This window comes from Brachycentrus maculatus, unplaced genomic scaffold (assembly GCF_059751285.1).
Source record: "Brachycentrus maculatus isolate JH-2025_06_01 unplaced genomic scaffold, ASM5975128v1 h1tg000041l, whole genome shotgun sequence".
In the NCBI taxonomy this organism is placed as follows: domain Eukaryota; kingdom Metazoa; phylum Arthropoda; class Insecta; order Trichoptera; family Brachycentridae; genus Brachycentrus; species Brachycentrus maculatus.
This window is the reverse complement of record NW_028280795.1, coordinates 2,789-74,516: the sequence shown is the minus strand read 5'-3', so window position 1 is coordinate 74,516 and position 71,728 is coordinate 2,789. Positions and strand designations below refer to the sequence as shown.

Sequence of the window (71,728 nt, the reverse complement as noted above, 5' to 3'; positions counted from 1 at the left end):
TGTTAAAATTTTAACAATATTAATATTATTTATTATATCAGACACAGGATACTGGATTTTCACCCTACGGATGAGATGTCAATACTATAGCTTTTTTTACTTGCACTCTACTTCTATCTTTTTTCATATAAAAAAGATTGACAGATGTTTCATATAAAATTAAAACACCTAAGTATATGATAAAATTTACTTTAAATAAGTATACACATATAAAAATAAAAAAAAGAGAAATATTTGTGTTTTTATCATTGACACAAATATTTCAATTTCATACTATTTCTGTGAGCCTAAGCGGCTCTTTATTAGAGATAGGTATCAAATTGTGGTATAGTGGGTTCGAACCGAGAACCTCTGACTTAAAGAGTCCGCGACACTAACTACGGTACCACAACCCGACATTTTTACAATAATGAAACATAAGCTAATTTTCAAAAATTGTCATGGACTGGAAAATAAAACAGATAACCTATTACCTATTTTACTTTTTCTTTTATATACTTTACTAATTTTCACGGCCGTTTATACTGTTGTTTGGTTTTAGGATATCATACAATTGTGTTGATCTTAATGCCGACGTTTCAGCCTCCGTTGCAGAGGGTATCATCAGGGGGATATTATGTCAAAGAATATTATGATTTAGTAAATATAAGTTATCTTGTAAAAATAGGAAGAATAGCGATATAAATAAATTCACCTAGAGTTAGCCTTGCATATTCAATTCAATTCAATTCAATTAAATTTATTCAATAATTAATATATACATTATAAACTAACATTTAAGGCGTATACATTAAAAAAAAAAACAAATTAAAAAGTAAGCAAGAAGACTCTTGTTAAATGTGTAGAAGAATCCCGCTTCAAAAAACTCCTACGGACACATGGAACAGATACATATCCAATGTGATATTGTTCAACATAGCGGTAGATCTTCCTACAGGCATAACCATCGGCAGGTTGGTCCTGTATATAGGAATGTGAAACAATCTATGTCGACGCTGTCTTAGGTAACTATCGGGAACATACAGACCAATGCTCCGGATAATTTCAGGATTATCGATCATACCGCGCAACAATCGAAAAAAATACGTAATCAAATACACATTCCTTCTAGTCTCTAAACTATTGGAAAATTAAATTTATATAAAGATATCATCTAATGTTAATTAGGTACCGCAGAATAGGGCTAATTGAACTTTGATGTGTTACTTGAGCCCAGCACAAAAAATAATATTTAGATCGTGGTATCGATCGAAGTATCGTGACAATAAGTGTCACCTGTCAGGGAAACAATAAATCATGTCGATACGTTCATTATGGTAGACTAAATACAGATTTGATTTTTTTTTGTGCTGGGCTCAAGTAACACATCAAAGTTCAAGTAGCCCCGTTCTACGGTACATATAGGGAACTTCGATACGTAAAGTCATAATAACTGTAATCTAAAAAATACAGAATAGATCACTTTTGTGAAAATTAACTCCTAAAATATTATTTCATACTTTCACTTGTAACATTAAAAACACTAAAACTTATTATGATAAAATAAAAAATGTAGCCATATCTTTTGACATTATTTTTAGAGCATCGATGTTGAAAAGTTAGAAAGCTCTGTATTCATGTAGTTATTAATACAGTGTTAATTAGATTCATACATTTTTTTTAATTAACTGATTCGGCAGTCACTTTGCGGTAGTATCTATTCATTCACAAAGATTTTTATTTTTATTTTTACGCAAAGATTTCTAGCAAATTTATCTTCACAGACCCTTACTGTCGAAATAGTAAACCAAAAGTTTTTCGAAACAGGAAACCAATTTTTTTTTCTCTCATATTATTTTTGACATCTCATCAAAGATGAAGAAGAATATGGAAGTCTAGGCATTTACGGAGATGACGACCGTCACAGGCTTTAAGTGATCACATTACACACGTGTAACATTCACCAATTCTACCCATTATTGACAACCAAACTTTTCAAATTCTTGGAAGTTTTATATATAAAATAACTAACCATCACGCCGCTTCCCCGCAGGGGTAGGCAGAGAGAATAGAACGCCACACCACTCTGTCTTTGCAAACATTATTCGCCTCTTCCACGTTCATGCATCTCCTCATACACACCCGCCATTTGTTTCGACTCCTAACCTGACCGCTCTCAAGTATTTGGCATACCTGATCGTGCCAAGTTTTTCTCGGTCTTCCTCTGCTCCTTTTTCCTATTACCTTCTCCTCACAAATTTGTTTTACCGTTCTTTCCTCACTCATTCGTTCTACATGTCCCAATCATATCAACACACTTTTCTTAATTATATCGAAAATGCTTGTCTCAGCTTTGCATTCTCTCCTTATTTCACTATTCGAACATCTATCATACATCGTTTCAAATTATTCTGAGAGATCGCATTTCGACTGCAATCAGTCTACTTTCATCCGTCTTTTGCCAACTCCATGTTTCACTTCCATACATTAAGGTTTCAAGTTTTATATATATGAACCAATTTTGAAACATTGTTATTATTTTCTCTCCGTGACAGTCTCCCGAGAAGAGAGTGAAAATATTCGCAATATGATGTGTAGGTACTTGAGACGTAGTTCTGACATAAAACCGAAATAGATTCTGGCATTAATATAAGTATTAAAAATCATGTTCCAATATTGGGCCGGTAATGCGTCGGGCGGGCTGAATTGCGCCCAAACTCACCCAGAGTGGCCTCCGCGAAACGCAAACTTGCAAATGAACTAAACACACATGGTAATTATGCCATATTTACTGGTGCAACCTCCGAGTACCTACACAATAACTTAACAAACAATCCTCACCGCTGGACAAAACTACTGGCGCTGAATATCGCGAAGGCGATTTTCTTTATATGACGATATCAAACATCATCATCAAATGAAAACAATAAATGCTGACGACCGTCATAGGCTGGTTTACACACGTGTAACATTCACCAATTCTACCCATTATTGACAACCACACTACTTAAGTAGTGTGGTTGTCAATAATATATATAAGTGTTTCACTCTCTCTTGCTGCTCGCTGATAGTGTTTGAAGGAGACGTGTATTTACCAGTGCTTACTATTTGTTATTTTATTATGATTTTTTGTTTTAAGACTATTTGTTATAAGACTTTTTGTTTCTCTATTAGTGTATTCATTAGTGTATTTTTATATAAGATACTGTATATATGTATTATCTTAAAGGCTTCAGCCGTTCAATAAATAAATAAATAAATGAACCATAAATAAACCAATTTCGAAACATTGTTCTTAAATCACTAGAACTTCACCAGAGACATCAATGAATGAGATGAAAAGAAGCTTTTTATTTAGCAGAAACTCTTATATTAGTATGTGAGGTCCGAATCCTGGATTATAATCACATAAGTACATAAGAAACGCCAGAAAATATCATTTTCGTTTTTATTATTTAATATTATAATTTGACCAGTTAATTTATTTACAACATTTTGAGTGTGTCCAAATAGTCCCAGACTTCCATATTCTCTTCACCTTTGAAGAGATGTCAAAAAAATTATATGAAAAATAACTCCTATAATTGGAAATAATCCAGATTTGTGAACAAGTATTTGGACACACTCAAAATGTTTTTAGGTTTTTTGTTTGTTTTATTCGTTAAGGCATTACAGTTTTTACAAAAATATAAAATTTTTTTTTTTTCAATACCCCTAATTTACATTTTCCTTAATTTAGGTTTTTGTGAGCAAAAAGTCAAAAAATCTTGATTGATATAAGATATTGAACCCATTGTGTCTATTGTATTATTGTATCTTTTGTTTCGTATTTAGGGATCAACCTTGTTCATTTGTTATTAACTATACATAACCACTAGAATTTTTAAGTCAAATAAACTAAAAATGCTACAAATCCTTGTAAATAATAGACATAGAGAATTTTCTATGGCAACTAATAAATATATATTTCTTTAAGTCTTGTTCTCAATTTTTTTTGTATCGTTGTCCTCCACACCTTTGCACGGCCATCCGCGTCGTTCCAACCACTATGAACTTGCGGTAGGCTCATCACAAAATTATAGAGTAGGCGGTCACGTACTCCAGGCAATTATGTTATAGATCCAACGTGAAAGTCGGTCGCAGAACGGGCGCGCCCTTTAAATCATTGTACAGGTTGAGGATTCACGGTTATCTATAGGGCGGGGGCAGGTCAGCCCTAAAAAGGCTTTTACTGGATAACGCTGTCTCATAAATCCGCCCCCGCGGTGACGAACGACGGCTAATCGCCAAGAGACGTAACTTTGCAACTTGAATAAGGAAATTCAGTGAAAAAATGTATTTTGATATCAATAGGTTATTTTCAGTCGGGAGGAATTTCGGATTTAACATACATAGTTTAAGGCCAAGCTTATCGCTCACTTCTTTCAAGAACGTTATAAATCAAAAATCGTCAATTTTCAGTTGTGCGTGTTTTCGGAATGCCCAGAAAATGAACTATATCCCAGCAAAAGCGGCATATTTTCAACTTAATATTTACCCGCTACAGGGCAGAAAGTGTTGTTTTTGCATTTTGAAGAAGAGGTATTGTTTAATTATTTTTTTAAAATAAAATAATTATTTTTCAAATGGAGAAAAAACCTTCAGGTTTAACCTAAAAAGATCTGTAGCACACTAAAAAGTTCAATAAGTGGCTTGATATTTATTTTTAATAAATTGTATTATATTTTTAAACTTTAAAAACGTTCTCCTGAAAAATCACGTTTTTTGATTTATGACGTTCTTGAAAGGAGTGAGCGATATGTTAAGACGCAACTTAATTTTATCTAATTCCAGTTAAAATTTTACGTAATTAATTTTTTTCTTAAAACACCGTTTTTGCAATGAAAATACAAGTTTTTCTTCGAAATCATAAATTAAACCCTGAAGAGGGCAACAGATTGTTGCCGAAACTAGTTGGTTGTTAGTAAAAATGTGAGTGGATAAAAAAACAACGACTCTTTATTTCTTAAAATAATATTTCTTCTTAATAATTATACGGTTTTGATAAGAAAAGAGTTATTGAAAGGTAGGAAGTTAGAAAAATTGTAAAAATATTTTTTCTAATATATATATATTCTAAAAAACAAAAAAAATCCGATATACATTCTTTAAAAAATCGGGTGCGAGTAGACATGTGACCTCAATGCGAGTTAATGAATGCTGGGCCTTAAATATGATATTAAAGTTTTTTAAAGATTCATTGTATGTACGAGTATAAAATTGAAAAAAAAAATTTTGACCTCTGAACATAGATAAAGAAGAATATGGAAGTCTGAGTATTTACGGGGCTTCTGTTATACTGTCATAGGCTGGTGAAATTATCACTTTACACGCGTGTAATATTCACCATTCTACCCATGATTGACAACCACACTACTAAAATTTCGGAAGTCATACATATACATATACATATGTACAGTGGCGTGCAGATTTTAATCGCGGTAGGCAGAAGGATTGGTAGCCAATATTAAATAAGGCATAGTAGGCACTGGTCGTGTTTCTATATGGAAAGCGAGTAATCCAGGGCTGTCAATCATGGGTAGAATGGTGTATGTTACACGAATCACCGAATCAACGAATAAGCGAATCGTCGAATTAGCAAGCTAGTGAACGAGATTCAATCAAAGTTGGGACTCGGTCACACAATCAATGTAAATAAATGAACGGGTAATTTAGATCGGGTCGTTCACGAACAGCCCTCGTCTATGGGAGGTACGATTTACAAAAATGGCAATTCATACATCATAAATACACAAATAGTACGGCAATTTTTATTATCATAACACCTGGAAAACATCAATACTGTATTGGTATAGAAAATCCACCAAGGGAAGAAGGGGTGAGTGAGGGGGAAACTCCCGGAAATGTCTAAATTGACTGACATGCCATTTTCGGCGCTTCATTCTTTGCAATCACAAAAGATTGGCGTTCTCATTGGAAATAATCGATATTCAAACTGCTTATAAAGCCCTTAAACTGAACTTAAATAAACGGATTCGGCGAATTTGGGTATTTACGGAATAAAAACACGTAGATTTGGGAAGTATGTTTTCTAGGGATGGAGAGATTGATAATAATATAGAAAAGAGAGTGAATGCCGGGAACAGAGTGAATGGTGCTCTGAATTCACTTAAGTATAGCAAATAAAAATCTATCAGCGAAAGTCAAACTGGCAGTATACAATGGAGTCCTGGTTCCAACCCTAACATATGGAAGTGAAGCATGGAATTGGCAAAAGAAGGATGAAAGTGGACTGAATGCAGTCGAAATGCCTTCAATCAGACGAATTCGCCCCCCGTTTTTGTCTACCTAAATCGAATCTTCGAAAAATGCTAAATATCCTCCTTATCTTATTCTTACCCTCATCCGCACACAATAGTGCATAGGGCACTGCTTGATGCGATGTTTAGTTGATCGTTAATTTTATAAAGGTGGGGTGATCAGTCTTACGCCTCAGGTCCAGTGCAAGCCCAGGGTAATGTCGAATAAATACTTAGTTAAAACAAAAAACACCATTTTATTCATCTTGACCCCCTGGAAATCGAACCCGGGACCTCCAGCGTGATAGCCAAACGCAGTAAACACTACGCTATGGAGGGGGGCAAAATGGTCAATCACAATTGCACAAAAGAAAAATCTCAATACAAACGTTCACATTTGTAACACTTTCAGTTTTCAAGATAATAAAATGGTTTTTAAAAAAATTACCCCTTCCTTTTCACCACCCTAACGGATTGAATTTAAAAAAAAACAGCGAGTGCTTAGGTTATAAAATCATTTCATATTTCTAGGCTAAGCAGTTTATTTAGGCTGTACGTTGGTGAGTCTGTGAACCAGCCAGGCAGTCAGTCAACACTGCCTTCAATATACACAAATTCTTATACATATCTGAATTCATGGAGTTTTAAAACGATACATGATATTTGAAGTGAAAAAAAAACAATTCCACCTGTTGCAAAGTACTCTTCGATGCAAAATACCCACACTTTACTAATACTGCATTATATAACACCCACAATATTACATATATTGCATTATTGTAAATACATAAGCGGGTATGTATGAGGAGATGCATGAATGTAGAAGAGGCAAAGAATGTTTGCAAAGACAGAGTGGTGTGGCGTTCGATTCTCTCTGCCTACCCCTGCGGGGAAGCGGCGTGATGGTTAGTTAGTTAGTTAGTTCATATACTTATGTACATATTTTTTATTTTTTTTAAAAAAGAGATATATTTGTGTTTTTATTATTTACACAAATATTTCAATTTCATACTATTTTTGTGAGCCTAAGCGGCTCATTATTAGAATTAGGTATCAAATTGTGATAGAGTGGGAACCTACAAACTCTGACTTAAGAGTCCGCGACACTAACCACGGGACCAAAACCCGACACAATCAAAAGAATATTGTGTTTTCTTGTGTTAATACTAATTACATTTAAAAAATAAACTTTAAAAATAAATTCATTATGGGTATTATCTACCCACTAATGTCACTAAGATGATTTTCAAGAAATTGAAAAAATCATACGAGAAACACGTATACACTTTTAAGGTTAAATAGATAAATGATTTTCCTTTGTTATTAATATAACAATTGTTATTTGATTAAGCGAAATACTGAGAAATTCATAGTTTTGAAGTTTATATTTCTTATGTTGACGTCAGGGGCAAAAATGTGTGGTAAGAAAAATAAAGTTTTCGAAAGTATGTCACATATTGTTTTTAAAAACTTTCGTCAATGTAATACCGAATGAGAGAAAAATGTATAACCTTTAATCAACAATTTAAATTGTTTGTTTATCTCAAAACTAATAGAGATACCGATAGAAATATAAAATAAACTCACCTGTCGCACGTGAAATGTCAAAATTATAGACAGACAGGTAGCCGACAGACAAAATGAAAACATATATATCTGGTAGCTTTAAAACCCAATGATAAGTAAATTAATATTAATTACATACCTTGCAAACTCTAGGACACTGATTTAAACACATATATGCACTCAAATTCACAACACACAGCATAATTCCCGCTACTGCCAGGAACGAAAACACCCGCCATGTTGCTTTTGTCAACATAAATTTACGGATGTGATCATTGCACTGCTTTCTAGATTAAAAAAAAAACACTATGCCGTGATCGAAGCTGCAAGACGCTTACCCATATCTCAAAAGTCAGTAGGTTCGTCATTAGGTGTGGAAATAATTATGTATTACCCATCTATTACTTAATAATTATTAAATTTTATTTTGGCGACCAAGAAAAAATAAGGATTTGTGGATTCAAATAAAAAGCAGCTAAATGTACATTATTAATATGGTATCTATGTATTTTGTATTATCATGATGTGAAAAAAAAACATTTTCAATGTATTTTTAAATTGTTTTACAGTGGAACCTCTCATCACGAGCAAAAAAAAACTGAAAAAGTTGCTCCCTTAGCGAGCGATGTTTCGCATAATGAGTAACAGAAGAAAGGTAAGTCCCTTTTTCACGACATTCACCTGTGAACCGGGACTTTCACGGCTTGGGAAAGAGTTACCAAGGGGACCCTAACTTCTGCTTGGAAAAAACTTTGGCCAGAGAGTGTTGTCAAATGTGATTTTGAAACAGTAACTGTGTAGTCTACAGTCAGCGAGATTGTGTCATTAGCTAATATCACGGTGCTCGAGGTGAATAACAACGATATTGAAGAGCTTGTGAAAGAGTACAGCCAAGAGCTGACAACCGAAGAATTTATGGAGTTGCATCGTGTTTCACAGCAATACATTATGGAGGAGGACGAAGTAGCAGAGCAACAATCTTCTAGCACAATAAGAGAAATGCTGAAAGCATGGGAAACTGTTGCACATTAAGAAGCATCATCCTAATAAGGAGGTGTCTATTCCTGTTACAAATTTATTCAATGATAATGCTGTGACACATTTTCGCAAAATTTTGAAGCGTCGGCTAAAACAAATGTCTTAAAACAGTTTTCTAATTAAAAGGGATAAATTATTTGCCATAAATTCATATTTTTATTTAGGTTTTTTTCAAATCTAAATTATATTCCAAGTTTTAACACTTATTAACAATTTACAAGTAATTTTATTTGAATAAACGTTAAAAAATAGATATTTAATAAAATACAGTTTTCTTTCGGCCTGGAATGCATTGATATATTTTCCATTGATTTCTATGGAAAAAATGTTTCGCTTAACGAGTAAGATGCTGGAACGAATTAAAGTTGTTATGAGAGGTTCCACTGTACTATTTTTTATTGTTGTACTTTACCATATCCACTCTCTATGTGAAGCATACGGAATTTACAAACTGCCTCCAGGCTCTTCTGTCGGCTGCCAGATCCCTTGAATCTTCTCAAGTCAAATCCGCGTCCCGAAATTCATTGTCCTGGGTGGTGGGAATCTGATGCCTTGTAAAAGAGTCAACTTGATAAAGTCTTTCGGGAGGCATGTCGGTTAGGTACATTGACTAGCCAACCGAATAGCCTTTTCTTGGCGACAGTTGTAACGTCCTACGCCGTATTTCTTCGTTTTCTCAGAAAGTCAAACCACCTCACGCCTAAAATTCCTCGTAGGCATCTATTTTCAAAGCTGAGTATATGGTTACTCTGAACGCTTGAACCATGTCTCGCAGGCATTATAATTTTTTTACATGAAATAAAATTGCTGGTATTGAATTGTTTTGGAAAATTTTATATATTTATAAAGTATTAATTTTATTTACTGGGTTGTGGTCCCATGGCCATTCTTGATTACCGTCGCGGATTCTTGAGTCAGAGTTTCTGGGATCGAACTCACTCTAAAAAAATTCATACATATTTCTAGTAATGAGCCGCTTAGGCTCACAGAAGTAGTATGAAATTTAAATATTTTTGTAAATAATAAAAATAAAAATAATTCTATAATTAAAAAAAAACCTGATTTACAAAAAAGGCTTTGTGTTTTTTCCTGAATACATTTTATGAATAATTTTTGTAACTACATATAAATTAATCATATAACAAAGGTTTCAATTGATATGGGTGTTGTGCTTTATTTTCACATTCTTACATTTCCGGCCCTTTATTTCCTACTACCCACTCACTGATAGTTAAATGGTTTGTGGTATCGTTCCTCTTAAATACTAATTTAGAAGGCACTGGATCTATGAATGAAATCTTTAGTGAATTAGCATATTGATAATTACATAAACTAGCATATTCAAAACCTTCATAAGGTCTCTGGTTGTCATGATTACAAACAATTATAAAAACCGTGTTGCAGAGCGTCCAGCATGGCAAAATATAATGATTTAGTGCTGGATAATATGCAAATGATCCATGTAACTAAAAAGAAAAAGGAAAATAAACTATGTGATCATTACAGAAACTTCTTATCTAAGTAATAACTATTGTAAAGAAAGTATGTTTCTAACAAAAAAAATGCTCAAATAAACGGATCATTTTATTGAAGACAAATATTTTAAATACATTTAAGTCTTCACAAAAATAATAAAATACATTTTGGCATATTCATTACACAAAACCTGGTGCCATTAGTTTGTAGTTTTTGTCTTTAGTAAACAAGATTGTTCAATGTTGAAAGTTAAATAGTGTATTAAGTGATTACTTAAACATGCCTGATGAGTCCATAAGCCCTGTAAATTCCTATACTTCCACATTCTTTTTTATTCCTTCTCTCTGTTGAGATATTGACATTTTGTATACATTAACAACAAAATATTTATATAAGTCATGTCGTACCAAGCGGGCCTCGATTTCCCTCCATTGATGGTACTCTTATTTTTTCAAGCATCTCTTTCTGGATAACACATCTCTAATACCTCCAAAAATTACCTATTTCCTCCAAACACATGGAACCATTCCCGGCAAAATATCCCAAAAAATCTTACAATTAGGAGTGATCCTTGGATCATTCCAAAGTATACAATTTATTTTTCAGATGATGCGTATATTTATGTGACCTAGACAAATTATATTTATCTATAATAGTTGTTTAAAATATTTAACTGGGAAAAGATGAATATGACTTGATGAGTTAGGTTAGGGTAGGTTATAAATAAAATACACATTTTGAAGGAATTGTCAGTTGTATTTAGCAAATAATATTCCTTACACAAATTTTATATTTTTACCATATAGTATGATAATAAATTACCTTTCAATTTCAATACCTAAATACCATTAACTTTCTATATAGAATACCATATGCAATGGACACTGAGCCTACAGGTCATATGTTATCCGATTCCTTGGATCCGAGTAGTCTAGGCACACAAGTAAACAAATAAAATACAAGCATGCTTAAACTTTCGCACATTTATTCAATATCACTATGGGAATGGTACATCGTACTTGACATTTCTGTACTGCGGTATTTAATATTGAGTTGTGACAGACATTAAAAAACTAGACACATTGAACACAGATAATCTTGCATAGACATTATTCATTCTAATTCTAGATACACGGTTGAATCAATAAGTTACATACATACAGGAGTTTAGTGAGGCTGATATATCCCTGGATTAGTTTGGGATGATAGATATAAATACTGTGTCAAAAAATTTACTTTAAAATGTGTAAAAGACAAACAAGTGCGTATTCACTGAATTCGAATGCGTCTCAAATTATTTCAAATATATATGTTAGTTACCACAAATTCTACCAACTAGCCACCATATTGTAGCACTAAAGAAAATAAAGATATAAAATAATATCCGATTACTTTTTATACATCTTACTGAAATGGTACACAAAAAATTCTAAATTATAAAGGAATGATAACGGAGGTTAACATTATTTTAAACATAATAATTGATTGAAAACAAATAGGTATATAAAAAATTTCAATCATAAAGTATTACAGTCACAAAACACTTAGCCAATTTTAAAAAAGCAAACAAGGTGTATGTATGTAATATGTACGCAAAATAAAACACCATAACCTTTGACAACAAGATGTTGACAAATTTATTAACTGTTTTAAAACACGCAAAATATGAATAAATCATTCAAATTTAGTGATAAATAATTTAAAAGCCCATTATTTCAATCTAATAACAAATTTGAAAATGTTAAAAAAGCATTTGGAGCAATTCAAAAACGGAAAATTTGATGCGATAAGAAATATTAATGTGACAAAATTGCAATTATCTTGCGTGGGGTTCGAAAGTGAAACCGGAGTCGTTAAATATATCGTTTTATAACTTCATAAATTGGATTAAGAGTGTTAGCTTAGGGAGAGTTGTCCGAGAGCCAGTAACCTTTCCACAGCGGCGTTGATGTCGCCAAATGTTGCAGTCAAGGCTGAAAATATATACGCACACATTCATCACACTGGTTTCAGACAAATTAGTTAGTCTGCCAAAAGAGCAGAAATCAGGAATGGTTGAAACTCTAACATTATTTTACAATGGCAACCTAAAATTATTTTAATATGTGTCATTCATCGGAATTGTAGTTATTCAAACATAATATTAATTTATGCGAGTAGTTTTTTTTTTGTGACTTAACTTTTACTGTTTTATTATATTATTAATTTGAAAAATTTAATTTGAGAACTATACCAGAATCCTCCATTATTTTCTCTTTTTTGACAGACATAACTGACAATGTTATTCCACAATATTAAATGACATATCATAAAATGTATACATTTTTTTCATAAATGAATACATATATTAAAAATTGCAAAAATTGAAACGCAATGACAGCTTTCTCTTCATCAACGTACAAAATTTAAACATTCAATTAATTAAATTAAATTAAGTTTAAATATAAACATCAATTTTAGTGTCGCGGACTCTTAAGTCAGAGTTCCTCGGTTCAAACCCACTCTACCACAATTTGATACCTATTTCTAATTATGAGCCGCTTAGACTCACAGAAATAGTATGAAATTTAAATATTTGTGTAAATAATAAAAACACAAATATTTCTTTTTTTTAAATAATAATCTTAAAAAATTATTGAGCAATTTTATAAAATTCTTATATATTACATCACTAAAAGCTCATTAATGTAATTGTGTTATATTATGTACTATGTTTCAGTTCATATTAGATATGCTATATATGTACTTCCGTTCAAGGGATGGCAAAATGGATGGATGATGCGGGTGAATGATTTTACCTTGTATGTTGGCATCTCTATTCATGAATCCCATGGCGGCGAGTTGTTCCAGTTGCTGACTGTAGCGCTGTTCAGGAGTTGCGTTGGGATCTGCGTTGTTCCCCATACTGGCTACCATGCGTTGCATAAACTGTCCATATACAATACACGTAAATCAAAATGTACATGTTTTATTAAACTAAAGCAGCGTTTCCCAACCTGTTTTGGCTCGCGTACCACTTGGTAGTACATCACGCTTAATTGTACTATGTACTTTGTAAAAAAATTACATTACCAGAAATTTGTTATTCTTTTTGCATTATAAATTTTAAAGAGTGATTATGTTTCCCAAAATTCTATTTACTTGAGTTAAAAATTTTTATTAAGATAACACTGCATTATATAGAAGCAGTGTTATCTTAATCAATAAATACACTAAGGAAAGGTGATCAGCCTTGCGCTTCAGGTACCAGTCTAGGTTGATAAGAGTGAAAAATCAGTGGTATTTACTAGGTAAAATTAAAATTAAAAATGACATGTAAGAAATCTAGCATTGTGTATTGGCCGTACCTGCGAGAAGAGCTCGAGGTTGTTGGGCGAAGGTGCCGTGGTGGTAGTGGTAGTGTTGACGGGGGCGGTGGGCGGGTTTACCGTGGCCCCCAGACCGAGGGCCCCGCCGAGCCCCGGCACCGCGGTCCTCAGCTGCTCCACTCCTTGCTGGATCTGAAGTAGCGCATTCAGAGCCTGGAAACAAAATAGACTTTCATGTGACAAAATATAACTATCACTGACCCTTAGATCGTTGTTCCGCAAAGTGTGTGCCGCCGCACACTGGTGAACCGTAGTGATTAGTTGGTGTGCCGCAGAAAAAAGTATAGTTTTGTCAAAATAACACAATTGCTCCAAATTTTGGTTGCCTGTGCTCAGTTTAGTAAGCTCACATTTCGCATTAAACATAATATGTTAAATATGTTACCATAATATGGTAAATATGCACCTCTGAAATTTCTTAATTGGTAGGTGTACCTTGAATAGAAAAAGTTTGTGGAACACTGCCTTAGACAATCCCCTTTCACTGCCTACACCAGGGTACTTCTAGAAAATTTAGTGGTGGATTTTACAAGCTTGTATTTACTTTGATTGGCAGTACTGAAAGCTTTCAAATGGGATACAATTTTGTTTCACATTTTCAATAAATTTAGCAACTTAGTTAAAAAAAAAAAAAGAGGTCTGTCAGGAAGCCTAGATGCTTCCGTATCAGATCTGGGAATGCGGTGGGACAGCTTTCAATATATTGACCCTTAGACACACTCAATGGTGCATAGGGCACTGCATCAAATTTGTGATATATTTCCTAAACACAATTGAGAAAAAACGTTTTTAAATGTGTCCCGATAACAACGTGTAAAGTCATTCCCCGATGACTTTTACACAACGTTGGATTCGAATGTGAGTGTTTTTATTAATATTTTTTTTGTTTTTTCAAAATCTTAAACCTCCAAAAGTTATTCAATGATTGCTTTGAAATATTGACACAATGTTGCATTAGAATATGTGTGTTTTTATCTATGTATATAAAAAAAAAAAAAAAAAATTGGTTTCAAAAGTTATTCACCAATTACTTTGAAATTTTGACATAACATTGCATTCAAATGTGTGTTATTACATACTTCTGATAAGTAAAAACATGTTTTAAAAAAAACTCCTTTTTTACTACGGTGGAAGTGCCATTTATTGAAAGCAGTACCAATACACTCAATACTAAACATTGTTCATGGCATACAGCATGCTTCATGACAGTTGCTAAAATATTTTATTCTGGCAAGCATTTTAAAAATAAACATACTGTAGATATGAGTGGTTCCACTTTTTATTCATTTCCTATTCACCAGAATGAGCACAGCAACACATGGTTGGGTACAGCTAATTATAAATAACCATATATATCACATTTAGTCAATGGAACTTGGAATATTTCGCAAACTATATCCATGTTTTTATATATTTTGAGTGTTTTGATAATGAGGGTGGGCAGATATGAATTCGAATATGTCATTTGGCCATATCATTCATGCTTGCGGCTCCTGACAAACTAATAACTAACAAGTAAAATGTTAAATACTAGTTTTTTGCTGGAAAAACCCAAACATCAAATAATCAAAAATTAAATTAAATTTCCTATAGCTCACCTGAGGGTTTGTCATCATTTGCGTGATATCCGGATTCTGTAGCTGGGATAGAAATTGGGGCAGCATTGAGCGGATATTATCCTGTAGTTGTGGATTTCCAGCAAACATGGGATTCTGAAAACAACAAAAACGATCCCTTATTTTTCATTTAAAAAACTATACATTTTTATTTTATTTATTTAACCCTTATCCACACCCAATGGTGCATAGGGTACTGCATCATATTGGTGCAGTGCCCTATGCACCATCGGGTACAGATAAGGGTGTGAAGAAGATATTTCCAGGCCTGAAGTAAAGCCCTGGGAATTGAACCCGGGACCTCCAGCACGTTAGCTAAACACGCAAACCATTACACTACGGAGGCGAACTAATAGATTTTAACCAGTTTGAAACTATTTTTACAAAAGCTAAGACGCTTTAAAATTCTTCTTCGTCAAAAAGCTAAAAGCTTTTTGACGAAGAAGAATTTATATTATTTTTTGACCTCTCAACAAAGATGAAGAAGAATATGGAAATCTAGGTATTTACGGGACTTACGACCGTCATAGGCAGGTTTAAGTATTTCTTCTTCATCTATGTTGAGATGTCAAAAAATAATATAAAAAATAACTCAAATAATTGGAGATAATCCAGATGTGTGAACAATTATTTGGACACACTCAAAATGTTGTAAAGAAGGATTTGGTAAGCAACCTGGTTGATGATCTGCGTGGCCATGTTGGGGTCGGCCTGGAAGGCCTGCATCATGGACTGGGTGTAGGGTGCGCTCAGCATGGACTGCATGAGGCGCGGGTTCTCTGACATCTGCTGCAGCAGCGACTGCATGCCCGGCGTGTTCAGAAGCCCGGCCGGAGCACCTCCCGGAGAGGCTGCCCCGGTCGCCCCCCGCGGGCCCCACGGGTTGGGAAGCGGCTCCCGATTCTCGCTGCCCTGCTGCGGGTTGGTGCCGTCTGCAAAACAAATGTTTAACCATTTTAGAATACAAAATAAATAATCTCAAGTTATCAGTATTTTTTTTGCTTTCCGGATTTTTATTTCTTTGTTTATGTTAATTCTAAATGTAAAAACAGGCTGTACTTACCAGAATTATCTACTAAACCAGAAAATGGATTTCCGGCAAAACTGCTGGCAGCCGCCAACATTGGTTCTTGTATATCTCTGTACATCCTCTGAAGGGCATTGTAACCACCTAAAATAAAAATATAGTACACATTGAATAAACCATTCCACTGATACTGATTTTTTCAAACTTTATTCTTGGAAACTGTTTAGCCCTTCTTATTCAAACCCTCATCTGCACCCCAACGGTGCATAGGGCACTGCATCATATAAACGCAGTGTTATCTTGATCGTTAACACATTACGGAAATGTGATTAGCCCTCCGCTTCAGGTACCAGTCCAGAGTAATATTGCATAAATATTAGAGTTCAAAAATCAATTATATTTATTTGACCCTTCCTGGGAATCGAACCCGGGACCTCCAGAACGGTAGCCGAGCGTGCTGACCATTACACTACGGAGGCGGACCCTAGAATACTAAACTATTTTTAAAATTACGACGGCAAAATGACGACTCCTGGGAAAAACAATGTTCACGTCATTCTCTGCTTCACAGTGTCTTCCTAATGTACCTTAAATTTATTGTCATTATTATGTGATCTCTTGAACCAAAAGAATATTACTATTACTTCTAATATAATAAAAGTCTTTGATTATCGTATTTATTCCTATTTTATTTGTATGAAGTATTTTTTTTTACAAATGTTTAATAACAACATCACTCATATAGTTTAGTAATCTGGGACTAAGTATTGAGCATTTAATGTTAATGATTGTATGATTATCAGTAGAGAAGAGACTCTTCTTACAAGCATTTTTACCATGAACTATCACAAATGGTGGTCCAATGTTGATCATTCGCTTTGTGACCAGGTTTTCAGGATGGAGGCTGGCATTAAATAAGGAGGGGATATAAAGATGATTAAATGACCTGGTATGCTTTCCAAATTAGACATAGCACGATCGTGAGAGCGCATCAATTCTTGCAACATAGCTGGATTCCGGGCCAATTCCATAGTTTGTCGTAAGAGTTCTGGATTATTCAGCATACGGTTGATTTCAGGATTACGCTGAAAATAATCAAAAAACTTAATAAAACATAATAAAAAGTGAAAACATAATAAGTTGGAGTATGGACAGTGATGCAAGGTCAAATATACTCAAAAAACAAAAAAAGATCCCTAATGATGTACACAAACATTTCAATTTGACACAATTTCCAGAAGAGCCTGAGTGGTTAGTTTTTTTTAAATAGTTTTAGTAGCCTGAGACCAAATGTAGAAACTCTGGCTAGAGTCTGCTATACTGACCATAGACCATACTCTATAATACGATAGAAATATCAAATTACTGGAATACCACTTAAAAAAATAAACTGCCAGTTCCAAACTTAAAACTAGGTCCTTCGAATTTCCAGTCAAATGAGTAATGAGTTAAAGAATATGTTATTTCAATTGTGAAATGAATTAATGCTGGTAGCAAATACTTCTGACGCTGTGTTAAATTTATCATAATTTTACATTATGTCCTCATTAATCAAGCATTCATAAATATGTTAAACAATATCACGTGAAATAATTCTAATCATTGCTTTAGCGCTGCACCAAAACCAAGTTTGTAGCACTGTGTTTGAAATACGAATTAAGGATATAATAAATATTTAAAACACTAACATAGTGATATTCTATTTTATAACTAACAAAATTATACTAACAGACTAACTAACCATCACGCCGCTTCCCCGCAGGGGTAGAATAGGGAGAGAATAGAACGCCACACCACGGCTGTCCAAACTTAAAACACAGTAAGGGACATTTTTTTTGTAGTACGTTTTTTTTGCATTTTTGGACTAAGTAGAATCAACTTAGTCCAAAAATGCAAAAAAACGTACTACAAAAAAAATGTCCCTTACTGTGTTTTGAGTTTGGACAGCCGACCACTCTGTCTTTGCAAACATTCTTCGCCTCTTCCACGTTCATGCATCTCCTCATACATACCTGCCGATTGTTACGACTCCTAACCTGACCACGTTCAAGTATTTGGCATACCTGATCGTGCCATATTTTACAAAATTATACACTCCCTGTATTCTTCTTCTAACCCTCATCCGCACCCAATGGTGCATAGGGCACTACATCGTAGCGACACAGTGTAATCTTGATCATTTATTGCATGAAGGCAAGGTGATCAGCCCTGCGCTTCTTGTACCAGCCCAGGGTGATATTAAATAAACATGAGAGTGAAAATCACCCATATCTGTTTGACCCCGTTTGGAATCGTACTCAGGACCTCCAGCACGGTAGCCAAACACGCTGAACACTACAAATTTTCAATTTTGTCCACCACCTCCTCAAAATTTCAATTCAAAGGATTTCAATACTCACAGATATTAGGTCTTGCATCTGGGGATGTGAGGTAATCAGCGATCTCATGTTCTCGGGATCATTCATCATTTGTTGCACCAAGGGGTTATCTAAGACTTGTCTCAGCATATCCGGATTGGATAATAATTCTGACTGCATACGGGCCTGAAATCAAAGTGATTCAGACATTCTGGTGTGGAGATAATAAAAACAAATATTTAATAATTTCTAAATACCCTAAAGTGATAAACCAATTCAAGTACAATCAAAGATACTATTGAGTTCAGATAATAATATTAAACATTGTAGCAAAAATAAGTGTAATAGACAAAAATATCGAAATCTTTTAGTACACAACCATGATACACGATTTACACACAACGAAGGTTTGATAGTCCCAAGAATAAACAGTAAATATGGGAGTCGAACACTGCAATATATCGTTCCGAACATTTTTAATTTGTTGCCGACGGATGTTAGAGGTCAAAATAAAATATAGAACAAAGGCAAAATAAAGGAATGGGTAAATGATCAAGAGTTAATTTCATGAAAATTGTAAAATGTATATATTCTTAATTTTTCTCCCTTTTTTGTGTGTATTAGGTTAAAATGGTAAAAAACAATAAAAATGTATTCAAAGAGAACTCCACTGACAAGACACACAAGGTGGCTTGGTGGGTATTTGCAAAATATTTTTTAAGAATATGTTTTAAATTGTGATTTAAATCAATGTAAAAAAAATATACATATATATATATATATTTGACAATTACCTGAATATCCATGAAAGAACCTTGCCCGAGTCCCATACTTTCTAATCCCGCTAATCCTCCTAGAGAATTTAAACCAAATGGGGTTGCACTTATGTCGGCTGTGAATAAAAAAAATATATAAATATTACTAATAATATCTTCCATACTTATCTGTAAAATTGTTAAAGGTAGAACTTATGGTATGTATTCAAGATTGATGTTAGCATATTAGATTAGAGGATGACACATAAATAAAGATGATATAATCTATTTTTAATTAATGTATTACTTAGTAAATACCACTATTTCTTAAAATCTACTGTGATACATGTTTCAATGCATTCCGCATCATTTTCAAACCGTGTCACAGTAATTAAAAATGGATAGTTTTACCACAAAGTGACTGCCGTATCAATTAATGAAATGATATAATCTGTCTGAAAACTTTGAAATCCCAGGTAGCATTTTTTTATTATTTTTAAATATGTATAAGTATTCTATTAGACAATTTTTACTATTAAAAAAACTAGTGCCAGAAAACTAGTGCCTGTGTAGAAAACGAGACACTACTGATGAAATTTATTGATTCAAAATATTCTTATATCTCACATAATGAAAACTACATGATTTACAATAATGTTTAATTTACTTATTTTAGAATTTCTTATTATTATTTTTAAAGATGCAGTATTCAAAAAAAATAACAACTAACCCCAACATACATGTATTTTGACTATAACTTTTATAATAGTAACAAATGCAGTTGCTAAACAAATACAAACATTGTTCAAAGTTACCGAGATTGAGTATAATTTTTTTAAAGCAAGTCATTTTTAAAATATGCACTCTCGAACACTAGCAGTAATACTCTATTAGGATGTTAGTCGTTACTAAATTATATCATTGAGTATTATTGTATTATAACTTACGATATAATTTAAACAAAATAAATGTTTTTTTTTTTTTTTTTGATGTCTTGCATAATGTGAGAGGTTTGATTAATATAAATTAAATTGAAACAATGCACCAGCTGTATGTGAAAGCTCTTTAAAATATGGCTTACCAAATACCATTCTGGAAAACTATGAACATAAAACTGACTTAATGTTAACAAAGATGACTAATTTTGCACATTTAACTTTCTGTTCTCAAGAAATAAGGAAATCAATTCATCATAAGGACTTTAACCTGTTTTGGTTACCAAATATAACTAATAAGCATTTGCGAAATCAAACCTATAAACAAAAATTGACCGCAAATAAAATATACTATAAATACGTAAATAGTCGTGAACATTGAACGAAAAAATTCCAGATCTTTCTGTTGGATTGACAGCATAATTTTTCGTCGCGAATTTCACCATATGCTTTATGCTTACAGTATGGTAAATTATAATTTTATTAATATAAATATTAGAAAACGGAAATACCTGGTGGTCGCCGAGGTCCGCTCTCGGGTTCTGGCCTCGGAGGAGTTTTGATAACAAGATGAACTGTGGATCCATCTTTGATGTTTTGAGTCCGGAGAGTTTCATTATCTTTCAGTATTTTTCCGGCGAATATCAAACACAATTGGTCCGGTTCGGCAGAAAACTTCTCCAAAACGACTTCTTTTAGCTGGAAAGAAACAATCCACAAAATTAAAAATGATAACGATTAAACCTAGCCTACAGTAATTGCCAAGTGTCGTCATGCAAGGCGTCTGAGGAAAATCTATGAATGTACGTCTCACGGAAACAATCGGAGGTTTTAAAGCTTACCCTTTTGATGTCTGCATCCTCTTCGATTTGGAAAGTTTGCTTATCTTTCAGTGTTTTAACCGTGATAGTTATTTTTTTAGAGCTTTCCTGTCCCTCTGCCATTTTGGCAATCTACATGACTCTCTAATTTGGCGTTTGATATCTCCTTAAAAATGCACACAATATTCAGCCATGTTTCCTTTAAATTTAGTAAAGTACTTGCTTTAGATCATAATTATAGGAAATCGGGGAAGAAAGTGAAAATGAGTTTGAAAAGCTATACCGATAGATTTTTTCAAATAATTCTATAGTATTGAAAAGATTTTAAATTTAAAATAGTATTTTTTGCAAAAAGCATTGGAAAAGGTTGAAGTTAATCACTACCAAAAATTCCAAACTTTAATGTCGGGTACATTTCTTATCTTTTCTAATTATAAAAAAATCACACAACTCCACAATTTTACTAACAAGATACATTTTTTTAATATCAAGAAGGAGGGTTCTATGATTTTTTTATTTCATAACTTTCTTCTGCTACCTTAATGAGGAGATAAATTCATTAGAGGGTGATTTTACTTTACGAAATAATTTTTTTCTCGTACTTTATTTGTTACCATCCTAACATTTATGTAATTTTTATAATTTGTCAAATTTATATTTAATTAACCGCTTATGCTATGTTAAAAAAAACATGCACACACTAGCCTAGTGTAGTGAATTAAAACATATCACTAATTAGGAATAGTTTAAAATAGAAAACCATTCCAAGCTTTGATTTAGTATTCAGAAGTACTACCCTACTAGTATTAACCATATCTAATTTAAAGCACCACGGTACCGCTGAGATATAAGCTTTGGAGGTAAAGAGCAAAGTTAAAAAAATAGCATGAGGATTCACTTTAAGAAGTGAAGGCCCTTTCCAATCTGACCCCTTTGTAAAGTAGACCACCATACCTGCTACATCTAAAGGGTGCTGATCTAAGATTATATACTAGTGTGCTGATCATGTAGACAAAAGCTTTTCTCTAAAATATTTATGTCACTTTGGTTATAAATAAATGCCTATCTATATTTTTCTGTATGATATGAAAATCGTATTGAATTGAATCGAAAATATATATCACTCGCCTAGAATAGGTACTACTATCTAAAAAAAAGTTATGATTTTGGTAGTGGTAGTCCTGCTTGACATTTGAACGGGGATGAAAAAAAACACTTCCTAATTAAATGTCAATTGGTCAATTAGTATTCGAAATTTCCATTTTAATTTTTTTTACAATTTAATTACATCTTTTCCTTGAGATTTACGACTTATCAGTTTCGTGCGTGTTAACTGATATTTTATTATCATTATTTATACGTTAATTTAATTGAAATTTTGTAGAAATAATGTAGAAATTTATTCAATTGATTTAAGTTATCTCCGAATTTGTATTCTATTCTAAGCTGCCTTGGAATGAATAATGCAGAATGCGAATGAGGAACTTCTTGATTCTCAAACAAAGATTAATTCGTCTGATGACAATAATAATCGAGAATGTCACCATATTTACAAATTAAAAGTTCCCAAACCTCCCAGTAAGTAATTCTAAATTTTATTTCATTATTACAGTTTCTGCGCAATATTCCAATTTAAATTCTGGGATCTAATGCTAGAAGCGTCTGTGCCAATAAATAGGGATTGTGAATCTATTTCTACAACTTACTAAATAAATATCTTAGGCTTATTTTCATGAAAAAAAAACATAACATAAAAATGATTTGAAGAAATAGCAATGTAATAAAAATAATATCAAGCGAAATAAAAGTTGTATAAATTATAAAGATATATAAAAAATACTACATTGGCTAGCATTCAAAGTGCTTTCGCTTAAAGCATTACACCTCAGAATTATTATGTTTCGCTTACATTTGAATGAAAAAGCTGTAAAATGTCCTAAATATGATTTACAGATAAGCCCTCTTCCTTGAATAGAACTTATTCTCAAATATATGAAAAGTATGGATACCCTACATTTAAATTATCAAAGAGCCAAGTACCTTCTAAGGTCCAACTGAGTAAACTGAATGATTCCAATTTTTATCTCAAAACCAACGTATGTGTAGTCAACACCAATAGTATTGCTTTTGTAGTTTATTTAACTTGTTTTCTGTATTTGAATAAATACGGTTATACCCCGAGTTATGGTACCCTGCAGTTAGTGATTTTCCTTTTTTTCCTAACCTGTATTTAATGTAGACAATTTAATTTAATTTAATGTAGACTCTTTTGGATAAAGCCCAACAAAAAAAAGTTATTGTGTGCGATAAAAAAACCTCTCCTTGATTTATCACCACAAAATATCGATCGACAGTAAAGTCTGGTAATTGCAAATTTAAATTAAAATTTCCCCTGAAAATTATTTGGATGACCATTTTCCACATCGAGCTCCATAGTAGAACCAATTACCGTAGGTTAGTGCAGATATGATTTGAATTTATACCTTGATTCACACCATTCCCGCAAGTACCATCTATCGTGTAATTTCGAGGTATTACCGTATGGGCGTTACTGTTTTAAAATTAATATCGATAAATTTTGGGGCTATAATCTAGACATAATATTATCATAAATATTATCTTGTGGAAGTTCTGCCAATCAACATCGATCGGTACAAGTGTAGTATTTATAGTGAAAATTCAATTTTCAAATATAATATTAACCTTATTTCATCACGAAAACTACATACATTAGATAAAAAACATCTATTTCTATATTTTCAATTAAGTGATTGGTGTAAATAAATGTTTTATTACGATTTAAAAAATTTCAGGCTTTCATCAATAAGTCATTAAATTTACAAATGTAACATATTAGGACTCCTCAACTAGTCCGCAGGTTCCCAATAGTGGCAGTACCGCCCTCCAGTGAGCGCTGGAAAGGTTTTCTAGGTGCCACTAGAGGCCCTAGGAGGCTGGAAATTAGTAAATATATTTATATTTCTTCCTCTCCTATTTGGAGACATTTCTGGACTTTTTTAACCTCCATTGATGAGAAATTTTGATAGGGGGACGCTTGACTAGAAAAAGTCAGGAACCTGTAACTAATCTAAGGATAATATACTTTTTTAGGGTTATATTTACTTTAAGAATGTTTGATTTATTTAAAATATAGTACATTATCAAAAAATATATGTGCACACATATTATTTTTATTTAAACAATAAAAAATGAAATGTCAGCTATTACAAAATAAAAACAACTTCTAGTTGCGGTCTGGAACTACCAGAACTGCATTACCACCGGATATCTATTGAGAAGTATTATATATTTAATTCGAAAGAGGTGTTTCAACATTAATACACTTATTTTATACTTCCTGCACAATAATTTTCATTACAGACATTGGATAAACACTACTTAAAACATGCATTTTTACATCATTGACACATATTTAAAAAAAGTTGCATAGTAGGTAGGTAAAATAAACCGTTGGAAAAATGTAATCTCTTTTGTAGATAGATTATAAATTTTTTACACATACAGTAAAATTGTATGTAGATTATTCATTGCTTATTTTTCTTAGAAAGGTTTCATAAATGCTATCTTTTTGGATGTTTTTATTTTATTGGAGTAACATTTATAAAATTGCTAAAAAAAATAACATTATATACAACCAATGAGTCATTGATTAACAAAAAATATATACACGGTATTTTATATGATTATTTCGTTTAATTTTTTATTGATTTTTTTTTCACATCTCTTCAGTAGTTAATTAGTAATGTTTAAAAATAAATATGTATATGTTTTTTTTATTTATTTTTTTCTTAGAAGTCTTACCAGTCTGAAGACAGCGGTTCATTGGTATCTGATTCAAATCTACCTCCAAGTTTCGAGACTTCTTTGCATTCTACAACTACTTTAGGTAAGCGGTTATATTTATTTTTAATTTAATATTTATCATAGTCATATCAGTTATTATGTCAGTGAAACTTTATGTACCCATTAGTATCTCTGAGATATAATAAAAATACCAATTACTATTTATTGAAAAAATGAATATCTATTTTATTTCATATTTTTGTTTAAGTTGTTGAGTAAAATACATTTGTCATAACACATTGATACAAAATAATTTTTACTTTAAAAAAGATCAGTAGTAAAGATATTGATTTTTTCCTTTGCGCACTGCAGGGCTGCTAATGAGAAGCTCATTGCAATATGTGCATCTTAATTATGTATCACAATACCATTTATTTTCAAAATTGTTGAATATCATTTTAACACTTTTGATTATAGACGCACAAAATGGCCCATCTAACAGTAAAACGTTATTCCGGAAAAAAAGAAGGAAACGCAGAATCACAATTTGTATATCAAATTGTCGCTATGCTTCTGTACGAAGGGTGGCATCCTCCTATGGAATGAAGGAAGTATCAGACGATGATACATGGAATTTTTATTGGACAGACATGAGCATTTCGGTTGAAAGAGCTAAGGAGATGAAACGGTTCCAACGAATCAATCATTTCCCAGGAATGCTGGAGATTTGCCGGTAATATGTTGTTACATGATTTCATATTGAACGCTTACTTAAAATGTATTTTTTTATTTATTTATTCGGGAATTGTACAGCTTTACATTTAGTCAAAGTATATAATAAAAAATAGTTACATTAATAAAAATAAAGCCAATTACACATTTCCACTTAAGTATTAATTTACAAATAAATAAATAAATAAATTTAAAAATAAAGGCGTAGCGGGTTATTTAAAAAAAAAAAATTGCTACACTATATCTATAAATTTTTACTTGAATGCCATTTTAGGAAAGATTTGCTTGCTCGGAATCTAAATCGAATGCAAAAGTGTTTTCCAAAGGATTACAATTTCTTCCCAAAAACCTGGTGTTTACCAACTGAGTAAGTTAAAATATTTTTGCCTCAATACTTTAAATGTGGAAAATCGAGACCGAAGACCGAGAAAAACTTGGCACGATCAAGTATTTAAAATACAGAAAAGTGACCTGGTCATAAGACGGAATAATCAACTGGTATGTCTGAAGAATGCATGAATGTCAAAGAGGCGAAGATTGTATGCAAAGATAGATTGGTGTGAAATTCTATTCTCTCTGCCTACCCCTGCAGTGAAGCTGCGGGATGGTTAGTTAATTACTTCGAAAGGGGTTTCTTGTGCGGAAAAGGTTATTATCTTCAAACACTTATCCGAACCCCTTTGGTGCACAGGGCACTGCATCATATAAACACAGTGTTTTCTTGATCGTTAACACATGAAATGTGATCAGCCCTCCGCTTCAGTTACCAGTCCAGGGTAACATTGAATAAATATTAGAGTGAAAAAGAACCCAGGACCTCCAGAACGGTAGCCGAGCGTGCTGACCATTACACTACAGAGGCGGACAAAATTATACTTATTAATTATATTCTATTGTTATTTCACATATTTTTAATTATTTTAGGCTGAATGACGCTTTAAATTACAACAAATTACATAAGAATAAAACATTCATCATCAAACCAGAGTGTGGAAGCCAGGGCAGAGGAATATTTCTTACAAAAAATCTTAAAGATTTGAAGATTTCCGAGAGATTAATCTGTCAGCAATACATATCCAAACCCTACTTGATAGACGGATATAAATTTGATATCCGTGTTTACACTTTAGTAACGTCATGCGATCCTTTACGGCTTTTTGTCTACAATGAAGGGCTTGTCAGGTATTTTTGCAATTTAAATAGTTTATGTAGTTGGTTTGAAATAAAATATATTTAATGTGAATATAAAATTTTGTTTTTGTTTTTAGATTTGCTACAAGTCATTACGCGGACCCTAGTAGTCAAAATACCACAAATGTATTTATGCACCTCACCAACTACGCTGTGAATAGACATAGCAGAACATTTGTTACTGATAACGAATCAGGAAGCAAACGGTTTATACTTTATTTTTATAAAATTACTTACGTGTCTATTAATTTGCTGTAAAAATTCATTAAATCTTAATTAAAAGGACTAAATTAAAAAATTACTTTGACTCAAATTTGCATAATTTTTTTAAATCAAACTAGTATAAATTGATGCACGGCAATATTTCAAAATAAAGGAGTAAATGAATCCATTCATTTCAGTGAAATAAAAAAAAATCTTCCTTTCTTTTAGTGTGTTCTTATTCTTTCGATCTTTTCTTGTAATTTCATTTGAATTTTCAGCCATAATATTTTTTACAAATTATCGAAATTTATTAATTTATTGAACATTTTATATAAAAAAGTCGTTTGAGACAATAGAATTTAGTAATATTTAACGGTTTATGGTGAATTTTGTATTTTAACTATTGTATTACATTAAAAGCAGGCATTTTTTATGTTTATAGTAAGATATCGACTTTGAATAGTCTTTTGAAGTCGCAAGGCGTAAATACCGACACAATGTGGCACTCTATCGACCAAGCTATTGTGAAAACGGTCATATCTGCTTGGCCTATTCTGAGGCATAGCTATAGAGCTTGTTTTCCTTCACACGACACTGTAAGCGCTGTGTATCATTATGCCATTGTTATGATATAAATATACATGTATTATCATACTTTTAATGTTATATTACAGATGCAAGCCTGTTTTGAAATCTTAGGTTTTGACATACTTTTGGATCAAAATTTGCAGCCATACATTCTAGAGGTATATATTTAAAACACATTTTTGCGTATTAAATAATGTAAAGACGCATATACATATTAGGTTTGTGCATTATTTAATTGAATTAAATAAAGTAACGACGGGGGTAAATGCAGGGATAAAGAGTGGCTTTGTTTATTTATAACTTTTACAATGAGGAAAAGTCTAGAAAACTAATATTATTCTTTACAACATTTTGAATGTGTCCAATTTTTCTTCACAAATTCTGGATTTGCTCTGCTTAGGAGTTTTTGCTGTCAAGATTTTTTATTGGTGTGAAACAAAGATGAAGAAGACAGACATTTATATTTTTCTTCATCTTTGTTGCAATATCAATTGAAAATCTTATAATATTATCCTTATAATATTATTCTATCCAAATGTGTTTGGAGAATCACCCAAATAATTGTGATTTCTTTGGTAATATTTATTTACTATTTTATTATCTTTCCCCACATATTGCGGTGAGCTATTAGATATCTTAATTTAGTGATATTCTATGCGATCAGCATAAGTATTTAGAAATAAATCTGTAAAGTAATAAAAATAACATGCATAAGTATTTAAAAATGTACCAACTATCGGTGAAATAATACTAATTTAATTTTGATGCAATTTTTTGTTTGTTAACAGGTAAATCATTCACCCAGCTTCCACACCGAAACTGCTTTGGATAAAGAAGTTAAAGATAGTCTTCTATCTGATACATTTCAACTGCTGAACATCTCTCAGTGTGATAGGAGAAAGGTTTTGGAAGAAGATCGACGTAGGATTAAGGATAGACTTCTCCAAAAGCCACAAAAGTAATTCAATGATTTTGTCATTTATGTTATCTATCTGTTACATATTTTTATATAAAGATTTTCATATTAAAAAAAAAAAGATTTTCATTGGTTTAAAACGAAACTCCTATTTATTACAAAATGGCTACGAAAATATTATTTTCCTTACTTTCAGGCCAATGCCAAAGTCTGGAATGAGCAAATACATTATGTAGAAATATTAAGGTTTAAAATTTAGAATTGATTCCATAAATGTTTGTTTTTATTACTAAATCATTATCAATTTGTAATTAAATATGTATTGTTTGAGTTAAATATTTATATTTTAGGCTTTATTTTCATTGTCGATCAAAACTGAATATTGAAGATTGGTTACATCGATACATATTGCCATTACAATACATATTTCCAATCTCACTTTAAGACTTGTCTATGTATGATTTTCTTTACACTCTTGAGTAATCAATATACTCAAAAAATAAAACAAAAATACTACCCTTTTTGTTGATTTTAAAATGTAAGCATTTATTTTAAGTTGAAATATGATAAATTTTTAATCCAGAGCAATGATTGAAAGACTAACGAGTGTTGAAAAAGAAATTCTCAAAGAAGAAGAAAAATCCCCATGGCTTGCACAGATACAATGGGAGGAAGAACACCTTGGCAATTTTAGGTTTGTAAATATATTTTCATTAATTGATTCGGCAGTCACTTAGTGGTAAATCCTATACATTTTTAATTAAAATTTTAATTTAGTAAATAGCACTATTTCTTAAAATCTACTGTGATATGTATTTCGATGCATTCCGCATCATTTTCAAACACCGTATACGGTATTCTCAATATTATAAACACCGTATACGGTGTTTGAAAATGATGCGGAATGCATCAAAACACGTGTCATAGTAGATTTTTAAAAATAGTGGTATTTACTTAGTAAATTTTTTAAATAAAAATTGTACATATGTATATGTTTTGTATAATTTTTATTCTTGTCTTAAATATGAGCAATGTAATGTGTGCCTGGCATGAAGATGTTGGAGAATTATTATGGTTTGTCATTTTGTGTAGGGTTCTCTAAGCGTTGACATCTGTGACAACTGTTGTCGACATAAATATAGTAAATATTTACTATGGTTCAATAAAATGTATTTTAATTGAAATATCTGTAAAGAAATTCAATTATTCTATTTTAGACTAGTGTTGGACTAAGGCGCAATCTGAAGTGCTACTTTGGTATTAAAGACCTTTCCATTTTTTTTTCGCAAAAATATTTAAAAAAATATATTATGTGGTTACTTTAGCAAATATACGGCTCAAATAAGTTACATTATTTTGATTTATTTCCATATAATTTTTCTAGGCGTGTTTACCCATCTGCTGATGATTATACAGATTTCTTCCACCAGCCATCTAGTTCCTTATACACTAGTACTACAAGTTCCAGATTAAGAGGAGATTGCGCTAGACAACAACGTGAAGAAATAGAGGTAAAATATGACCTTTTGAAATTTGAGAAAAATTATCACCATTTTTTTTTTAACAATATTCCCTGTTAGGAGGTAATATAGTAGGGTAAAATTTATGGTTTTCAACTGGATACACTCATTTTGATAAAAGCTAAGTGATAATTATTCTAAATATAACATAAACTCATTCAAAGAGAGGAGGTATTCGAGATCAGGTTGCAGTCCATGGAAAGTGGCTCTAGGCTAGCCCCTATTCTGTCACAACTTGATTCTTAATTTTAAACACAAGTCACTTAGTCGTGCCGGCAAATTGTATTGAATTGAAATATTTGTTCATATCATAAGAATAGATATTTATTTTTTAGAAATAATAAAATATGATAATGCACAAAAATAACTAATTTTGTACACATTGTATTTCCATTCAACCCTCTTCTATATATATTCTTCTATTCTTCCTTTTGTACTAAAGTCTAGTTTTTTATAAACTTTATAAAAAAAACTTTGTTTTTAATCACCTTTTTGTTTTATTGTTTTTTTGTTCCTTTTATAATGTTTATAAAATGTGCCACAAAGTACCTGCGAAAAACATTCAAGAAACTAGTTTTTATGTTTGAAATTTATGTATTACGTACTTAGAAAAAGTAATGTATTACAAAGTAAATTTGTTGAAAAAATCTCAGAAGTGATATAGAAGATTGAAGAGTGTGATGAAATGTGATGTAAGCATTATTTATTTTACAATTGAATTTGCAGCAAGCAAGACTCAAGGCTGAGGCTATCAAAAAGCTACCGTTGAGAAATTTCAAAGATCCCGAGTCAGAGACACAGGCTGTCCAACCAAATAAAGACAACAAGGAGATCACTCAAGCTCCTGAGAAGAAGGAAAAAATGAAACCTATTAAAACACATTTGGTAAGCAAATACAGAACTGCCGGTATCCATAAAATCTCTTTATTTTATTGTTATTAGCAGGGAAAAGTCATTTAATAGTTTTGACAAAGTCCAACTGAGTTGATGATGTAAGAGTTTGTTTACCAGCTATATCACCCAAAATGTCTTATTTCACATAGTGCTATTTTCATATTATTTTTTGACATCTCATCAAAGATGAAGAATATGGAAGTCTGGGCATTTACGGGGCTTACGACCGTCATAGGCTGGTTTAAGTGATCACTTTACACACGTGTAACATTCACCAATTCTACCCATTATTGACAACCACACTACTCAAATTCTTGGAAGTTCTATATATATGAACCAATTTAGAAACCTTGTTCATGAATCACTAGAACTTCACTAGAGACATCTATTGGTGAGATGTAAAGAAGCTTTTTATTAAGCAGAAACTCTTATATTAGTATGTGAGATCCGAATCCTGGATTATAATCACACACATGAGAAACGCCAGAAAATACCATTTTCATTTTTATTATTAAGCTTATAATTTGACCAGATAATTTATTTACAACATTTTGAGTGTGTCCAAATACTTGTTCACAAAATCTGGATTATCTCCAATTACAGGAGTTATTTTCATATTTTTTAATGCCCAGACTTCCATATTCTTCATCTTTGATGAGATGTCAAAAAATAATATGAAAATAACTCCTGTAATTGGAGATAATCCAGATTTTGTGAACAAGTATTTGGACACACTCAAAATGTTGTAGTGCTATTTTAATTATTGCCGGCTACAATATTCCTTTGCATATTTATTTACTTATTTCATTATATATATAATAACAAATCACAATAATATGCCCTAACTGAGTTTTCCCATGCCGAGGGCACATTTTACAATATTTATTTTTAAAATTATAATGGAAGAAAATTGTTTATGAAATGCAATCAAATACGACATGACCGAATGTTGCGATCTATTTCAGTTCTACCTACTTCTATTACCCTTTTATGAATAGCTCTTTTATATTTGTTTCTATTTTTAGTGCCTTTATGGATGTGGTATATAACTATTATCCGCCTCCTTAAAGTAATGGTCAATACACTTGGTTACCGTACTGGATGTCCCGGGTTCGTTTCCCAGGGGGGGGTCAAATAAATATAAGTGATTTTTAATATTTATTCAATATTACCCTGGACTGGTACCTGAAGCGGAGGGCTGATCACCTTTCCTTCATGTGCTAACTAACGATCAAGATAACACTGTGTTTATATGATGCAGTGCCCTATGCACCATCGGGTGCGGATGAGGGTTTGAAGATGAAGAAGATTACTATTATTTACCTCTTTTGTTTTAGATTAAGAGATTTTCTCTCAATTCCTTTGAACCTATGCCAATTGTGGAGGCTGAAGAGAGAGAGAGGATGACTCAGTTGTCCCGTAGAGATTTCCTCATCCGGAGCTACGGCCTTCTGGAGCAGATCTACCAAGCTATGAAGCAGGCCGGAACACTGAGACCTCATGATAAAGCGAAATATGGATTGTATGACAAGTCCACGGAACGCTTAAACCCAATAAATAGTAACATTTTCATGATTGAAAGATCCGATGCACCGAAAAATATTAATTCTTCCAATGGACTTAATAAATCCACAGCTGTCTTCACCAATGCACACCAAAATATGGTAATTATATAAAACAATACTATAGATAATAAATGTCTATTGAGCTAAAAAAAATAGTACATAGTGAGAATGAATCCAATTGTTGAGATATTGTTTTTTTCATAACAAATATGTTTGTAAAATCACATTAAAAAAAATATTCTTATGTAGTCAAATGATTACTTTCAAGTAAAATAAAAATATACCCATTCGTTATTATTTTGATTTGTGTTTATGTTTTCTTTAAATAGTACTCTGGTTTATGCAGTTGTTCCGTTTCTGATTTAAGTGATAAAAGAGTATTTCTATAATTTTTTCGTAGTAGTTTTCTTGATTTTATAGGTTCCTTCAATATTACCTCACCATTTCCTCAACATTCGTGATTTTGAAATAAAAAATACAATGAATAAAGGTATGTTCTAATTTATAATCTATTAAAGAACTCTGTAAATATTTATCTAAATAAAACTTAGCAATATTATGTCGGCTGATGAGTAGTCCTCTGTAAATATCTAAATAAAACATGTACATAGTAATATATCAGACTAATATGTACTATCAAAGCAGCAAAATTATCCATGATTTTGGGGAATGACGATACCGCATGTATTTTTGGTAAATCCCAATACTAGCGTGTAACATTAAAACAGTGTTAGCTGGAATATCTTTGTATTTTAATTTAACCAAGAAACTTCAGAATTATTTATTTTATTTTATATTTATATTTAATAATAATGTGCTACAAATGTTTGAAAATGGCTTAGGTAATTTATTTTTCTGCTTCAATTAAAACAGGCCTCTTATTTTTTACTGTGTTCTATATTAATCTGGTAATATTTACATGCTTATAAAAATAAATAATAAAACATTGACAGATGTGCACTGTATATAAAAAAAAATATATTGACATTATTTATTTTCTTTCAGTAATGTAGACAGGTAGCCCATTAGTATTTTTTTTGCAGCCCGCGGATATATTTTTCATTTATTTTAATTCTTCATTGAAATAATTTTTGGTACAAGAACATATGATATTATTTTACAAAATCAATACAAAAGTTGGATCTATTGTACCTGATGTAACTGTCTTCGATAATAAATTATTCACTTAAAGTTGGATGAAAATGAAAATGAGATTTTTGATGTGGCCTGCCGGCGGACCCAAAAAACCTTATACGGCCCTTGGTGCCTCTTGAGTTTGACACCTCTGATGTAGACTATTAACTATTAATTGTATTTAAAATAATTTTTCAGAATTACATTGTTCTGAAGTTCCATTGCATGTTAAAAAGCCAAATTTACCTAGTATCCTTTACAATGTTCATAGTAAAGGGAATAAAAAAAGTAAAATTAACCATGTAAAGTCTGATACAAGACAGTTATTAAATCCTATAGTTGCTATGTAAGTACAATTTTGTTTATTTACAAGTACATTATGTGTTGGATTGGTCAAATTTAACATACTCAACCTATAAAGGGTTGTATTAGACTCGTTTTGTGTTTATAACAGCCGATATAATTAATATTTTCATTCATCATTTTCTTTTGGAAAATTCGCCTTCGAAAAACGGTTATTTTCGTAAGTTGGCAATGAATGACGTCACAGAAACGATGGAGTAATTTTAATGTTGGTGTCATTGCTAAATGATTGGCGGCTCTATTTGTTGATTTTTATGGTCCACCCTCCCACCCCCCCCCCCCACGCCTCATATTTGTATAACACAAATGGTAGTGTAGTAAATAAACAATCCATACTACTATTACAGCTCTATAAACCACATGACTTCATAAAACGTTCGATGACGGAAATTTGATGACGTATGCGAACGCACATTTTTCGTTTTATTAAAATATCTAAAGTTCCTTCATATCTCCCTTATTTCTCTACATATTTCAGCAAGAATGCTACCGATAGTCTTGTGATTTTTCACATTAATTTATAAGCTAATAATCACACATCGTGATATTTATCCATTATTCACCTTTGTGAATTTCAAAACGTAATGCAGTTTCTATATACCAATAACCAATAATTAAAAAAATATATATAATAATGTTTACAGCACTAATTTTTCCTCACCACATTTTATTTGGAATAATTTCTCTACACAGTAATTGTAAAAATAATATTTTTGGCTATTTTTCCTGTAGGTATGCTGTTTTGATTAATAGTATTTTATACATATTTTTTCAGCATTGATCCCCGAAGAGCCAAATCCGATGCAGGTTAGTTGGTGGTTTTTAAATTTACTGTGTAGAACATAATGTGCATTTTGCTGTTTGTTTATTAAATTAGATTTTTACACTCCTAATTAATGCGAGGTGGTATGGAAAAAACCCAATGTCTGAAATTCACCTGCCCCAGTAAATGAAACCGAATTTAATCTAGTTATTTCTATGAATTTACATGAGTAGGCTGGTATACTCCGCCTCCATGGTGTAACAGTTAGCGTGTTTATCTACCGTGCTGGAGGTCCCAGGTTCGATTCTCAGGGGGGGTGAAAATAAATATTAGTGACTTTATACTCTATTTATTTATTATTATCCTGGACTGGTCACTGAAGCGCAGGAGTGATGTAAGTAACAATAAAGATAACACTGCGTCAATACGATGTAGTGCCCTATGCACCGTTGGGTGCGGATAAAGGTTAGAAAGGCTGGTAGGTGTGTAACATGCGAATGGGTGAAAGGTAGAGGGAATAAACAGTAAAAGATGGAATTTAATGTATAACAATTTTATTAATTATTGCTGATATTTAGTAGTAATATTCACATAATAAAAAATAAACTATGCACAGATTTGTTTATTATAATGATCAATATTTGTTAGTCGATTAAGTCGACGGTACTTAATACACAAATGTTCTTAAAAATTCATTTCAATAATAATCTGGAAGTTCATTTAACATTAAAGTATGATTGATGTCGATTAAAATAAACAATCTGGCCACAAATATAAGTAGACGCTTACAGTATTAAAATAAGCTGTACAAGTCACGATAATCTTCCGGAAATAAAGTTAATAACAAGTAACCTCACATAATATTTACATACAGTAAAGCGATTGCATTTTATAAAAATATTGAACATCGCTTACGATTTGATTACCGGTGTCGGCTCGGTGCACCGTCTGGCGCCCGAACAGTGAATAGTCCGCTGCCTTATAACATCTCGGTTACAGATGGATCTAACCCGGTAGGAACAAGGTGGACTACAACTCGGCATACTACATCCCGTCCGCTGGGAACTAAGAGATTCAACATCCTACCCCTGTTCTGTTATAAGTCATCCACCTTTCTAGGCAATTCCAATTCTGATATTTACATAACTTATTTTTGGATTGTTTCAGGTGTAGATGATTGAAATGCTGTCCGCCAAAGTAAAATTCATTTTTAAAATATATAATAAAAGATCAAGTTTATTAAATGTATAATTAAATATAAAATTTCACAAAAATTCACAATTGAAAAAAAAATTGTATAAGATTTTATAAAATATTTTATTAATATTTGATATTTTTTATATACCAAAATAATTCCGCTTTTTGCAATTAATAAATTTATGAGAATTATTTATGCTTTTTATTAGAACACAAAAAATTTAAGTACTGATAAAAATCCCATATATTGTCCACTTGCAAAAATAAATAAAACACTTTGCTTTAAGATAAAAATCTCTAATTGAATTTCAATTTTAATAATATTACTAGTAATCCGGCAATCTCGTGGACTATCCTAAACCATCTGCTCTGATGAAGAAACATCTACAATTTACTTAGCCATATTTGATGATAATACATAATCAATTCCATTTTTCATTGCTTCGAGTTTTAATATGGCAGCTAATTAAATAATTCAATTTCTTAAAATTTCACGGCCCTATATTCTTATTGCTTTTTTTATGGGTTATGGCGGACGTCGAAAAATATGAGTTTCAACATACAATGGCATAATAACGACAAAAAAGGCAATAAGAACTAAAAAGGTGTTAACATTATTGTAAAGATTGTCAATATTAGACATTGCATTTTTATTTGCTTTGTTAAATACAAAATCACATGGAAGTACATGGCTACAAAGATAATACTACCATTTTCTCATTTTATATGTCGTTCAGCGTACAATATTGCCAATGTGACAGAAACACAGTTTTACAGTAGGCAAAAAAAAATTGAATGCAAGCTACAAGATATTCACAGTTTTGCCCTACATCTTTGCCATTAGACAATCAAAAAATAAAATTAACACATATCCTGTTCTGCTGACTTTTAAAAGAGAAATGTTATATTGGCGATACTGAATGCCGAATGACAACATGAGAAATTGCACCTCGTAATGCATTTATACTTCAGTCATTTTGTGCGTGAGAAATTAGCAACACAAAGCAGTACTTAATTTATTTCAAAATGATACACATAATTAGCTTTCAAGGTTTTACAGACAATGTGATACCGATATTTTGTTATATTTTGGGCAAACTTAAATTAAAAAATATTTAAGTTTGTACTGAAATTTCTTGGTGGAACTGTATTTTATATAATAAAATAACAGCTATATACATAGTTTTTTCCATATTTATTTTATTTGACCAGTTACTGGGTTTCGTGGTTAATGATATCATCAGACTGGTGGGATGCTAGACAAAATTCTTATATAAAATTTTATACACAATAAGTTAGGGGTTGAAAACCATGATTTCATATAATTTTTTGAGAAAATGAATTAAAATTGAATGAATTTAAGAAGTGAACTATAATAATAATTACATTAGTAATGGTAAAGGTTTTAAGTATGGTTTTATAGAAATGGATTTTTGTATGTGAATTTAAACCACCAGTCTGAAGATGTCGGTAACAATGAAACCCGGTCACTGATCAAATGAAATAAATGTGGAAAAAACTATATAGTTGTTACTTTATTATATTAAAAAAATATAACACTAATGTAAAAATTTAACATGAAATACGATTATAATTTCATCTGATTTCTCTTCTTCATTACTTTTGAATAGAGAATTTTATTAAGTTATAACATGAGTCGAAATGGGTGTGGTAAATTTGTGACAAGATTGATTTATTTTTTTATATTTACAAAATAACTAAAGTGTGGTAATTTCATATGTAAAATGGAAAATACTCTGAACATAGATCCAAATACTACAATTTGTTCATACATAATTACTATGTACATGTTTTGTAGTGCACAGCATTGGATTTAGGTATGCACAAAATAAATGATGAATTTAAATGACTCAACATATAAATAAATAAAAATTGGTCATTCAAAATATTGCAAAATATATATTACATAATAGTTTTTTTAAATGATTGTAAAAATTGAATCACTCAAAACGTAAATATTTTACAAATATTATGCTGCGTTAATTGAACAGTCCCGTTTGTTAAACATTATACAGTAAAAATACGTTCAGTTTAAGTATCCCATCTAGAATAAGTGGCGCTTTATCAAATGCATGCGTTATTGTAAATAAGTTGTGAAAAAGAAAAGTTTCTACGCGATGATAATGTTTGTAAATTCCTACTCTTCTATTGACTCACACAAACTCTTATATCTAAAGGCATATTCATAAAAATAGATAAAGGCAACGGGTAGTTTAGTTAAAGCGAGATGTGCTGTGACTTGACCCACTTTTATGAATATCCACTCCGCTTGGCCTATATGGACTCCAAAGTGCTATTCTACCTACATGAGTATTAAGTCAAATTTATTCTCATTTACAGATGTCCCGAGAATCGAAGCCTTTTACAAAATTATAATACTAAGTACTGACAATACAGAATAAAGCGTAATGTTATTTTCTGGGATGATTATTTACAATTTACAGGCCAAATAAGTCTTTAAAGCGACTTTTATATTTAGATTTATTTCTAAATTTTGCGCAACATTGTCACTGCACCAAAATTAACCTTACACATACATAATGGATAAAATTCATAAATTAAAGCAACAATCGTGAGAAATTTAATTCGAAAATGCTTTTGAACATCGGTGCGCTTCAGAACGATACTCAAATAGCGAGTAGGCACTTTTAGCGCTCTGAATGAGACGTACTCGTACGATACCGCACGCGAATGCACACATACAGAATCTCTAAACCAAAATATCTAAAAAAAGGTACATAGGAAAACAAAACTTAAAATATTGGCAAGGATAAATAAGACGATAAAATAATTATAGAAAATTTAACTATAAATCATGATTACTATTTCCTGAACCGCTCCCAGCGTCGTCACGAGAATGGGAGGATCAGATTCAGCGTCAATAGGTTAGTCGAATGCCCCCATTATTGTTTATTAAGTCTTCCCAATACACTAAACACGTTTCCAATTGTCTTACTCCTAACTAACTGTGTGGCACGAAGCCGCTCAGTGTGCATTATGGCTTGAATTTTACGAGAGGTATGTTTTTGGAAGATAAGCACTTGTCACACACCCACTCCGCATACACTTCTGCCGTTAGGAGCTGGAAGGCGGGTTCTGTTAAGCCTGTGCACCCTCTGCAAACAAAAGTACACCATGAAACATACTGCCCGTGGACGAATGATGTTGGTTAGTCAGTAGTGCGTGACTGGCACGCTTTACTAAACAAAAATAAATATTTACCTATGAAACCAGAAGTTACAGCCGGATTCACAGAGGATAGCCTGGTCGTTATCATGGACCTCCTTGTGGCATACTCCGCAGGGGTAGATGGGTGGCGCGTTGGGATTCTGGGGGTTGAACACCATGGGCTGGTCGGGAGGATACACCTTCCCCGCGCTGACTGGCATCGGCTTGGGGCCAAACATTCCCATGGGCCCGATCTGTCCCATCTGGTGGTTCATTCCCATCCCCATGCCTTGCATGTTGGGTCCCCCCATGGCCGCCATATTGCTCATATTGGCCAGAGGTCCACACCCGCCCATTGAGTTACCGCTATTTCCTGAATTCGGACCCATCGGGCCATTAGGTCCCATGGGACCATTGGGTCCCATCGGCCCATTAGGCCCCATGGGACCGTTGGGACCCATCGGGCCATTGGGACCCATATTCATAGGCCCGTTTGGACCCATAGGGCCGTTCGGCCCCATAGGTCCGTTAGGCCCCATTCCCCCACTTGGACCCATAGGACCATTAGGTCCCATTGGTCCATTAGGTCCCATTGGGCCATTAGGGCCCAATGATCCATTTGGACCCATCGGTCCGTTGGGTCCCATCGGTCCATTGGGCCCCATTGGTCCATTAGGGCCCATAGGACCATTGGGTCCCATTGGTCCATTTGGACCCATCGGACCACTGGGACCCATTGGTCCGTTGGGGCCCATTGGACCATTGGGTCCCATAGGTCCGTTGGGACCCATCGGTCCATTTGGTCCCATGGGTCCATTATGTCCCATTGGACCGTTGTGCCCCATGGGACCATTTGGACCCATTGGTCCATTTGGTCCCATGGGACCATTGGGACCCATCGGGCCATTGGGTCCCATCGGGCCATTAGGGCCCATGGAGCAATTAGGACCCATTGAACCTCCCATTTGTCCATTAGGTCCCATCGGCCCCATGTGCCCTCCTGGCCCCATGTGGCTCATAGGTCCCATAGAATTGCCTCCGTATGGGGGACCTGGTCCCATTGAACCCATAGGTCCGTTGGGTCCCATTGGCCCGCTATTTGGTCCCATGGGACTATTATGCCTCAGGGGCCCACAGTGTCCCGGTCCCATCGCTCCTGATGACATAGGACTCGAGACCATTGAATTATTTGAAGATACTATTGAACCGTTGGAACAATTCGGTCCCATGGGTCCGTTCATTCTCGGTCCGCTCATACTAGTGGGAACTGAACCCATAGGGCCATTCAAGGGTCCGTTCATGGAGCCACCTCCCAGTGGACTGTGGAGGGGAGGTCCCATGGGGCTGCTGTTCATATGTCCTCCGGGCATGGAGCCCATGCTGTTCATGGGGCTGCCCATGGGGCCGCCTCCCATGGGGGAGCCCATGGGCATGTTCATGGGACTGCCGAGAGGGCCGCCGCTCATGGGGCTGCCCATGGAGCGCGAGGGGCCCATGTTGTGGTTGCTGACGCCCATGCCGGGCATGCCGCCCATGTGGCCCATGGGGCTCATGTTGCCCATGGGGCTGATGCCGCCCCGCTGCGGCATCTGCTGGCCCATGGGACTCATGTGTGGCAGGGGGCTCATGTGGCGCAGGGGGTGCATGCCGCCCATGTGCATGCCCATCATGGGCCCGTTATGCGACACGGGCGGGGAGTCGTCGAAGGGGTTGGAGGCCACGATGGTGTCCCCGTAGCCGGTGAGGGGCGGCGGCAGCAGGTCCTGCACCGAGGGCGGCGGCTGCGGCGGCAGCTGGCTGTTGGCCGCTGAGGTTTTCCGCCGCTTCTTGGGGTTGCTGGGCGCGGGGGCGGGGATGACGGGGGTGTCCAGGGGGGGCTTGAAGTCCGGGGGGCCGAGCCCCGCCCCGGGGAGGCGGTAGGGAGCCATGCCCGCCAGGTTGTGACTCATGCTGCGCGAGACCTACCACAGGGTCATCTCTTTATGAGCACTCTACAGACTGTGGCCCGCTACAAAATAAAGAAAAAATCATTAATTTACGAAACATTAACAATTGCAGCATATTAGGGGAAAGAACAAAATCATATCGTCTAAATAATATGGATGGAGTAAATATATGCACGGTTTACACAGCAGTACTGTATTTAAAAAAAGGTAAACAAAATAAAAATATATTAAAAAAACCTAATCTAACCTTAACGTTAAGTTTTTTACATTCTTTCAAAGCCATTCTGATTCCTCCATTGCATCAGATTAACACAGTGTTAACTTGATCATCAGTTACACATAAACAAGGTCATCAGGCCTGCATTTCAGATTCTTGGATGTACGAATGGTATAAATTTGATGTAAAACAGGTAACGCAAGTGAAGGAGTTTAGCATGAAGGAGATTATTGCCATATGGGAGAGAAATTGGAGATGAATAATGGGTAGGAATATAACAGAATAGCAGCAATGGCAAGGAGATTAGGGGTTGCATACCCATACTCATACAAGGTTGTATGAGTTGTACACTGCTAATATGTATGAGTCCCTCTAGGAAAATAGAGAGTTTAATAATATAAATTATATTAACCGGGTCCACGCGGCTCGCATAACCGTATGTGTTTTCACAAGACATGCCCCATACGCGGCTGACATAAGCGTATGTGTTTTTACTTTACTCTAAGTTTCGAACCTCAGTTCAACTTGGGAGGGATTTTTTCATGGTGTGGAACTTTGGATAAAATAATACGTCAATCCTTGGCCTTATGACATCTGTTGAAATATCTGACTAATAATTTGTAACATCACAAGGACAAATAAAAGAACAGATCCCTGATTTTTCTTGCGGTCGATTAGTCCGCGCCATAATCATGACCTATATCTGTCTCACTCTTGACGCTACGCATCGCCAGTGGGTAAGAGTTACACACGATGCGTGGATTGATTTATTTATATTACGATCTTATTTGTTTATATTACGATTTATTCAAGAATAATGTGACACAAGTGTATTATAGAGTACCAAAAAGGCACAATGAATTCCATTGAACGTTTTTGTTTAGGAAAATAAATAGTTTCTTAACTAAATACATGATAAAAGTAATCATTTAAAAATCGGAAAAATACTGCCGCGCACGGGCGTCTCTTAAGAACAAAGTTAACGCGGTTAATAATAGTAAAATAAGGAAGAAATGGCTTCATTCCATACCATGACAATACTACCAAATGCAAGAGAAAAAATTCCCTTTTAACTGCCTCATAACAATCATGTAAAACTAATTTCGCCGCATGATAACGAACGAGTTCACGGGTTTGATTAGCATTAATATTAAGGATTTTTACAGTTTAACATTATTAATCGTTGACTAATTAATCTAAAAGAGAAATCAGGCAATCATAAAATGTTTATTATGGAGTCGGAATAATCGGCAGGTATATATGAGGAGATGCATGAATGTGGAATAGGCGGATATTGTTTACAAAGACAGATTGGTGTGGCATTCTATTATTTCTGCCTACCCCTGCGGCGAAGCAGCGTGATGGTCAGTAGTTAAAATATGTTTACAATTACTTAAATAAATAATGAATTAAAAAAACTGTAATAAACAGAAAAATCACATAGCCTTTTCATTTAAAAGTTGAATAGAAATTACTTTTAATGGACCAAAACAGTGCTTTATTCATATTGTAAATAGGGAGTGTCCAGGCAAATCAAATTACTATACTGCTATACAGCAATCAAAGTGCGGTAAGGGAACATCTAGTATATATATCCTCTGACTGTACTTTTGAGTTCTGTACTGTAGCATCTGGCATCCATACACGTCAGTGGTTTTATTACTGAACTAAACGAAGATTACATAAATATGGCCATGGCATCTAAAGTTAAAGACTGATCTCCTTGTTTTTGTGAAAGTTGTGACCAACTCAATGAAGCAACAAAATGTACAATGCGAAGATAATGGTAAGGTAAAATTTTATCATACAACAATCACAGGAAACTTTATATTTTTTTCTAAAATAAAATAATAATACTACGTATGATACGCTAAAATATATCAGACTACTCCATGACAGAGTTTGAACGATATTTTTTGTATCTAAATGAATCTCAACACTATCCAAACTTTGTTGACAAATGTAAAATTACTGATGTTAAATTTACAAATAAACATCAATAAATAAACAAAATAAGACATAACTATAAGATAGCTAATACACTTGTAGATAAAGAGTATCAAAATCCCATAAAATGAAGCAAAAATAAGAGGGTTAGTTTAAGGGGTTCCATGACAATTGGTTGTATTTTATATCTAAGATTAGTAGGAATAATTAGGACTTTATAATGATAACAAAGATAACTAAACTGAGTTATAAGGAATGAAATAACCATGTTTTTAGAAATATGTAGCTGAATGACATTTTATAGCACAAGTCTACTAACCTAGCATTACGACAAAGTATTCGTCAGCTTTCAATGGAAGCATCAGGTTGAGTTGTTGGGTGCATCCATTGAAAAATGTGAACAGATGAATTAAATTGTAAAATTAATGCAATGCACTAGCATCATAGCTTCTCCAGCACTTAAAGATTCTTATTACTTTTTGTCCTTTTCGGGTGTCCATGAACCGAACGCATTTCGTCAACTTATATCCAAGAAACTTAAAAAAAAATATTGGATATAATTAGCTGACCACTCACTTCCGTGAAAACGTTGCAACACACTTTAATATTTAAGGTTTGTTTTGTGTTAAACCGTAACAATTAAAAACAATTTTTATTTACGAATTATCTCCCAAAAGCCAAACAACACACGCCACATTCATGATGTAATTTAATGCAATCTGCCACCGCTAGATGGTGCTGTAAAAACAGACGCCATTTTGGATTTTATACGTTATATAATCAAGTTTATATCTAGCCATAAAATTATGTGAGTAGGTTCCCAATGAATTCCTAAATGCAAAATGCTATTCATTATGTATATTCAATTCAACCGCTTCTATTTAAAAAATAAAAAGTATGTAGATGATAACATGTTTATTTACATATCGCCCGAATCTTTATGCGTTGAAATAGATTTGAGAAGCCAATAAAAATAATAGTTTCAATGCATTAAAATAAGTTATGAGTAACGTAATTTATCACCAAAAGTTTTTTTCGTGTATATTTCATATTTTAAATTTAATTTAAAAAATAAACATTTTGTTATTTATAGTAATAATATTTCAGTTGCAAGCTATAGCATATAAATTGTAAAATAATTTGGAGGGAGGAGGAAGGGGCAAAATGTTTATATTGATTTTTTATGTATTTATTTAAAAAAAAATACTGCTAGACCAGGGGTTCCCAATCTTTTTCAGTCCGCGCGTGCGGTGCAATTACAAGTTTAGTATTTTGTCACGGCGCCCTACTTAAGTAAGCTCTTTGGAATAGATAATTTGACTATATATGTATATACATATATTATAGTCGAAAGATATAGGTACCTACAATAATAGTAGTTGGGTAGAAAGATGCTAGCTCTCGAAAAATAAATTGTTGCTTTGTAGGTACCCTACAATATTTGTCGTTTCGGATAATGATAAGAGGATCGACTCACGGCACCCTCTTTACTTTCTACGGCGCACTAAATTGTTTAGTAATTATTGTCCTATTTACTTGAATGGAAAAGATATGAATCTCCTAGTGTTTCAATCGGTTTGAGTTGTAAGGATGTAAATAAAAATTACCTGTTTTTATTCATCTCGTTTTACACCCTTTCATATTTGTTGTATTTTGCCTTCAAAGCTTTGGTGCACAATTTAGCACACATCTATTATTTGAAATAGGTACTTATCTAATCATTTAAGTTGGTTGCATTTTTTATTGCTGTTCTCTCTGGTTTTGAAATGTCAAAGAAATAACACATTTTGACAGATAGTTTCGGCCAGTTTCGGCGCACGTGGGAATCTTGAATTTTTCGCTTAGTTTAGTTCGCTATTCCCCATTTTTTGTCTGAATTTTGATTTACAATGGAAGCAGTTTAATATAAGTTAGTTTAATAATAGCATACAACAAAAAAATCCATGTGTTAAATTTACACAAAACTCATTTCTACATAAATTCTACTAAAATGAAGAAGGAATCATTGAAACGAAAACCTGTTGTAAGCATTTATTTCAATTGAAGTTAATACAATTAAAATATAATTAATAAATGATAGAAATGTTAATTATATTATGAAGTCTCTATTGTTTCCTTGCATTACTTAGTTTTTTACCAATAATTTTTCTGGCATACCTGATTATTATTTACATTTTTAGCAAACACAAAATGATAGTGAGTCGGATAATGAATCTTTGCCTGATGATACGAACAAAGAAGACAATATTTCGCAGATTAAACTATCAAAAAATAAAAAATCTAAGCCTTTAAATTTAAAACACGATCCAAAAAAATCTGCCAAGCTAACAAAACAACCGACCACCGAAGAGTTAAATCGATTAAGAGAAACAGAAAACTTATTCAACTCTAATTTCTTCCGTCTTCAAATAGAAGAAATTTTGAAAGAAGTTAGTGTGAAATCGAAATACGTGACACAATTTCAAAAATGGTTTAGTGATTTCAATACTTTCCTCGCAACTCTCGAAGACGGCCCGACTTACAAGGTATCCGATCAGGAGTGGCTATCTGAATTAGGAATTGAAATTCCTTTCATCCAAGAGCCATTTGATAACAAAGGTTCGTTTAGGTTTGTTAAGTGCAAACAGTCCACCATTATCGGCTCACACAGTTACGGTTGCAACTTGGGACCTACCTTGTCCGTGGATTTAAAAGTGGAGATCCCGAAGGAATCATTTCACAAAAATGATGACATTAATGAAAGGTACCTTCGTAAAAGAGCGCTTTACCTCAGCCATCTGGCGACCAAAATAAGCGACTCAGGATTGGTGGATGATTTGAAGTTTAAGCTCCTGGATGCTTCGAATCTGAAACCTGTCCTTTTGTTCAAACCCTCCGGCAAAGCTGGTAAACATATTTCTGTCGTCCTGCACATAACGACAGGGGAAGAAAGCTTTAAATTGTTCCGGTTTAATCCTTCAAGGAGCAATATTCGCGAGAATTGGAGGCTCAATAAACCGGAAGATCCGGATGAGGACAATTTCTCATCCCCGACACCTTTCTATAATAGTGCCGTCTTGCGAGATCTCACATGTGAAATTAACCACTCTTTTTTGGTCAAAACCATAAGCGAGAATGAAAACATAAAGCACGGCATCTTGTTGCTAAAAGTGTGGCTGAAGCAGCGACAAATTTCTACCTTTTCTGGATATATAATGACTATGCTCGTCGCTCATTTGGTGCAAATTCGACGTATCAATAATGCAATGAGCAGCTACCAAGTCATGAGGAATGTGTGGACTGCTTTAGGTAATTTGTTTGTTTGAGTGTAACCTTTAGATTTTAAATTTACATGATAATTAATTTTTAAAACATAAATTAACTCTGGTTTTTAACCATTGGTATATTACTATTTAATCTCTCGAGTAGTAACATATCAATGACATTTTAAAACATTGTTTGTTATAGTTCGGTAAAACATATAAATGGCCGAAAAATGATTAAATTGTGTTGTATCATCAATAGAAGGCGTTGGTAGTCCAAATGCCGACATAATCTGGAAAAAATTAAGACATAATCCGTATTGTAGTGGTCAGTACCTTTGGCTACCGGGCTGGAGGCCCGGGGCTCTTTTCCCAGGGGGCTCAAAATAAATATAAGTGTTTTTTTACTCTAATATTTATTTAACCCTAGATTACAAAATTTTCCTATGAGTGATGTTATTACTAAACATTCATATAAAATATGACAGAAATAAAACAAGAATAAATAAGATGATCAAAAACTTTTATTTTTTCAGAAGTATAGTAACATTCTTTGGGTTAAAGATAATCTTTGCATTTAAGATCATGTAATAATGAAAAAAATAATGGTACTTTAGGAAGGTACTGTGAAGCAGGGGGATTGGGAACGATGCAAATTTTTTTCTTCTAGGAATCGTCATTTTGCTGGCATAATTTTTACAATATTTTAGTATTATAGAGATAATATTACCCTGAATCTCAGTGACGATCACCTCAATTTCGTGTACTTAACTATCAAGATAACACTATTAATATATGATGGCTGCGGATGAGGGTTAGAAGAAGAAGAAAAAGAAGGAGAAGAAGAGCATTAGATATGCAGTTTGACACAACTAACTCTTTTATACGTTTAATGTTAGTCACTTTTCACTCTTGAATGAAAATATTAATTGAGGATTTTTTTTTACATGTTTTGTAGGATCGAGCGAGTGGGATAAAAATGGAATTTCATTATTTACCGGAGAACCTGATCTTCATCAGCCTGCAACGGCTGAGTTCCATTCTCATTTCCCCGTTGTGTTTGTAGACCGATCTGGTTATTACAACATATGTTCACACGTTGGTCTGGATATATATAATACAGTTCGACATGAGAGTCAGTTGGCGGTGACATTCTTAGACAGTCAACAAATGAATGGCTTTCTGCCACTTTTTATGATGCCCGTCAACTTTTATCATAAATATGACCATGTTATAAGGTAAAATGGATCTCATTTTTACTTTTATAATACGTTTTGTATGATATATATTTTAAAAACATTGTATCTCTGCCTTTATATGTAAATATTTGTTTTTACCTTCTATTAGCATGATGATGGTCCAATAATAATGAAATTATAATCGGTCAAAAAAAATTGTGAAATTAAAATGTCAATCATTTATTTTAGTTATAACATATGTAATTTTTAAACCTTATTCTGGAAACTTAATGTTTCAAGCATTCCAAGAAAATATCCATCTGCTTTACAAAATTTATTATTTCCAGGATTGAAAACACAATAAATTTGAGACTAGCAGTAATGAAACACATCAGAAAGGAAACTAAATTGGACTGTGGAGCCGACATGTATTTTGCAACTGAAAAATACTTGTTAGAATTGATTCGCAGAGGCCTCGGACAAAGAGTCAGCCTCGTAACTCCAAAATGTTTGTCGGAAGAAGATTTGACATGGCCACTCACCAGCAAGGCTGGTCATATGGATCACCCATTTATCTTTGGTTTAAAATTAGACCCGGAGTATGCTTTTAATACCATGGATAAAGGTCCCGAAGCTAATGTTCCGGAAGCAGAAAAATTTAGGCAAGTGTTTATATAAACCCACAAAGCCACAGTAAGATATATATCGTCCTCATACAGGAGAAAATGACCAAGTGCATTTTTTACAAAAACGTGATTATTGACTATTTGACATCTTACTAGTTCAATGTTGACCTCGAAAAAATCCCAAAGCGATTTTTAACTTGGAAGTATAATATATTGACTTGTTAAAAATGACTAACTAAGCATTGATGACTAAAGTGTAATAACGGTTAAATGGCCCTCCTGAACATTTTACGTTTTCATATTATTTTTTGACATTTCATCAAAGATGAAGAAGAATATGGAAGTCTGGGCATTTACGGGGCTTACGACCGTCATAGGCTGGTTTGAGTGATCACTTTACACACGTGTAACATTCACCAATTCTACCCATTATTGACAACCACACTACTCAAATTCTTCGAAGTTCTATATATATGAACCAATTTAGAAACTTTGTTCTTGAATCACTAGAACTTCACTAGAATTGGTGAATGTTACACGTGTGTAAAGTGATCACTCAAACCAGCCTATGACGGTCGTAAGCCCCGTAAATGCCCAGACTTCCATATTCTTCTTCATCTTTGATGAAATGTCAAAAAATAATATGAAAATAACTCCTGTAATTGGAGATAATCCAGATTTTGTGAACAAGTATTTGGACACACTCAAAATGTTGTAAATTTTACGTTTTGTTAGTTGGTCACTTTCTCCTGTACGACTATGATATGTAGTTTTCAATTTTCAGATAGGTATGCATATATAAATGTATTACCTCGATATAATGAATCTCAAAGGGTTTAGAAAAAATATCATTTCAAGTGATTTATTATATTAAGCTTTGGAAGGTTCAAAACCTGTTACATTTCAAGTGATTTATTATATTAAGCTTTGGAAGGTTCAAAATCTGTTACATTTCAAGTGATTTATTATATTAAGCTTTGGAAGGTTCAAAACCTGTTACATTGACGTTTACTCTCTTAATATCACCAGAGTCGCCTGTTATGTCTGTGTGACATTTGTTTTTTATTTTATTTTGATTGAATTGTATGTATGGATTTTATCTCTTACTATGCACAGTAATATAATAATTAAAAGAAAAATATATTTTGTAGGGCATTTTGGGGATCAAAATCAGAATTACGCAGATTTCAAGATGGATCTATATCCGAGGCATGTGTATGGAAGACTGATTCAACAATGGCTTCTAAACGGTTAATTGTCAAACAAATACTTTGCTATTTACTGCAGACCAAATTGGGTAGGTTAATATTGTAATAATATTTTTATTTAGTCATTGCATTGGTTAAATTTATCAATGGTTTTATATATAATATACATGAAATGCTTGGTCAAAACTTTATGATCCTCAATTATTTGAATATATGTGTTATCTGTTTTTAGGTATGGACAATAAGTTATTTTATATAGCTGATCAGTTTGAGTTCGTATTGCACAGTAAACGGTTTCAGCCGGCTAATTTTGATTACGGAACGGGTGAAGAGGCAGCTATGAAGATAAGTTCTGCATTTGACAGCCTTACAAAAAGTATGAGATCGCTAACTGACATGCCGTTAGAAATTAACTCGTTCCATGGCAAGTATTAACATTATTATCATTCTTTTAACACGTTGATTGCCGACCTGAAAAGCTGGATTTCAGGAGATGACCAAATTTTTTAAACTTGCTAATATTTTTTTAACTGGGTCTATATTACATTGTAAAGTGTGTCTTTACTTTTAATATTATTTAAGTAATGTTTAGCATTAAGGTGGAGACTGACCGGAGCATTTCGTCGTAACATAACGTCGCAACATGGCTCGCGGCGAGCATCAGCGAGCATCCGAAACTATGGATGGAGCGCTCGGCTCGCTGTACTGACTGCCTGAATGCTCGCATCGTAACATGTTACGTTACTCTATGTTATGTTACTCCGGTCAGTCTTCATCACGGTAACGCATGATCGGCCATCGGCTGACGAGCTGGGTAATGCGTATACACGTGACCGGTAGTCAACGTGTTAAACTGGCAAAAAAAAAAATCAGATTAATCATAATGGTTTTGATAATTTTACCGTACACTTTGTGCATGTAACTTTTATAATGGAAAATTTAACAGTTGTATTATTTTTTTAGGTATATCTCCGGTATTTAGTTTCTCTGATCCAATTCCCCACTTACCGTATGCTCCATTGAGTGTTAAAGGTTTCACCCACTCCGAAAAGTATAGACTTATCCGTGATGAAGTAAAGCAAAACCCGATCAAGAAAAGTGAAAGAGTAAATCTGTGCTCACCTTTGTTCACTCCAACGTTGAGAGTCATAATGCAACTGAGTAAGAATTTTGCATATTTTTAATTAAAACACAGTTTTGTTTAATGAAACAGTGTTTCCAGTAGTTTGTCCTAGCTACGTTAAAAACGTAGCTAGGACAATTTAAATATAAAACTAAAACACTTGTATCAGTGTTCAAAATATGTATGTTCGAAATTCATCAGTTTGTATTTTTATCTGTTGATAAAAACATCTGTATTTCTCGAAACTAGTTGCGTTTACACTAGTAAAAATGTTCTTATAAAAGTGTTGTATTTTTATATTGAAATCATCATGTTATTGGGCGAATTAATGCCAAATCAATAAATAATAAATATTTGACGAAATGAAACAACATCAAGACAGATTTACACCACAAATTAAATATGTGTCAAATAAATTAATAAATAAATTAAACCTCCAAGCACAAGAGCTCGATCTCTTTTTTGGAGAGAACTGCGTTTTTAATTTTAAGATTGTTAGAATATGAATTAAAATGGTAAAAAAACATTGTAACCATATTGAATAATGTATATATATTATTTGCAATGATCTTCTTTACTTCTTCAAACCCTTATTCGCACCCCAATGGTGCATAGGGCACTGCATCATATAAATGCAGTGGTATCTTGATCATTAAAACATAAAGGATAGGTGATCAGCCCTCCGCTTCAGGTACCAACCAGTCCAGGGTTAATATTGAATAAATATCAGAGTGAAAAAGTCACTAATATTTTTTGACCCCTTCCCCCTTGGGAATCGAACCCGGGTCCTCCAGAACAGTAGCCGAACGTGTTGACCATTACACTACAGAGGCGGACAATGCAATGACAGTAAAAGCATATTACCTTTTTTCTCATGGCGCGCACCACCCATTGATGTGACTTGATTGTTTTTCAATGCGTAATTATGTCGCTCCTTTACAGTGTTTTCTCACCCTTTAAATGCAGAGGATTTATTCCTCTTTATCTCCATTATTTAACTATATCAATTAGTTAATTAATAGAACTATATCAATTTTTTCTTCAATAAACAGGTCAGAGTGGGAAGTGGCCGGATGATCTAGAGGCCCTTCGTAGAATAAAGACGGCATTTAACATGCAAATATCAGAAGCCTTGAAGAGCCAGTGCCAGTTGACTTCACACCCTTGGAAAGACCATGTGGATGTGTTCAAAGATGGCTACGTATTCAGAATGGAAATTGCACACTGGAAAGAAATTACCCTAATGAAGGAAATAGTGGATAAAGATGGTGTGACCAAGTATAGAGATACGGAAGAGAGTTTAGAAGTGGAGTACAGGTTGGTGCATTTACCTAGACTGCGGATTGCACTTCATGGGTATGTTGACTACATTCATTTATTTTATACTCTTATTTTTTGCTTTTTACAATGCATGCATTATTTGAATAAAAAATTATGAACGTCTTACTAAGCAGAACCAGTGACTAGATGTTCATTTGCATTATAAAAAAATATTTCTCCAGGAAATAATAAAACAAATAATAAAACGTAAAATTATCTAAATTTATTATTTTTATTATAAAATAAAGTAATATAAACAACAAAAACTATACAAATAAACACTGTGAGAAAGATATAGATTTTAAGAAATAGTGATATTTACAACATTTTGAGTGTGTCCAAATACTTTTTCACAAAATCTGGATTATCTCCAATTACAGGAGTTATTTTCATATTATTTTTTGACGTCTCAATAAAAAGATTCTTTTCAGTTTATGCTCAATAAAAAGCTTCTTTTCATCTCACCAATAGATGTCTCTAGTGAAGTTCTAGTGATTCAAGAACAATGTTTCAAAATTGGTTCATATATATATATAGAACATCCAAGAATTTGAGTAGTGTGGTTGTCAATACAAGGTAGAATTGGTGAATGTCACACGTGTGTAAAGTGATCACTTAAACCAGCCTATGACGGTCGTCAGCCCCGTAAATGCCCAGACTTCCATATTCTTCTTTATCTTTGATGAGATGTCAAAAAAAAGTATGAATAGTGATATTTACCAATTACATAAAACTTTAATTATAAAAAAGAGTTGAGATTGTTTATTAAACACAATAGAATGAATGTCTTACTGATTTTTCTAAAATGTATGTTGTAGATTACACCACGGCAACAAGGCGTTCGGACCCGCAACATGCCTAGTGAAGCGCTGGTTGAGATCACACATGTTGGATTCCTTCCATTTTCCTGATATCTGTATCGACATGTTAGTCGCTCATGTGTTTTTACGACCTGAACCATTCCATGTGCCAACCCAACCGCAAGTTGCCTTCTGGAGGGCTCTTCAAATGTTCGCATCCTATGACTGGTCTACGCAAATGATTATTTTAAATTTTAATGAGGATTTAACAAGTACGTACAAAATATATATTTTTTCATAGTCATATTACATTAACGTACCCTAAAACTTTAATACTTGAACTTTGATGTGTTACTTGAGCCCAGTACAAAAAAAAAAGAAATTTGTATTTGGTCTACAATAATGAACGTATTGACATGATTAATTTTTTCCCTGACAGGTGACACTTATTGTCACGATACTTCGATCGATACCACGATCTAAATATTTTTTTTTATACTGGGCTCAAGTAACACATCACAGTTCCAGAGCCCCGTTCTACAGTATTAAAAAATGTATATTAAAGGTCGAATTAAGATTACATGGATTTAAAGGCATAAATTGGACTGAGTCCGTCTAATATGAAAGAGCACATTTTTTTCTTATTTCTTTATTTAGTTCCATGTATATAAATAACATTGTTTAATATCGACAGCCCCCACGTAAAGTAATCTATCTGCAAATCTGTTACTTTACAGGAGAGAACTTAGAAGATTTATTCAACATATTTTTTTTGATTAATTAACGATTTTATCTGAAATTCTAAACTAGTATTATATATTCAAAAACATGATAAAATAATGTTTTAAAACTTTATGCTTTGTCAAAATCAAGTAGTTAGCTTTTTAGGAGTTCAGTTCATTTCGAAAATTCCATGTAGATAGCGTCTTATATGCCTGAAAATTAGGCGTAATTTATTATTATTATTTTTTTTGTTTGTTTATATTTGTTGATAACGGTCAGTTAATAACATACACCAAATATCTCAAAATTGACAAAAATGTAGTAAGAGCACTTTACGTAGGGCATGTCGACATTATAACTTACATAATAATACATATTTACATTTTATTTGCATACTATCCTAGTCCTTAATGCAAAACATATCATTAATTTACTAGCACTAATTAGTAACTAAAACTAATGTTTATCTTTCATTTATCCATTTTATTTTAATTTTAAAATTCTTAGATAATGTTCCTTTTTCATGTCATCTGAATTTAATTTGTTTATTAATTTGTGAACTGTGGCTTTTTTATGCACAACTCCTAGCCAATGTCAGCAACTGTGATATTATAAAATTTGTAACTTAGTAAAAAAATTACATTAAAAAAAAAAAAATAGAACAAAAAACATTCCTATTTGATCTGAAACTTGCCCATCTCTTAAGGTGGTGACTGACCGGAGCATTTCATCATAATGTAGCGTAACATCGCTCGCAGCGAGCATCAGCAAGCATCCGAAACTATGGATGGAGCGCTCGGCTCGCTGTACTGACTGTAAGAATGCTTGCATCATAACATGTTACGTTACGACTAAATGGCTCCGGTCAGTCACCACCCTTACAGTTTATACACATTATGTAATTATTTTTTTATTTTACTCACCAAAAATTTATTCAAAGTTTTATGATTATGGTTTTAGGGGAAGAAATAACAGAAGTGGAGAGCAGTTTTACTGCCAATAGAACAACACAACCGGCAATGTTCTTCCTCACGCCTTACGAAGGGAAGAAGCCAAGTGTATGGAGTAAGGCAGCTCCCACTTTCCAAGTTCTGGCCAGGATACAGATTTTAGCGAAGGAGGCTTTGACTTTTGTTGATGATATTGTCTTCAAACAGTTCTCCAACGATGTTGATGTGAGTTCACCGATATTTTTATCCAATGGAATTATGTCGTTCATGACATTAGATATTACATACTTTTTCAAAATACGTATATACCTACAGGTTTACAGTTTAACCGTTGAATTTATTACAAGGAATATTTTGATGTATTGTATGTAGATGGCAAAAACATAATGTTTTAACATACTGTAGAACGGGGCTACTTGAACTTTGATGTGTTACTTGAGCCCAGTACAAAAAAGAGATCTAAATCTGTATTTGGTCTACAATAATGAATGTATCGTGACAATAAGTGTCACCTGTCAGGGAAACAATGAATCATGTCGATACATTCATTATTGTAGACCAAATACAGATCTAACTTTTTTTTTGTACTGGGCTCAAGTAACACATCAAAGTTCAAGTAGCCCTGTTCTACAGTACCTTTTGTACTATTTCAAACAATAATTATTTTGAGCACCAACATTGTCGATAATTTTATTATTTTTATTTTTATAAATGTGCGATAAACGACAAACCATTATAACGTGATAAAAACTAATTGGATTATATTTTGTATCATGCTCTGTACATCTCTGATCATATTAAAAATCAGGAATATGATTTTTCAGATAATTTTTAAACCTACCATTGAAGGATTTGACGTGTTAATACATCTCAATCCTGAATTAAATCCATTGAATTTTTTGGATATTAAGAAAAGCGCTAAAGGTCTTCCTAAGAAGTGCAATCTCTATGAAAAATCTGATGATGAACTGTTCCCAGTCGTCGATTTTGATCCAGTGCAAATCTACTTAAAGGAGTTGAGGGTAAGTAGAACTGCTAGATGAAGTGATTCATATTAATTTTTACAGTATTCATTGATGTTATGTCACAAAGTTATATTTAGTATTTAATAAAACATTTATTTTGAATTGCAGTCCAGTTACGATGAATTCGCTTTATTCTTCCACGATTCTTATGGCGGAGATGTAATAGCGTTATTATGGAAACCCCCAGCACTGGAATTCAAAGAATTTAAGGTTTTGTTAGATGTATTTTCCTTACTAAACATTTTTACATACATAAAAAGTTTGTGTCTGTATACAAAATTTATCCATTGTTTTTATATTATAAATAACCCATTAGCTAAATGCCATACAAAAATCAATGATATTGCATTAATAAACTAAGCAATTTTTCTTTTGTAAGCATCGCAGTGGTGGTAGACTAAATCCAGTTTTTGGGACTCCAACCTTGTTTCGTAAGCTAACATATTGAATTATCCCATTATTTTCAACCCTTGACTGATAATGATGGTAACAAAATTATTAAGAAATTAAAATCTATACGATTTTAGTTATAACCATTCTTTTTCTTCTAAAATTGATATTTTTTGACTTGGGCCACAAAGTTATTAAAATTGGCATTTTTTTTATTATCATCATAGTTTTGATTAAAGCAAATCCGTGACTAAATAGGATATTTGTAATAATAAGTTACAAAACACGTTTGAGGTGATTTGTCGTTGCAGCACAATATATCAGCACAATATAAATGAGGCATTATTTTTTGTTTTTTGTTTTACAGACCTCTTTGATGAACGGGCGGAAACCGAGTGAGAGAAGTGGAAAAACTGGCCTCATAGCTGATCTGGATGCCATTCTTGATGGGTGTCTTATCCTAGGTGAAGGATTAGTGAAAGATATAGAAAATAAAACCAATTTGACATTGTGAATTATGGATTATATTTGAAAATAAAGATTATAAATGATTTTATCTTATTTAATGACAAAACAATAATAACGACATACCTATTATTTCCTTGATAATATTCACAAGACTTGTAACATGAAATCAGTCATCACATTATAATATTAAAATATATTTTCTAAATTATCAGATCCTTCAATAGCAAACATGTATGATGTATTTTTTAAATGTGTATACCAAAAAAGTGTTATACAGAATGACGAAAAAGTAATGTAAATTGTGCGCATCCCCTTTTTCAATTCATGGTAGATTCATACATGACTTTACACTGATCACTCCTGACTTTTGAAATAAAGTGTGTCTCAAAAGTTCTTTGCCTAAGTGACAAAGAATACCATATTGTATTTTTTTTTTCAAAATACTTCTGCTTCTTACGATTGCGGAAAGCATGTGTGAAGGAACAAACTACAGAGGACGGGGTCATTCTCTGTAGTTTGTACCTTGTAGGTTAAGCTACCAAATTATCCCCGACATGAGTTGTAGCAAGTACAGCAAGTTGAAGAGACGAGCAGAAGATAGAGAAGGGTGGATACTGACCATGAAAGAAGCAAACCAATCACATGTCCAAACCATCTCAACACACCATTCTTCATTTTATCGATAATGTTCATTTCAGCCTTCCATTCTTTCCTTATTTCAACATTCGAACATCTATCATACATCGTTTTACCGCACATTCGTCTGAGGGATCGCATTTCGACTGCATTCAGTTAACTTTCATCCTTCCTTTGCCAATTCCATGCTTCACTTCCATACATTAGCGTTGGAACCTGGATAAACCCTGCAAGAAGAGTAAGAAATATAAATATTCATGTGTTCCTATTATGGTGTGGACTGACCGGAGTCATTTCGTCGTAACGTAACACGTTACGATGAGAGCATTCGTATAGTCAGTACAGCGAGCCGAGCTCCTTCCGAGTACACCATCCTATATTCGGACGCTCGCCGCGCATATCGCTCACTCCTTTCAAGAACGTCATAAATCAAAAAACTTGATTTTTCAGGACAACGTTTTTAAAGTTTAAAAATATAATGCAATGTATTAAAAATAAATATCAAGCCACTTATTGAACTTTTTACTGTGCAACAGATCTTTTTAGGTAAAACCTGAAGGTTTATCCTCCATTTGAAAAACATTTAGTAAATTTAAAAAAATAATTTAACTATACCTTTTCTTCAAAATGCAAAAACAACACTTTCTGCCGTGTAGCGGGTAAATATTAAGTTAAAAATATGCCGATTTTGCTGGGATATAGTACATTTTCTGGGCATTCCGAAAACACGCACAACTGAAAATTAACGATTTTCGATTTATGACGTTCTTGAAAGGAGTGAGCGATATTACGTTACGACGAAATGCTCCTATCAGTCCCCACCTTAATATTTACAAATATAAAATCACTCAAAAAAATTGCTGATTTTATTTCATTTATTGTAACTGCAGACAGTTGGTAGAATTCCATATTGAATTGTTGGATAATATATCCAAAATTAAACACGATTAATGGATTGAATTCTACTTCATTTACATATATGATATGTGACGCGTTTCGTCTTATTAAGACATTATCAAACACTCAAGTGAGTGTTTGATAATGTCTTAATGACACGAAACGCATCACATATCATAAGTTTATGTAAATAAAGTAGAATTCAATCCATTAACCGTGTTTAATTTTGGATATATTACCCAACGATTTTATTTCATATTTTTCTGGCGTTTTTCGTGTGTGTGATTATAATCCAGGATTTAGACCTCACATACTAAAAAAAGAGTTTCTGCTCAATAAAAAGCTTCTTTTCTTACCAATAGATGTCTCTAGTGAAGTTCAAGTGATTCAAGGACAATGTTTCAAAATTGGTTTATATATATAGAACTTCCATGAGTATTGTGGCTGTCAATAATGGGTAGAATTGGTGAACTTTACACGTGTGTAAAGTGATCACTTAAACCAGCCTATGACGGTCGTCAGCCCCATAAATGCCCAGACTTCCATGTTCTTCTTCATCTTTGATGAGATATCAAAAAAAAAATATTTCAGTTTAGGCTGAGAACTTTTCGGACATCCTAGTACCTATCTAAACGTTTTCTGTCGCGAGGGCTCCGGGCCGTTGTAATTGCACGTTTGTCGGAAAATAATTCCAATTTGTTTCCTGCAATTGGTTTATTGACAACACCATAATTGGGAAAGCGACACATTGATGGATTAAAACCAGATTGGTATCGTTTCACGGCTCGCTGAATGGGAATAATTATTATTTACCGATAACGCACCGACAAAATACCGATCGGACCAAATTTACAAGTAAATCATTCAAAATGTTAACATTCACGGAAGTGTTGCCCTAATAAACTGTTTTATTAAATAATTTAATTTTCATAATCATAATAATTCATACATATCGCTCACTCCTTTCAACAACGTCATATATCAAAAATTGTAAATTTTCAGTTGTGCATGTTTTCGGAATGCCCAAAAAATGTACTATATCCCAGCAAAAGCGGCGTATTTTTAACTTAATATTTACCCGCTACAGGGCAGAAAGTGTTGTTTTTTGCATTTTGAAGAAAGGGTATTGTTTAATTTTATTTTAAATTTACTAAGTATTTTTCAAATGGAGAAAAAACAATCAGGTTTTACCTAAAAAGATCTGTTGCGCAGTAAAAAGTTCAATAAGTGGCATGATATTTATTTTTAATACATATTATTATATTTTTAAACTTTAAAAGCGATCTCCTGAAAAATCAAGTTTTTTGATATATTATGAGTGAGCGATATGTGTATATTCTCGCGGAATCCGTATTTAAAGTGGAATCACATTTTCCGAATTCCTTTTTAGCATTTGGAGTTAACCTTTTGAAGTTATTAGTTGGATAAAAATGGATACGTAGTAGAGAAATTTTGTATGGGTTTTTTGCATTCCGGAAAATATACGTATGCTTTCGCCTTCAAGGTCTTAAATCAGCATCTTGGCTAGTTATTCAATTGCGAAAATGTGATTTTTATTCGTTACTCTGTATTGAATCTACCGTACATTTGTGAATACAAATAATTATATTGTACATTCAACTTATATATGCTACTATATGTAGTACGGAAAACGGAACAACGGGTCGTAAAAATATAAATACAAATATTTGATCAGATCAGACAATATCGTATACAGTTATTTGTTCAGATAAGACAATATCGATGTGTGTCTACCGGAGAATTTTCTCGGCATATTGTAAAAATTTTCATATTTTTATAAGTGATCTAGAAATACAACATTTCTAACTACTGTACCTACATGAAAAGAAAATAACGTAATCACAATATCTATGGATACTTGTACGTAGAAATCTATTTTATTATTTTTATTTTCTTGCAACAATAATAATTTCATCACACTATTTTCCAAAGTTGAACATAAGAATCTATTTATTATTTTCTTGCAACAATTATAATTTGGTCATAATATTTTTACACAGTTGAACACAGTGGTGTAGTCGGGTCGGGGTGCATCGGAGCGGCGCTCTGCTTCTGGTCAGGAACAAGTATTATGTTTCAAATAAATAACTATTACAATATATTTAAGTCTCTTCAAACAATTGGAGATAATAACAAACGTATTTATTTCCGATGCCGGCAAAAGCCTAGACATTACAAATAATTTTAGATAATTTGAGCCATGTAGAAGTAGAAGAGACGAGAAAAATTTACTCTTAACCTCCCCCCATTCCCCTCACCACCTCCCACTTCACCGTAGGGGTGTCGGTGCACTCCGGATTTTTTTGTATTTAGGATTACACCACTGGTTGAAATAGAATTCAATTGTTTATTTTCATGCAACAATACTTAATGTTTTTGTTTTAATCGTCGGTGGTGGTGGTATTGACTATCGGGAAAGTAATAAAAATTACGAAATACATATTTCGACAGTTCGATATCAATAATTAATTTATTTTATCGTGTTATGTTTTTAAAACTAGTAATACCTAATAATTTTAAGGTTTTATTAATAAATACATTTGTGGTGTTCGCGAGGTTTACTATCCGATTTTATACAATGTGCATAAGTTATAATATAGAGAACCGTAACGTTAGTGCTTCAAATATTCATTTGGCTGTGTAAAATGTGCCACTTATAGAAAAAGATGAATTCTTTTGGTAAGTGTTTATATTTCATTATTATGTAGTTTTAATATAAACTAAGAATATATGTATAAATGATTTTGATGAGGATTATTTGAACTTTTTTGATGACATAATTTTGAAAAACCTAAAATTGACTTTTACCGTAATTGCTAATGGTTTGCACGTCCACGATTGTGCGACTACGGTTGTGCAACCCCAAGTGTCGAAACAATTGGTGCTATTCTTCTTTTTTCCAAGTGCCATTAAATGCGACAAATGGATTCATTCAAAGCGTTTTTTTATTTTATTTTTGCCAGTGGTACGTTGTACGGAAACCATAATAAAAACTAGGAACTTATAATTGTATCAATAAATATCATTCTTATGCATACGTATATATAATTTTTATAACAAACCTTTATTAGAAAAAATATATTAAAAGATAAACGTTTTCTCGATACCCGGATATTCTTAAAAAATAATTAAGCCCGAGTTTAGAATACAACTTCACTTTGTAGTTTCAGTCATTTTTAATACATGGATAGTAATAAATATTTAGTTGTTCATATACTCTTGTGGAATATCATTTTGTTTATCTAGAATCTGAATTGTGTGGAGGATTTTGAAATACAGTAGTGCACAAAAAAATGAGTATGTCCTATGTTTCACTACGGTATGTATTATGTACTAGTATGAATGCGTCCTCGTAATCTGAATATTCGTTATTAGTCTCACGTCTCGCGCAGCGAGGGTCTGGGATAGGAAGATCTAAGAGGATTTTATGTTATCCAAAGAAGTATTATGAACCATGTCTTGTAAGTAGAAAAATGTATATTTATTACGTGAATGTTCGGAGATTTTCGAAACTTTGGGATCCGATGCAAAGTAATGGGATATGTCAAAGGATTCATCTATGTATGTAGGAATGATATGTGAATTTATAAACGGAATAGGGAAGATCTAGGTCCGTTGTAACATTTTTTACTTCTGTGATTTTTGTGCATATCCTAATTTAATTGATGTAATTTCACCGATTGATTTGCTAATCAATTTTTAATTAAAGTTTTTCTTGGTATATACCACTATTTCTGAAAATCTATTGTGACACGTTTTTCGATGCATTCCGTATAATTTCAAACACCGTATTTGAAGCTAAGTCACATTCGGTGTTTTAAATGATGCGGAATGCATGAAGTAACACTTGAATTAAAAATTAATTAATGTAACCCTAAATTAATGTACTTACTCAATCTTTGTCCACCCCCTTCGTGGAACACATGGATTTATAAACTACCTGCAAGCTTTTTTGTTGGCCGTTTGGGTCCTCCTAAGAAAGGCCCGTGTTCTGGCTAAAATTTGCTTGCACCGGTCGTCCTGATCTTATGCTTGGAAAAAAAGGCAAGCTTAATAGCAGCTCTCGGGATGCATACAAGCTTCATGACCAACCAACTGAATCTTCTTTTCTTGGCGATAGTTGTGATCACGGGTTGACTTGTCCGTTAATTTGTTTCGTTGTTTCTTACGAAGTCAAACCGTTGTACGCCTAAAATTCGTCGTTTATACCAGTACATATTCTCAAAGACTTAAAAGAGAAAAAAATGGAAGTGTTGAATAAACAGTGGATCATTTGTAACTTGATTTGTGCTACTTTCGACCAAGACAACCCTTGAAATCTTATGCAAATTTTCATGCGCCGTTTCACGTCTTTTTCGGGGAGTAACTTGCTAAGAATGGGATTTAAAATGTCGTTTAATCTAAAAAGACGGTAACTTTGTTAATTGAATTGGCTGGGAGAGTGTTGCGTTGTTACATTGGACCCGTGTTACTTTAGATCCAGGTAACCCCTATCATGAGAGCCAATAAAGTAAACAGGATATTATTCAAAACATGTTTTCAATCGGGAATTTTTTGTTTATAATTTGCATTCACGTGTTTTGATAACAAAGCTATCAAAATTTTGGTAATCAGAAAATGGAGACAGAAGATATGAAAAATATACTGTTTTTTTTACTAGAAGGTTTAAAAGATCACCTAATGAAAAAAATAAATGAAGCTATATTAGGAAGGTACTGTTAGGCAGGGGGCGCGGGAACGACTTGAACATTTATTTTTTAGGAATCGTCATTTTGCTGACGTATTTTTTACGATAGCTTAGTATTGTAGGGTTAAATAAGAAGGTAAACGGTTCTTTCCTCAAACTTGGTGCTGGGTTGACGTCGGATTTCAAAGAGTTTTCCTCTACTTGACTCAGATGCTGACCTAAGTGACCACAGCATTTGTTTTTTATTTTATTATTTTTATTATTTTTTAATTCCTTTATTATATGTGCCTTGTTTATATACACGAGGTAAATTTACAATAGAGAAATTTTTAATTTTTCAATAGTGAAGCAGTGCAGTATTTGGTATATTTTTTACGCAGTATTTGGTTGTAGCAGTGCAGTATTTGGTTTATTATTTACACAATATTTTGTGTATTATTTACACAGTATTTAGTGTCAGAGAGAGTAATGGTTATCGTATAAATATTTTTCTTCATTTATAACGGTCTATTGGGGAAATTGTCACTTTTGTTTTTATTTTATACTCGTATACTCCCCCCCCATGTATGAAAATGAGTAAATAGGTATGTTACTAAACGTAGGTAGATATGAGCTATAATAAAGTACAGACGTTAGTACCTACATATAATTTGATTTGTGGCCCCCTTTGCATAACTTCCCCAAAAAACAGTCCGCGCTAGAATTTGCGAATATGAAAAATGTCTGAAAATATTTTCAATTTGTATTGTTAGATTAAAACCGTGCTAGGGAATCCTCCAATTCACTGTATCAGTATTTCCGTACCGTTCCGGTTCCGTTTCAAGTATGTATGAGTATTCACCAAAAGACAAACCGGAACATCCGCCTGGTATAGCCGGAATATCGTTGTTAATTAGTCCGTATTTTGGTCTTCTACGCAGATGACATATTTCTCTGCAAACATATTCCTGACCAAAACTTATAAGAGTTTTTTTTTAATTTTTAATTGATTTTTTTTATTATTTTTTATTCAACTTCTTGTACACATGTATGTAGATGGAAGCTACAGATGCTTCTATCTACAAGTTTGAATATAAAGATATTCCAAAACTAGTCGTTACAATACAACACTCAAGTGGTAAAAATCAAGCGTCGGGCAGTGGTCCCGTGGTTAGTGTCGCCGACTCTTAAGTCAGAGATTCCCGGTTCGAGCCCACTCTACCGCAATTCGATACCTATTTCTAATAATGAGCCGCTTAGGCTCACAGAAATAGCATGAAATTGAAACATTTGTGTAAACAATAAAAACACAAGTATTTCTTTTAATTAAAAAAAAGTGTTTTACTTATTTTAATTTTATTTTATTTACCCTGAAGAGGGCAACAGGTTTGAATTTTATTTTATTTACAGTAATAAATTAAACCCTGAAGAGGGCAACAGGTTGTTTCCGAAACTAGTTGGTTAATAAAAATGTGAGTGGATCAGATAATTTTTATTTCACGAAATAATATGTTCAAATGTTTTTCATAAATTAGATGAGAACACAAAAAACTTACAGAAACAAATAAAAGTACAGGTCAAATACATATATAATTTGAGTGACAACTTATGTATCTTACAGAAATCATTACATAATTTTTAATTCGATCACCTATGTCTACTCTCTTAGACATATACTCGTGTGTATCTTTCAGAACTAAACACATTTAGATTAAAAAAAACATTGAAACACATTTATTGTCTTTGAGATACGACTTCAGTGTCCAGTTTCGGTTTTGGCATACATGTATATCCTAAAAGTCTCCTTCTACAGGCGGTAAATATCACAAATGGTCCATTATATCATATTGTACTGCCGATAAAATTTACAAGTCCCCGTTAGTTTGGTAGACACGTCCTTCCATAGCCTTACACTCAGCTTTAAATGCGGATTAAATTCCATTTAAATGCAAAGATTATGAGGATAATTCAAATGTCATTGGGAAAACAAGTCGTAAAGAGCTTACAAACGACGTGAAAGGAAGAATTACTTACCTATTATACAAGACGATTGAACGAGGCGTCCATTATCGGTTTTCGTTAAATCGGCTTACCGGTAAATAATACATATAAATATCTCTGTAGAATCTTCGGCAAATAAAATTTCGATTACCGATATTTTCTTTATCGAAATTGCTAACGCAATTGAAATGCATTGTACGATTTATTGGTATTTTTTTGCATTCGTCTACCTCATGGTCGTATAGTATCACGCAGGAGCTTTGGGTTCCTTGTTTGGCTGTATTCATAAAAACATAAATTTTTAATATGGATTCCGCCAATTTTTTAAAAATAGATATCTCAATAGACACTAATAATGTGATTAATATTTGAAGCGATTTGTAGCATTGTAATTTTCTATTTTAAAATTTTCTTTCAATAATTTAGACACAAAAAAGATATTTTTAAGAAATGGAAGACTAGTCATTTACATGACTCATGATCTGTTATTGGCTAATTTTAATTATCGTTTTATAAACTGTATAACATGTACCAACCTTCCCATGAACGTCTATACTGCTTTGATTTAACAATTTTCTTACCATCATCCAAACACAATGGAGCATAGGTTCATACAATTGATGCAATGTTAAGTTCATTGTTAATTATATAAAAGCAAGGTGATCAGTCTTACGCTTCACGTACCAGTCTAGGGAAATATGAAATGAATATATCAGTGAAAAAACGCTGATATTTATTTTGGGCTCTCTGGGAATCGAACTCGGTACCTTCAGCATGGTAGCCAAACTCAGTAACGACTGTATTATATGCGCACAAATGCTTTAACTAAATGATTTAACAACAATTAGACGTTATTTATACATTACAGTGACAGTCCTAACTTTTAAAAAGATGAAAGTCTACTGTTGAAATGTTAGGGTATTGCGCGGCTTTTATAAACTCTATTGCAGCGAAATTTCATAGTGGCTTACGAAAAATATGATATTATTCAAAATTGTCATTTTATAATGTTATTCCAAAACACTTTAATATAAATTGGGGGTTAGATCAACATTACAAAGATGTTTTTTATTTTATTTTTTTATTTACATAAGTTGCATACATTTATTTAAATCACATTTTTTTTTTGCAGAGACCCACCAAGCCACCTTGTGTGTCTTGTCGGTGGAGTTCTTTTTTAATACATTTTTATTGTTTTTAACGATTTTAACCTAATATACAAACAAAAAAGAGAGAAAAATTAAGAATATAAACATTTTACGATTTTCGTAAAATTAACTCTTGATCATTCACCCATTCCTTTATTTTGCCTTTGTTCCATATTTTATTTTGACCTCTAACATCCGTCGGTAATAAATTAAAAATGTTCGGAACGATATATTGCAGTGTTCGACTCCCATATTTATTGTTAATTCTGGCAATTTGAATATAATATATATCTAAAATTTAGTATCCACAGAATTTGAGTTTTTGAATTGAAAATAACCCTGTAATTTAAAATCAAATAAAAGAAAATAAAATTTCAAATTCAATGTATTTGACAAATAAATCACAAGAAAACGGATTCAAAGTTAGTTGAAAAATACGACGAAAGAAAATTCGCAAATACATATATTGGATTAAATTTTAATTTTATTGAGAGACTTTGCATCTACGTCTCAGGAGAGAAGCGCGAAAGGAAAAACTCTTAACATTTCAGGATTTTATTTGTAAAAACGTTGTAGTTTTTTTAATGCAAAGTTGCGAGAGAGTACATATTTTAAAAACAGTGGAATATCATTTTCATATTGAAATTAAAATAAAATAAATTCATAGTTGAAAGTTTATCGACACGTCTGACAAATAATGTTTCTGTAATATAATTACTGACAAATAAGCAAATTAGACAGGTGCCGCGGTGTAGTTGGGTAGACGCTCGACTGCGAAACTGGCGTCGCGGGTTCGATTCCCACCCATCGCAATATAAATTCAAGAAAGGTTTATTTTTTATTGATCTGGATGTTTGTGATGTATTTTTCACATTCACCTTCCTTATTATTACAATCCTATTATTACAATCCTACCTGCAGATAAGCCTCTAAAAGTAGAGGCTTACTGGGTTATTCCTAAAAAAAATTAAGTGGAAAAAAGTGATATTCATGTATGTACATGAATATCACTTTAATATCCGATTACATGAAATGTAGAAGAAAATCATTATTTCTTTAATATGCATTTCATTGTTTATATTCGTATACTTTCAAAAGAAGAAGAAAAAAATGCTAAATCCGTTTTATTTCAGTAATGTCGTAAAAAATTCTTTTTGTTCTTGACTTTAAATCCATATTTTGTTTAATATAAAATAAAATAACAACTTTGTAATTATTTACACATATTTGACCAGCAGCCGGGTTTCGTCGTAACCGGCATCATCAGAATGTCATTTTATATGATTGCATATTTTATCTGACTGCATATTTTGTATGATTTTTGCCACCTGTCCACATCTAAATATTGCATAGGGTACCCTTTGATAGGCGAACTTTCTGACAATTTCCTTTCCCCGCCGATAAATTTCGACAGGGGAGCGCCATGGCAAAAAGATTGAGAACCTGTGTTTTAAGGGCATATTCAAATCTTCCATATTGCTTTCAGAGACCTGGTATAAAACATTACAAACGTTGTTGAATATCCACGTGAATTTTTCACATCTCATCTGAAGACGTCTCGTGTTCCATGATATTGCATTTCTTACGTGTCACACTGTAAATGTTTATACTCACGTTCTTGTACCTTGTCTCTACAACCGAGCGCTGGAATGAATATTTCCCAATAGTATCCATGATCAATTTCAAAAGGCAAAGATAAAAATGTTTTATGCTATGGAAGTTGAAAAGTTTCGAAAGATAATCGTTAAATCATCTTCACTTCCCAAAGTAGGTACATGATTTACCCTACGGATCCATATTCTTTGGCACCTGGTGCACAGTGCTCATGGCGCCCCCCCCTTCGTATGTAAGTGTGTGTGTTTTTAGGCGTGTGTCTGTGTTTGTGGGTGTGTGTGTGTGTTTCTAGGCGTGTGTGTGTGTTTTAAGGTGTGTGTCTGTATGTGTAGGCGTGTGTCTGTGTTTGTAGGTGTGTGCTTATGTTTGTAGTTATGTATGTGTTTGTAGGTGTGTGTCTGTGTTTTTTTAAGTTTGTTTCTGTATTTGTAAGTGTGTGTCTGTGTTTGTAAGTGTGTATCTATGTTTGTAGGTGTGTGTTTGAGTTTGTAGGTGTGTGTCTGTGTTTTAAGGTGTGTGTTTGTGTTTGTAGGTATGTAACTGTGTTTGTAGTTGTGACTATGTTTGCAGTTGTGTGTATGTATTTGTAAATATGTGTCTGTGTTTGTAAGTGTGTGTCTGTGTTTGTAAGTGTGTATCTGTGTTTGTAGGTGTGTGTTTGAGTGTGCAGGTGTGTGTCTGTGTTTTTTGGTGTGTGTTTGTGTTTGTAGGCGTGTATCTGTGTTCGTAGGTGTATATCTGTATTTGTAGGTGTGTGTCTGTATTTGTAGGTGCGTGTGTATATATGTATGTGTGTGTGTGCGCATTTGCGTGCGTGCGTTTGTGCGTGCGTATATTTATTGAGCTCCAATATAACATATTATTACAGCTTATGTTGCCCGAAAAAACAAAACCGTTTCTTTAAAAAATGCAATAATCCATATCGTGGATGTAACCGAATAAAAACACAGTGCTCCATAAGAGCTTAAAATTGCGGCAATAACAGCTTTAGCTCTTTTTTAATGCGCAGCTTGTAATTGTCGCAGTCAGGGTCGTTATTGCTATTATAAAAAAAAACGACTTCGGCATCTTCTGGCTGCCTGCCTGCCTGTGTGTGTCCTGCTAAAGAGTTATTACTGTTTCTAAACTACAGTAAAGAAAATAAATTTGGATATTTTCCCCGAATCAGCCATTGTATAACATAGTTTCGCATAAGTAAAGGTCCATTAAAGTTTCCCAACAAAATTTCACCGTATACAACACTTTTTAAAGAATTTGGCGCTTTTTTATTATTGTTATGAAATTATTACCGTCATTTCAGAAGCCCTAAACCTGACGTCATCGTCGATCTGACATTTCGCGAGATTAAAAATATTTGTAGAATTATAAGAAATATACTAACTAACTAACCATCACGCCGCTTCCCCGCAGGGGTAGGCAGAGAGAATAGAGCGCCACACCACTCTGTCCTTGCAAACATTCTTCGCCTCTTCCACGTTCATGCATCTCCTCATAGATACCCGCCGATTGTTACGACTCCTAACCTGACCACATTCAAGTATTTGGAATACCTGATCGTGCCATGTTTTTCTCGGTCTTCCTCGGTCTTCCTCTGCTTCTTTTCCCACTAACATTCGCCTCATAAATTTATTTTACCGTTCTTTCCTCACTCATTCGTTTTACATGTCCAAACCATCTCAACACACCTTTCTTAATTTTATCGATAATGCTTATCTCAGCTTTGCATTCCTTCCTTATTTCACTATTCGCACATCTATCATACATCGTTTTGTCGCATATTCTTCTGAGAGATCGCATTTCGACTGCATTCAGTCTACTTTCATCCTTCTACCATAATACCACACTAATATTTACAAAGAAGGAAAGTATGTCGTAAGCTCAAAAATGTGAAAAATCTAATGTTTAATTTACATATCTTTTAGTAAATCTATTTCGTACGAATAAAATACTTGGATCAGTAATGATTTTTCTAACAAACTAATTTTTTTATTTTATACTACCTGCACCTGGCCACGCGTTGCTGTGGCTCAGTCTGGTTAAATGGAAAAGAGAAAGCACAAATTACTAAAAAAACACCGGCCACTGGCGTTTTTTTCAGCAGCTGTCAAGGAGTACGCTGTTCGCGATGAGCAATATTTTCTATTTGTAAATATTGCTCTTTGTTGTTCTTGTGTGTTGTCGTTATGTTCAACAGATGGGGCTGCCATTGCCGTGTGTTAAAAAAATATGTTTTTACCTGTTGCAAATGTATATAAAACATTATATTATTCGAATGCAACAGTGAATAATAGCTTTAGGAGATTTGAGATTCCGAACAAACGAATATTTAGATTTTTATTTAAATAAATCTACAATGCAGTAGCTTCAACATTATACAACAATGCTTAAAATCCAAGATTAAATTTCGTATTAAGTCGAAAAATTAAAATGAGAAAATTCAATCAAAGATTCTCTTTGTTAAAAAAAAAAAGTCAAATACCTTCATATTTTAAAAAAATAATATAAAACACTACAACCAAAAATAGATGACCCCCGATAAAAAGTGTCAATATGTATTAAAGTATTTTACAGGAAACTGCCATACAAGCATGTTTTTTGAGAACTTTTGAACACGTGTCTATTTTTTCGAACTTTCAATCCATATTTCCACTACATTTCTTTATCCCTTGAAATATTGTAATGTTTTAACTGTTCAACAAAGTTTTCCATTTTTGTTTGTTTATGATGGCTATCGCACCAGCTCAGAATTCAAGAGTGTTAATTTTTTGATTGGATTATTTCACACAGATTTTGGCCTCAAAAAACTGTATACATACTTTTTGTAGAACCGAGTCATAAAGTTGAGCAACTATTGTAATTTATATATATATATATATATATATTATTTTTTGACATTTCATCAAAGATGAAGAAGAATATGGAAATCTGGGCATTTACGGGGCTTACGACCGTCATAGGCTGGTTTGAGTGATCACTTTACACACGTGTAACATTCACCAATTCTACCCATTATTGACAACCACACTACTCAAATTCTTCAATAAAAATAAATAAATAAATTTAATAAAAAAGCTTCTTTACATCTCACCAATAGATGTCTCTAGTGAAGTTCTAGTGATTCAAGAACAAAGTTTCTAAATTGGTTCATATATATAGAACTTCGAAGAATTTGAGTAGTGTGGTTGTCAATAATGGGTAGAATTGGTGAATGTTACACGTGTGTAAAGTGATCACTCAAACCAGCCTATGACGGTCGTAAGCCCCGTAAATGCCCAGATTTCCATATTCTTCTTCATCTTTGATGAAATGTCAAAAAATAATATGAAAATAACTCCTGTAATTGGAGATAATCCAGATTTTGTGAACAAGTATTTGGACACACTCAAAATGTTGTATATATATATATATATATATATATATATATATATATATATATATATATATATATATATATATATATGTATATATATATATATATATATATATATATATAAATAAAAATACATATTTTAGTTTGCTACTCAGTTTTTATTCTATAACTTTCATATTGCATTTTCGAGATCTATTTAATACAATGGTAAAATTTAGACTCACTCTGACTAAAAATATGGAAAAAACATAAATAGTTGCAGAGAGTGAATTTATTGCCAATCTAAGTCTTAATTTCAAAAATGGCCATAATTTAAAATGGCGACCAACGCAACATGGTTGTAGTCCAGAAACTCTAGATTTTAACTAGCAATGATCTGACGATAAAAACTGCTGTATTTCATTAAATGATTTATATATATATATATATATATATATATATATATATATATATATATATATATATATATATATATATATATATATGTATATATATATATATATATATACTGTTATATTCTGAGCTACTTATTTATATTTTGTTTTATAATAAGATGCAATTTAAACGTTATTTTAAAATTTAATCAAGGAGATATATACATATTACACTTGTTCTTCATTTAGCTTGGATCTATTATAATCTTTGCCCATCTACGTACGTAGTTTATCATATTCATATGTACTCGGATACTACCTAATTTAGGTTATTGAGAAAGTTCTATCATATCTACTATAAGTACGAACTGGGGAACTAATTCAGTCGATTAGTTAGGGTGCACAGTTCAAGCATCTTCTTCGAGGCTAATATCTCTTGAACGGAATTCGGTAAACCGTGGTTAGCATATAGGTCGGCAAAGTGTGGCTCGGGAGCCGTGTCCGGCGTTTTAACCTCTAAGAGATGGAGGCGCGTTGCAAG

The 71,728-nt window shown here is 33.0% G+C and overlaps 4 protein-coding genes across 13 annotated transcripts; 2 read left to right on the top strand and 2 right to left on the bottom strand.

The window, feature by feature from the left end:
- Positions 1 to 11,093: 11,093 nt before the first annotated feature.
- On the bottom strand, positions 11,094 to 21,383 carry LOC148312408 (ubiquilin-1-like). The gene is made up of 11 exons (XM_088277304.1): positions 21,259 to 21,383; positions 20,929 to 21,115; positions 19,521 to 19,618; positions 18,769 to 18,912; positions 17,316 to 17,454; positions 16,406 to 16,513; positions 16,018 to 16,274; positions 15,325 to 15,438; positions 13,706 to 13,879; positions 13,157 to 13,286; positions 11,094 to 12,331 (listed from the first exon to the last, which is right to left on the bottom strand). Exons 1-11 carry the CDS (start codon positions 21,358 to 21,360, stop codon positions 12,255 to 12,257), a joined length of 1,530 nt encoding a protein of 509 aa, XP_088133430.1. The 5' UTR covers positions 21,361 to 21,383; the 3' UTR covers positions 11,094 to 12,254.
- Positions 21,384 to 22,429: 1,046 nt separating this feature from the next.
- LOC148312407 (tubulin polyglutamylase TTLL13-like) lies at positions 22,430 to 37,661 on the top strand. 10 transcript variants are annotated; one of them, XM_088277296.1, is made up of 18 exons: positions 22,430 to 22,815; positions 23,191 to 23,333; positions 25,051 to 25,144; positions 25,519 to 25,774; positions 26,048 to 26,140; positions 26,698 to 26,955; positions 27,042 to 27,170; positions 27,611 to 27,764; positions 27,843 to 27,914; positions 28,545 to 28,714; positions 29,256 to 29,366; positions 30,057 to 30,183; positions 30,919 to 31,077; positions 32,424 to 32,750; positions 33,072 to 33,141; positions 33,984 to 34,131; positions 34,924 to 34,955; positions 36,079 to 37,661. In XM_088277296.1, exons 1-18 carry the CDS (start codon positions 22,701 to 22,703, stop codon positions 36,090 to 36,092), a joined length of 2,472 nt encoding a protein of 823 aa, XP_088133422.1. In that variant the 5' UTR covers positions 22,430 to 22,700; the 3' UTR covers positions 36,093 to 37,661. The 10 variants fall into 10 exon arrangements, 6 of the variants coding, with proteins under 6 accessions (XP_088133422.1, XP_088133428.1, XP_088133423.1 ...); XR_015839236.1 differs by lacking the exon at positions 33,984 to 34,131 and having other exon boundaries at positions 33,055 to 33,141; XM_088277302.1 differs by lacking the exon at positions 23,191 to 23,333.
- Positions 37,662 to 37,800: 139 nt separating this feature from the next.
- On the bottom strand, positions 37,801 to 44,126 carry LOC148312406 (uncharacterized). The gene is made up of 3 exons (XM_088277303.1): positions 43,727 to 44,126; positions 39,352 to 41,305; positions 37,801 to 39,245 (listed from the first exon to the last, which is right to left on the bottom strand). The coding sequence occupies exons 2-3, from the start codon at positions 41,244 to 41,246 to the stop codon at positions 39,125 to 39,127; spliced, it is 2,016 nt and encodes a 671-aa protein (XP_088133429.1). The 5' UTR covers positions 41,247 to 41,305; positions 43,727 to 44,126; the 3' UTR covers positions 37,801 to 39,124.
- A 1,036-nt stretch (positions 44,127 to 45,162) lies between these two features.
- LOC148312405 (nucleolar protein 6-like) lies at positions 45,163 to 56,543 on the top strand. The gene is made up of 13 exons (XM_088277295.1): positions 45,163 to 45,430; positions 45,588 to 46,695; positions 47,608 to 47,887; positions 48,175 to 48,489; positions 49,605 to 49,750; positions 49,894 to 50,085; positions 50,625 to 50,822; positions 51,837 to 52,140; positions 52,923 to 53,176; positions 54,588 to 54,802; positions 55,402 to 55,599; positions 55,711 to 55,812; positions 56,360 to 56,543. Exons 1-13 carry the CDS (start codon positions 45,398 to 45,400, stop codon positions 56,504 to 56,506), a joined length of 3,492 nt encoding a protein of 1,163 aa, XP_088133421.1. The 5' UTR covers positions 45,163 to 45,397; the 3' UTR covers positions 56,507 to 56,543.
- The last annotated feature ends 15,185 nt before the right edge of the window (positions 56,544 to 71,728 follow it).

Excerpts from the sequence above, each read along its gene's own strand:
- LOC148312408 (XM_088277304.1), bottom strand. The coding sequence starts at position 21,360 with ATGGCAGAGGGACAGGAAAGCTCTAAAAAAATAACTATCACGGTTAAA. Across the intron at positions 17,455-18,768 it reads AGATGCAAGACCTAATATCT|CGTAATCCTGAAATCAACCG; the intron begins GTGAGTATTGAA and ends GATTATTTTCAG. Across the intron at positions 13,880-15,324 it reads AAATGATGACAAACCCTCAG|GCTCTGAATGCGCTACTTCA; the intron begins GTGAGCTATAGG and ends TTTTGTTTCCAG.
- LOC148312407 (XM_088277296.1), top strand. The coding sequence starts at position 22,701 with ATGCAGAATGCGAATGAGGAACTTCTTGATTCTCAAACAAAGATTAAT. Across the intron at positions 26,956-27,041 it reads TACAATGAAGGGCTTGTCAG|ATTTGCTACAAGTCATTACG; the intron begins GTATTTTTGCAA and ends TTTTGTTTTTAG. Across the intron at positions 33,142-33,983 it reads AAAAAATACAATGAATAAAG|AATTACATTGTTCTGAAGTT; the intron begins GTATGTTCTAAT and ends ATAATTTTTCAG.
- LOC148312406 (XM_088277303.1), bottom strand. The coding sequence starts at position 41,246 with ATGAGTCACAACCTGGCGGGCATGGCTCCCTACCGCCTCCCCGGGGCG. Across the intron at positions 39,246-39,351 it reads TGTAACTTCTGGTTTCATAG|AGGGTGCACAGGCTTAACAG; the intron begins GTAAATATTTAT and ends TTTTGTTTGCAG.
- LOC148312405 (XM_088277295.1), top strand. The coding sequence starts at position 45,398 with ATGAAGAAGGAATCATTGAAACGAAAACCTGTT. Across the intron at positions 50,823-51,836 it reads GAGAGTCATAATGCAACTGA|GTCAGAGTGGGAAGTGGCCG; the intron begins GTAAGAATTTTG and ends TTCAATAAACAG. Across the intron at positions 55,600-55,710 it reads TCTACTTAAAGGAGTTGAGG|TCCAGTTACGATGAATTCGC; the intron begins GTAAGTAGAACT and ends TTTGAATTGCAG.